This window comes from Quercus robur, chromosome 3 (assembly GCF_932294415.1).
Source record: "Quercus robur chromosome 3, dhQueRobu3.1, whole genome shotgun sequence".
NCBI classification, from domain to species: Eukaryota; Viridiplantae; Streptophyta; class Magnoliopsida; order Fagales; family Fagaceae; genus Quercus; species Quercus robur.
The window spans coordinates 27,761,929-27,834,017 of record NC_065536.1 but is presented as its reverse complement, the minus strand read 5'-3'; the positions used below and the strand labels follow the sequence as shown (position 1 = coordinate 27,834,017).

General features: G+C 35.6%; 5 protein-coding genes and 1 non-coding gene across 6 annotated transcripts; 2 read left to right on the top strand and 4 right to left on the bottom strand.

Moving 5' to 3' along the window:
• Positions 1-3,800: 3,800 nt before the first annotated feature.
• Positions 3,801-6,265, bottom strand: LOC126717680 (F-box protein SKIP28). Its single transcript, XM_050419518.1, has 2 exons — positions 5,655-6,265; positions 3,801-4,540 (listed from the first exon to the last, which is right to left on the bottom strand). Exons 1-2 carry the CDS (start codon positions 6,063-6,065, stop codon positions 3,941-3,943), a joined length of 1,011 nt encoding a protein of 336 aa, XP_050275475.1. The 5' UTR covers positions 6,066-6,265; the 3' UTR covers positions 3,801-3,940.
• A 672-nt stretch (positions 6,266-6,937) lies between these two features.
• Positions 6,938-12,181, bottom strand: LOC126717681 (dynein light chain 1, cytoplasmic). Its single transcript, XM_050419519.1, has 2 exons — positions 11,672-12,181; positions 6,938-7,305 (listed from the first exon to the last, which is right to left on the bottom strand). The coding sequence occupies exons 1-2, from the start codon at positions 11,903-11,905 to the stop codon at positions 7,147-7,149; spliced, it is 393 nt and encodes a 130-aa protein (XP_050275476.1). The 5' UTR covers positions 11,906-12,181; the 3' UTR covers positions 6,938-7,146.
• Positions 12,182-17,819: 5,638 nt separating this feature from the next.
• Positions 17,820-18,797, top strand: LOC126719474 (uncharacterized). The gene has a single exon (XM_050422021.1). It carries the CDS (start codon positions 17,820-17,822, stop codon positions 18,795-18,797), a length of 978 nt encoding a protein of 325 aa, XP_050277978.1.
• A 14,657-nt stretch (positions 18,798-33,454) lies between these two features.
• Positions 33,455-35,339, bottom strand: LOC126720074 (protein PLANT CADMIUM RESISTANCE 3-like). The gene is made up of 4 exons (XM_050422532.1): positions 35,037-35,339; positions 34,675-34,746; positions 34,371-34,583; positions 33,455-33,792 (listed from the first exon to the last, which is right to left on the bottom strand). The coding sequence occupies exons 1-4, from the start codon at positions 35,224-35,226 to the stop codon at positions 33,710-33,712; spliced, it is 558 nt and encodes a 185-aa protein (XP_050278489.1). The 5' UTR covers positions 35,227-35,339; the 3' UTR covers positions 33,455-33,709.
• A 20,916-nt stretch (positions 35,340-56,255) lies between these two features.
• LOC126720078 (small nucleolar RNA R71) lies at positions 56,256-56,362 on the bottom strand. Its single transcript, XR_007653244.1, has one exon. It is a non-coding gene; the product is annotated as a small nucleolar RNA R71 (small nucleolar RNA).
• Positions 56,363-60,809: 4,447 nt separating this feature from the next.
• On the top strand, positions 60,810-63,826 carry LOC126719473 (uncharacterized). Its single transcript, XM_050422020.1, has 4 exons — positions 60,810-61,903; positions 62,054-62,192; positions 62,355-62,603; positions 62,693-63,826. The coding sequence occupies exons 1-4, from the start codon at positions 60,810-60,812 to the stop codon at positions 63,824-63,826; spliced, it is 2,616 nt and encodes an 871-aa protein (XP_050277977.1).
• Positions 63,827-72,089: the final 8,263 nt, after the last annotated feature.

Below are 72,089 nucleotides of genomic sequence, written 5' to 3'. Positions count from 1 at the left end.
TGTTGTGAATGATGTTAGTTTGTGGAGAAAGTGCATGTAAAAGAATTTCAGAGTTTTGGGGCCATTGCAATGGAAAGGCAAGCGAGCCATTTGCTGAGGTTACATAGAGAGTCTAAGATTGCAAAAGTTTTGCAAGTATAGGTTATTGTAATATTATGTCTTCTATAGTGGATTTTCAATGTGTTTAAATCATCCACAATGATTTTTTCTTTGAACAAGTGCTTCAATGGTTTTCCACTTCCTTACCAAATTTGTGTGCCTTTACTGTTTGATTGTTATTGCTTTTAGATAGCTGCAGTTAAAATACTTATGTGCGCTACTTGTTTGGAATAAGTCAAAATTTGATCAATTGATATGCTTATTGGTTGTTTGGGGTCAAAATATGGTTTTTTCAATTGGTTACATGCCATTATGAAACATGTAGGGGACAAAATTAGAATTTTGAATCTTAATGAGCAATTTTATTAAGTGTAATGGTTATCACACACATTGTGTAAGTACACACAAGTTAAAATCAAGTTTTGAAAACATGATTTTAGTTATATCGGTAAATTCGTGTTTTGAAAACATGATTTCATAAGCTGTGTATACGATTGTATGTAATTAGTTGTATACAATAATAATTAACTTTTATTTAAAATCAAAGTTTTATTTTAATGATATAACATAAATAAAAATCATTCTATAATAAGACCCACCTTTACGTGAGCAAAAGGTTTAGTTCTAAATAATTTCACCAAATTATAGCCAATAAAACCAATAAATGGCCGTTATTATCCCAAATAATTGCGTAAACCAAGTCCTTTTTTTGCTTTTCTTTGATAATTTTCACGATCTTTGGCACGCCATTCTTGAAAATTCCGATCCTCGCAAAGTACTGCGATACACATGCACGGTCACACAAAGTACATGTTCTTTGTTGATATCAAAGGTCTGCGCAAGATTCATCACAATATTTGATGCACTCTTCTTTATCTGTAAACTTCTCCATATCAATATGTGAAGCCACAGCCATATTGTGAGGTGAAAGGGGAGGAACAGAGGGATAGAGAAGATCATTGGCTTTCATTGCAACACCTACAACTATAATAAACAATGTCACTGTTGCCAAAAGTCTCTTCATTTCAAAATTATCCATTCCTCTTGTGCAACTCTTAAAATTTTTTTGTTTTTTGATATTTGAAATTTGATACCATATATATATAACTTCTAAGACAAACGGTTTTATAATGCATGTGTTATATTGAGAAGTTTCAATATAATAATATTTTAGCTTGGAAATTGAAGTATTCTTACAAAAAAAAAAAAAAAAAATTATACAAAGAAAGATGATCCTAATGAAGAGTTGGTTAAGAATAAGGATTTTTGGGAACGTATCAGAGCTTCTGATTGTAAAATATTATGGTTTAAGTCATGTCTCTTGATTAGTGTTGTGGGGGTTTTTTCCCCGCACACTCGGCTCATTGTCCTCTTTGGGGAGCCAAGCCCGCAAGGATTTGTCCTCGTCCCCGAGTGTGGTCTTTGGGATTTTCACCTTCTTGAGGCTTGACACCCTTAGTCCCACATCGGTTAGAGAAGCGCCCCACGCATGCCTTATAAGCCCTTGGAGCAAGGCATGGTGTACCACCCATTATGTGTGTGTGTGCGCGCGCGCGTGCTCTTTTGAATTTAATTGAATTTAGACTCTTTGATTTTTACACCCAGTAATTTACTTACCACAAAAATTAAAAAAATTGGACTCCAATTGAAATCCAAATTAGAATCTAATTGGATTTGAACTTTTCGATTTTTACTCTTAATAATTCATTTGGCACAAAAATTAAAAATTAAATGGGACACATGGCTCACAATTGGACTTCAATTGAAATTAAATTTAGATTATAATTTGAGTTTCTCTTAGTTTTGACTTTTAATATATATATATATATATGTGTGTGTGTGTGTGTGTGTGGTGGGCAAAAACTTAGAAAGTTAACTTTTAACCTCACACAATTAATTTATAGATATGGGGTGTTAGTCAACCTTGGTTACCTCTGTTAGAATGAATTGATCTTGTGATAAGAGAATAAGTGTTTGGAATATACTTCAGACGAGGAAATTGAATAATACTAGTCTTGGATTGATTAAGCTATGTTCCTCAGGAATGGTCCGAGGTAGGTTTACACTTGTTCTTGGATTACAATGGTATTACTTTCTTTCTTTTCTCCTTAGATTTTTCATCCCCTTCTTAATCGGGATCTCTCTATCTTATATAGTCGTCCAAGTTGTATCTTGGCCTTCCACTTGAAGGGCTAGGGTTCATTTTCCTTGATACTTGTCTCATTAGGGTCTTACTATAAGGTTTCTCTATTAGACTGTGAGTTGTGATGACACTGTTCAAGAGTCATTCCTTCATTAATGTGACCAGCTAAATGAGTACAAAGCATTGAATGCAGAGGTGATGGATGCATTATCTACACTCTTCCTTTTCTAGCTTGATGACAAACTTTCCTTTTTTTCCTTGGTTCACGCCCGATGGTCTTTGTAGTTGGGCTTTAGCCCTTCCGAGGACGTGTCAGTATCCCCAGGGTCCTCGGGTATTCTAGTCTCCTTGGGCCTGTGGTTGAGTTGTCATATTTGTCCTGAGGATTCGTTGACATTACTTTCCGAGGTGTATTATTCTGGCATTTACCTCCTCTCATTCATCCCTGTCCTTGGCTTCTCATTCTCACACAATATATGTATATATATTATAGATATGTTAATTGTTGTGCCTTAACGCATTTCAAGGAGAACCAATTAGCTCTAGACTCAAGTGGCAATCCAATTGGGGGGAGACAACTTCCATTTCCAGATAGAATCTTCCGTCTCAAGGCTTTTCTTATTTATTTATTTATTTTATTTTTAAAGGAAAGTAAGATCTCATTCATGGGTCCTCTCTCCAATGAGTGTTTTCAAGGCGTTGTTGACGTGGACTTGGAACTTATGTCTCATGGTTGGCTATTGGAACAAACTCTAGATCGAAGAGATATCTACCTAGAGAAAAATTAAATATACATGGTTATTGTAACTTTGTATTTCATTATTTAATTTTTTTTTCTCTTAAGTCTTGCTCTCACCATATTCTATCTCTCTGAAGATAATATCATGTAATTAAAATAGAATGTAGAATAGATAATCTTATGTGAGTGTTTTTTAAAAGTGATTGTGTAAAATAAAAAAAGTAGAATCTTATGCTAAAATAGACAAAAAGGGGAGAGAGAAAAGACTAATGGAAGGCCTTGTGGTTGGAATTCGATCCGCACCTTCGCATCTACTCTCTCTTAGAGAATGAATAAGCTAACACCTGGTGTTGATGTGTGTACTACCGGGGCCTTAATGAGGCAATTGTTGTGGGTACAACACATTTGTTGAATCACTACTGTTCAAACCACTCAACTCTTGCCAAACATCATGTAAAATGATGGTGGTTCAAATTACACATGGTATTATATTTGTTATTGTTGCACCATAAAATAATTTTCTATTACATATATACATGCACACACGATTCCATTGTTGGATTAGATTCTTAATATATCCTACATGTTTGCAAAATATCAAGATTATCAAAAATCAATAACTATCTCATTTGATATATATATATATATATATATATATATTTGTAATCGTAAATTATATACAACAAGTTTATTGATAAAAAAGTAACATCTAATTGATACGAAATTTTGACATGCATGTTAAGAATATAGAAAACACGTAATCTATTGGTGAAAATTTTAAACTTTTAATCTAATAAGAAGTTAATAAGTGGAGTAACATTAAAGCAAGAGTTACGTGAGATGCATCTTCAATTCTCATTAAGATGTGCATATATACGAGTGATGAACTAATATGAGAAATAAGATTTGAGGTTGATTATGACATTCTAGAACTAGAGTGTGCATGTCAATATTCGACATTAGCAGTAGCAAGCACCCAACATCGCAACAAATTTCACATGACAAGCATCACAAACGAAACCATTAGAGCTGGAAAGCCTGTGTTGGTGATTGATGTGTAGCTTGCAATATGGCTGGTTACAGAAATTACATTTAGGAAGCTGCAACCAGCAGTTTGAGCACAAGTTGTCACCACACGCAGTGGCTTCCAGTTCTTCAGATTCTATGATGCATTCACCACACTCTTCACACCTCGGAATGCAAAGGTTGCATGCCTTGCAACTCTTTTTCTTGCAGGTCTCTCGTGGACAGTCATAAACCATACTTACATTGTTGCACTTTGAGCAGATATCCACGTCAATGCCGATCATAGGGTTACTTTCTTCATTTCTAAACTCTGGGGAATTCCTATGATGAAATAGGATAGGTTGCTGCCTTTGATGCTCCTGCTGAGGCAGTTTCATTTGGAAATACGAGCGAATTGTGTCGAGGTGATCTTTCTTTATGTTGTAGATGCCATGTATCCTTAGACTTTTTAAACTGTGATGATTTTCGGATAATGTCTTTACAGCTCTAATGACTCCCTCAGGGGTTAAGCCAGTGCATTCTGGTAGGAAGAGCTGAATCCATATGCCAAAAACAATAATGCAGTTAAAAACTGTCTGCTAATATACATTTGTTACATGACTGTCGTCAAAGAATGAGTAAGAAAACTAAATTGTTGCAAAACAACCATGATCTAAATGTTCTGTTCTGCCTGCCAAATCACACTAGTTAAAGGGTGTTTCGATATGGCATGTATTTTTCCCCCCATTTTTCTCTCTATTTATTTGGGAAATCTAATCTAAAGGCACTTTTCCCCCGAAAGCATTCATTGATGGGATGCATATTTTCAGTGAAAAATGCTAAAAGTAGCATCAATTTCATTATAAGATGGCAGAATGCTTATAAACTGACATAATAAATCAAACGATGTTATGGTTGAGAGCTTTTGCAATTCTGGTACATTTATCAATTAAAGTAATTTTGATCACAAAAAGTTTTTTTTTTTTTTTTTTGGGGGTAAAATCTTGATACAGTAAATCAAATGATGTTATAAGCAGAAATGTAGGAATCAAGTATAGCATAAACTAATTCATCTAAAAAAAAAAAATGCAGCATAAACTATGTGCACAGAGGGCTGTGTCCAAATAAATCCCCATTCCATTGATTTATGAATTGAATCTAGTTTATTGTTCGGAGCAATTGAACAAGGCTCTGTCCAGGCAGCTGTAGAGGCCAAAGCATAGCCTAAATGGCAAAAGCATATCACAGTGCCTTTTTATTCTTCCCTGTGGAAGTACTGTTTTTAATAAGTTGTGCTGGTGCAGGATCAGCTCACTTTTGTATCCAGATTGATAACTGAGTTGAACCGCACCATAAACATATACATAGCACATACATATATTATATTGCTCTACAACTCAATTTAGTACCCAAGTGAGCCAATCGTATCATGAAAGAGGAGACTAGAAAGACTTTTATGATAGAGGAAATCCCCAGTTGCCCACCACCAGGCAAATCTTATCCATTGCCATCTCTTAACAATCCAATTCAAATTATTCATGGCTATCAACTGTCCCAAATATGAACTACTTCATCCAATTAAAGCACCAAAACTAAAATTGAAACTGCAAAATTAATTGAAGATGGAACATAAAGAAACATCAGACATCAATTTTTTGGTTTTCATACCTTGTTGATATGGGCGTTCTTCCTTACGACTAGCTGAAGCCCATCATCTGTAATCTTCTCACAGTTTATCAGAACCAAAGTTTTCAGCCTACCACTCGCTTTTGAAGTGATCTTCATCAGAATCTCATCAGACAACCTTAAACTTAAAGGCCTTTCAACAATGATATTCAGCCATAGCAGTACATCATTGTGCACTGCATCTCTTAATGACATACAAACTTCACTCATGGCAAGAAGCTCAAACAAAGGAAGGTAAGCCAAAACAAGGAACAAAGACTCATGGGGTGGCCCTGGTTCTACTTCCTGTGTATACTCGTTTTGGGAACTTACACAGGATTTGGATGAAAGTAGAGTTTGTGAATTCTGCATGTTTTCATTTCTGTTGTCCTCCACAACATGTGAAATTTCCATGTCCGTGGGTTTGAGAATTGACAATAGAAATTCAAATAAGAATGATTTAAAGGAGTTATATAAGCTGCAGGAAGCAACAGAATCAGAATTGAAAGGAAGAAGGAAGGAACTTTTATTTTACTTGGCAGAGAGAGAAGGAGAGAGTTTGAGGTTGAAGGATAAGAAAGACTACAACAAACTTAGTAGTTAAGAGTTTCAAGACTAGGATGATATAAGCCACATGTGCAAGTTGTGACTTTTGAGTCGGTATGTAGAATTTTCAGACGGAGTCTTCTTTCCTAGCAAGCAAATGAATATTTGCTAAAGTTGAATTCAAGAACGAATTTACCATGGTGACAAACTAAATGTAACATGTAATCCAAATTTTGAAATATTAGCATGTAGTTAAGTATGATTAAGGGCATGTTAGATTCAAATCACATCTAGCATAACAAAGATATACTGCTCAGTAACTTTTTATTAGATTAATATTTTTCAAGTCTACTATTAAATTGCATCTTATCTCACTACCGAGTCTATGAATTCATGTATTAAGTATATTCTAAAAAAGTAACAACTAAATTTTTGAATAATATATAGATGGGATGCTTCTTAATCTTCAATTAATATCAAATATTTCACAAGCTTGACGGGTCTGAGGAGTATCTGACTATATAACACCGCATATTTGATGAAATGCTTGGCCAATAAAAAGATATTTGTTGGTGAGACATCGACCAAAAGTTGCACCAAATATAAGTTGAAATTAACACACACACACACGTAACCAATCACTAAGAGAGTTGTGTCCAAGCTTTATGGAAACGCAAATTAAATTACTCAATCTGAAAAGTGAGGCATAATGTTTTACAGAATGAAAGTATGTAGCAAAATTGACTATAACCTATAGGAATATTGTGCAGCTTATCATAAGAAACTAGCACCATTTATGCACTTAGTATAAGGAGAGTCACCAATATAGAACGAAAAAAATACAACACAGAATAGAAAATGTTTCTGTATATCGCAGTCTATAATTTTACATTCAAGTTGAGCGTGGAAATATTTAATTTCATAAAACACAGTGGATACAACTCAATTGTTAAGACTGTTCTAAAGGCTCAACAGCAGTCTTGAATAGAAGGATGTAAACCTTGTCAATTGAAAAATACAAGAAGCCCCCTATGGAGTGTGTGACATATGAGCCAAAGCTAGTTCCCACAATGCAGTGCCAAGCTGGCCCATATGATGAATCAAATTCCTGTCACGTAAAAAAACTTAATCAGAAGCTTTCTGCATAATAAAATTAAAAGAAGAAAAAAGGCAATATGAAGCCTTAACAGTAAATGGTCTTAGAACTTTTCTGGAAAAATAGGGAGAACTGGCAGCAATTTTCCAGTGGCCATAATGAATCCATGAAATTTCATATATTCACAAAAAGCACATTCAAGGAAGTGAATCAAAGTATTGGGTCTAGATTAGAGAACTCTCTCTCTCTCTCTCTCTATTCCTTCTTTTCAACACCACTCTGCCATAGAAGCTGCTGCATAGAGGTTTAAAATCAAATCTTGTTCCGCTCACATCACCAGAAATATCAATGTTTGGTTCTATGATCATATACCAATCATCATTATTATCTCCATGTATTCCATGATGATAGGTCAGACTCATAAAATTAATTTGATTGCAATCTAGCTTTCTCAATGTTTGGGCTAATATCAAGTGTTGTTTGCAATGCCCTTGTCATTCCAATGGCTTTATATAGCAAGGATTAAAACACAATTGAAGACCAGTTCCATATGCATATCAGACAGCCTATCTCTTTTAAATCAAGACATCAAATGCTCTTGCTTCTCCAATTAAGGTCATCTTGAAAAGCAGTACCATAAAAAAGAAAAGGAAGCTCAAACATCATCTATGAAACCCTTTTTTTTATTTATTTATTATTTTTATTTATTTATAAATACAGATCACCCTTCTACGAAAAAAAAAAATGTAAAATCATCAACCAATTAGCTTGATGGCAGATCACTTAAAATTACAATTTTTACGAATCAAAAAGTTATCATTTTTTTTTTTTTTTGATAAGGTGAATTACAAGGTTCTTATAATTGCTACTTGTACCATAAGTCTCAATTACCTACTAAGCTAGGATCCATGTTAAGGTTAGCTTGTTGTATATGTATTATATTATACTCTAATATCACCAAGCCTAATAATTTCAGCTATTTAATGTTCATGCACAGCAAGACAGATTATTAAAAAAAGGGGAAAAAAAAAGGTAAAAATTGTTAGTGTATTTCATACAGTTGATTGTTTTAGTAGATATCATTATATAAATGCAAAAGAAGTTTAAACCTAGAAACTATCAATTAGCTGAAATTGTGTTTCTCATTTCAAAACTGTTTTTGATTTCACAAACTCTAGATGATGCAACCTTTACCATTCATGAGCCAAGCACTAGTGATGCACTATGACAACCAACTGGTTGACTATACTTGAATTTTTGGCAATTTTGTGTCTCACCACACATCTTGTTTGAATTCAATCTTCACCTAAAAATAAAATTGACAAAAAAATGGCAATTTAACACTTGACAAGTAAATATAGAAAATGTAATGATGACTTTTACGATGAACGTGAGGAAAGAGGGGGAGAGAGAAAGGAACAGGAATGTGATTGTAGCAGAAAAACTTCAATAGAAAAAAATCTGACAAAGGGATTTGATAGCGTGAGGAAGAAAATGGTTGCATTCAATAACATATTTTCCCAACCAAAAAAAAGAAGAAGAAGAAGAAACATATATTGACAAGAAGAATGGAAAAGAAACCACAGAGAATAAGAAAACCAGAAGAAAAGAATTATATTGAAAGAATTGCTAGAGGCTATAATTTTTCATGAATCTCAATCTAGAGGCAGAATAATGGCAAGTCCAAGCCAACACAATCGTAAGTGGCAAATCTGTTGGAGGATGGACCTTTAATTCAAGGATTAACATTCTGCTACAATCAATATAGGAATAAAAAACAGTAGCTAAATATAACCAAGAAGACTAGTTTAAGGATAATGGAGGGTTTCAGGTCCAAAAATAAGAAAAGAAAAGAAAAGAAAACTGAGAACCAAAAAGGTGGTATGCAGGGGGCTGTGGAGAGTATCCATGAATAATACTGATAATGGCAGTTTTGATATTTTTGAAGATTTCTTATGAAAATTGATGGTTATGGTTTTATAGGATATGATTCTTAAGGGTTAATGGCGTAAAAATAATGTCTGGATGTGGCTGAAATTTGAAGAAGAAAAAAAAAAGATGAGAAAAATCTTGGAGTCTCACCATTAGAAGACAGAAAAACATACTGAAATGGTATAAATCAAAACATTACATATCCTTAAAATTAGGGCCAGCGGCCTAATGGCTGGATGACATTCTACCGCCTCTTTGGGGTTTGTTTCCACAGTTTTATCCCTCCATCTTACTATTTGCAAAAAGAGAAACACCTCTCTAGAATTAGAATTTTCTATCATGTAGGATCTATTCTTAATCTAGTAGTGAATATTTTTTTCTCAAATAAAAGAAGTAACCTTAGTCCCCTCATTTGTGAACCCAACCTTAGATCTCCTCCTCTTATTTGTGAATATCATGTTGGCTTCACAAATGATTAGGATTGCCTCTCACATCATGATCTAATTACAACTTTAGAAAATTTTACTAGCACAAGGCCTAACTACATGCCAGCATCACTGCGTCAGTAATCTTCTCTTTCAGCACTACGAACTAGAACCATGTATTGTAATGCTAAATTGATACCACTATATTAAGATACTCAAACCAAGCCTTGATGCTTCTTTTTCATATTTTTGCTTTGACTCTTATGCACTAAACCTTAGCTATGACTATCTTTATAAAAAGAAAGCACCTTTATAACTTCTCTTTTGCCATCTATGGCAGCACATCCCCTCTCTCTTGTTCCCTTCTTGACATGAACAAATTCGATTGCCTTTTTGACATAAACAAAACTATAATGTTGACCATCTTATACAGAATGTCTAAATTAGAAGCAAACAGAACATTTTGCCAGACAGTTCATTTTCGGGTAACCAATACAGCCTAATTAGTTACATATAAGAATTTTCTCAAAAAGAAAAAGAAAAAGAAAAAAGATTAGAATTTAAGAGGCTGGATCAAGCTTATGCTCTCAAACACGACCAACTTGGAACCAACCAGGTCAATAGCTAACTTAAAAACCATGTCATGATATCTGTATTTTCATGCATTTGTATTCTCCATCCAAAAACCATACAATATAGAACTAGACTCCAAGTAAGAAACCCAACTCAATATACACCCTCTTGATGAATTAGGATTAAATTCAGTTTAAGCCGACACAATGAACCTAAGGGACCACTTGTATTGTGGTTTACTCTGAATTTGAAATGTAGTCATCCAAATAAAGCATTTGATCTCAAACTAACAAATGAAGTTCATAACAAGAAAGGTTATAGTAGAAAACTGCATGTGTGCGTGAGTGTGTATGTGTTTTGTAGCTTAATCTGAAATAACCAAGCAATTGGATCGGTATACAAGTTGCTCAATTACTGCGCTTGTCTAAATTTAAATGGTGATACCAAATAAATTTATTCAAGACAAAATAAAAAAGCATTAGAGTGTGAGAGAATTCTTATATATTTTCAGCTTAATCCAACTAAACAGTTGGACCAAGTGTAAGTTACTTCACTTAATACATACAAATTACAGTAAATTAAAATTTGGAATCTCAGAGTGAAGATTGCAATTGAAAAAGCCACCAGCTCAATTTGACGGTACCAAACATTTGGAACACTTCAATTCTAGTGATTTCAAATAAAGGAAAAATCAATTAAGTTTATTCTCAATATAATGACCAGAAAAGAATTTAAAGAGAGTCAGAGAGAAGATTTTAAGCTCAAGCTAACACAACTGACCATTTGGACCATCACTACACAAAGTTATTTGAGATCCTCACTAAAAATATTTAAAATAACAATCCAGATAAACAGACTGACAAGATAAAGATCATCACCAGGAAAGACAGAAACAGAAACACTCTAAAGCTACTAAGCAATTACACCTTCACATAGATTCATTCAATCTGCCTAGTCCAAACAGGCAAAATATAAAAATAAAAAACAAATATAAATCCAGTAACCCTATTAGACCACATATAAACACCAGAAAAAACAGAACCAAAACGAATAAAAGAAAATACCCTTTTCAGCTCAAACCAAGACAAATAATTCATTGGACCACCTCTATACTATATCTATTCAATACCCTTTGCTCTAAAACGCACCAATTAACAATCAAAATTAAATTATCCTATAAGTACAAAACAAAAAGCAGAACCCAGAAAGAAAAAATAGAAAAAAGAAAAGGCAAACACATTCAGCTCGAGTCCAAGACTAGCAAAGACCAAGGAGGACCAAATGCACCACACTAAATTTGATTCACTACCCATTACTCCGATCACTCCAATAAACAAGTATCCAAACAAACCCAACTCAAAGATCTTAAAAAAAAAAGGGCAAAAAAAAAAAAAAAATAAAAGCAAAACCAAGAAGAATAAAAGAAAAAGAATAACCAAAATTTTGACCTTCTTAAGCGCGAGAGCAAGGCGTTTACTGTCGAGCTTGGAAGGCATGGAGTCGAGGTGGTCACGTGCGCAACGAAAGGCACGGTTTTGCAAAGCAAGTGGCATGTCAGAGGCTCTAACGCGAACGTTGAGATAGTCATGCTGATCTTCTTGCTCTATCGCTTTCTTCTTCTGTATCAAACTGCTGAGGAACTTGCTCCTCCTCTCCAACTCTTCCTCTGCTGATCCCTCCATTTCTTCTTTCTCTTTTCTAACTCACTCACTGCTTCTTCTTCTTCTTCACTCTCTCATCACTCCCACACTTAATCTCTCCCACTACTACTGTGTTTTAGTGTTCCATTTGTTTGAAAGAAAAGTAAATGCGCAGAGGAAAAAGAAAGAGTGAGACTGGAAAAGGAAAGGAAAGGAAAGGAAACAAAGGACTCGAACGTAATGTTTATATGTTTGTTGGGTTTTTTTTTTGCTCTTTATTCTTTATCTTTTTCTTTTGATGCGTTTGTTGGTGCCGTTGTTTTTGCTTATTTTGTTGCGTATGGAGTCATGGACGAGGTGGTTGGGGCTAAAGGCATAGAGACTAGGGAGGGCAGAGGGGACAAATTAGTGTTTACTTTGATTATTGGGAAACGGCCGACCAAGTCCCAGAGGAAGGTCCAAAAGCACTAATAATAAATATGGTAAAGTTTAAAGTAGTACTAGCGGAGCACCTTGCGTGGCTTTAACTGTTTAAAACAGTCTCATGTGTCCTTTCCTTTTAGGTTTTCACAGTCATTCTCTGTTGCAATAATCCTATTGCCATTTAACTGTCGTTCTCTTTTGCAATAGTTAACGACTGAGATCATGTAATGGACCTAATGGTTAATAAATTATTTTAAAATTTTTTTATACTACTTTTATAAAAAATAAAAAAAATTATCAAAATATTTAATTGCTTTATTTTTTTCTATAAAAACTATCTTAAATTAGTTCACTAAAAAATGCCGTTAAAGTATCAGTTAACTTTTTTCCATTATCTTATTATCACATACTTTCGTATACATTGTCAAAACTGTCATACATGATGGATTGTGAGTTGTTAAAAAAAAAAAAAAATTGGGTTCATGTGAAGTATTATATAATCAATTATAGTTTTTCAAGAAAAAAGTAAGTATAAAAATAGGAAAATGTTCAAAACTACTCATGTAATAAATAGTTATTGGTAAGTAAAAATGTAATATTAGTAATAGGCCTAGATGATAACCAGTAATAATTTACCACATCAATAATTTGTGAAAATGTTATTGTAGGGAAGATAGGCCCAGAAATATATATTGGGCCATTAGCCCTGTTCGAGGACAATGGAACGTTGATGTAGAAGTGTGGGCTAGTAAATAGTGGAAAGTGACTAGTCATAAGAGTTCAGGAAGGTGGTCCAAGGACAAATTCCTCCTCAGCTGTAACGGTGTAGAGGTCAGAAGGGTTGACATGCCATTAAGAGTAACGTTTCGGGCAATTCTACTGTTAAGAATAAGTATCAGGAAGTAACGAGACATGAGAAAGATAAGAAATATTTGAGGAAAGATTGCTACCACCGTATTAAATGCTTTGTAGTTATCTCTTTGGCCACATTAATGTAGAAATGATACCTGAACAGTGATTTTCAGTCTTACAGCTACTCCTAGAGACTTCAAGAAGGTGCTGATGGGATAAGGATCAAAGCCAGCAACTTGAGGTGGAGATGGAAGGAATGGGAGAGTATAAGAGAGAAAGAAGCTCTTGAATGAGAGGGATCAGAGAATTGAGAGAAAAACATTGTAGCAACAAGAATTGAACTTGTAATCAAATTCAAAAGAAATATATATTAGAACTAATTTCCTCGGACTGTGCTGAGGACAATTTTCTTTGGATAAAACCAATTTATCTTTGTTTTCTTGTCATTTAAATCCACTATAATTGTTATTCAACTCATTAAAGCCTACTTTTCTAAACCACTCTCTACAAATTCATTGTATTGGGCTCTTTGGGCTTAGATCCTACTATCTTTTGGGCTTAGAAGTGAAATTGAGCCCTTACCATTATAAAATAGTTTGTGTATGTAGCATTTATAGTACGTGTGGTACTAATATTATTTATTGTTCTATCTTCTTGTAAGTTGTAATTAAATGAGAGTATATCTTTGCTCCTTTCATTAGGTCAAGGAGCAATTTGATTGATATGTGAGTACTTCGCCTCATCATTCGTTGCATTTGTTTACAAATTCTGCCCCTTAAGCAATTCTAAAACGTCGGGCAACGTTGATACTTTTACAAATTGATATTTAAAGGTTTAAATTAACATTTTAAAAAACATTGAAGCTTAAATAAAATATTTTAAAAGTTTAAGATTTAAATAAAATATATCTAAAATTTAAGATCTGAAAAGTAATTTACTTTTTATTTTTAAGACAATAAAATGGTGAAATGAGATCCAGGTTCCATTTTTCCCCTCTTATATGCATTTTGTTTAAATTGGGCTGAATTAATGAATTTTTCTCAAATGTCTATTTAGTTTTTACCCTCCAATAGATAAAATGTACCCAAAAAAAATGTTATACGCTATATAATGAAAATTGGATCCTAAAAATTGTGGTTGCATAAAGTAAATACCCTATTTGATTGTCATGCAAACTATTTTTAATAATAGTTTTATAATAACAATTTTAATGTAAGTGTTGTGTTCTATTACATTGTTATATATGTTTTTGTTCAATCATCTTTTCTCATCTTTAATAAATAGTTTTGCATCTTATAATAACTACGTTTGTTTTTTTTTTTTTTTTTTTTTTTTTTTTCTCATTATTTGAGATAGAAATCCTACTCTAATATAATTTAATTATATATGTGTTTGAAATTCCCTCTTAGAAATTTGAATCTTGGTCTTTGCCCCCCAATCCTACAATAACTTGTACTTATAAAGTGACCATCATGTCAATGATGCGTGCTGGTTATAATTACTGCGTTGAATGTTGAATAAAAACCCTAACTTGATTATAACTCAAAATTATTTTATGAAGCATTGATTGGCTGCTACACGGTCCCCTTTGATTTCCATTATTCCCTATTTAATGGAAAGCTTAAATTAGAGATGGACAAATAACATAAATGGTGTGTTTGTGTGAAGTTTTTGTAGTATGTAGTTGAGAGAATACTGGTTATTCAACCTCTTACCTGATAGGATCCATGGGGTATTAATTTATAGGAGGGTAAAGGCCAGTGTTTGTAAAATGAATGATGGCTTCTTTGCCATCTCGTTTCCCCATGTCAGCTAAAATTACTGGTGTTATTCCTTAAAGAACCCTAAGTTGATTACTAACAATTCCCCCTATCTGAAGTTAGTTGAACTGACTAGGGAAAGGCTGAAATGCTCCTCCTGCCAAATTGCCAATGATCAGTCTTGTTAGAGATATATATTAGACATATTAGCCCAATGTAATAGGCTCAAATCTACTCCTACTTGTACTAGTAGTCTAGGGTTTAGTCGTCTATATATATACTCATGTTATGGCTCATTGTAACACAAGTTATTGTACTACACTCTTACACAATAAAGATGTAGCCCTTAAGGGATTCCTCTGTGGATGTAGGTCGACAAGGCTGAACCACGTAACCCTCTTGTTCTCGATGTTCCTATTCTATACTTCCCCTTCCGCATCCACTCTAGCATACATAACATGGTATAAGTTATAATACGTTGCTATTACTAATAATATATTCAACATGGTATCAGACCCAAACTTCGTTCTTGGCATCAAACAAAACATCTCTAGCAAGTAAAGAAGAATATCACATGCACACCACCATCAGAAGTCACAAATGCTTCTCTGCTGGATCTAGACTCCACGGCATCTTGTAGCCATCGTAGCTCAGAGCTGTGTCCAAGATCCACAAACTCAAGCAAAGCCGTGACTTAACTCTTCAAATCTGTGCAAATCCCTGCTTCACCTGATGAAACCAACACCACAGACGTGCTCCACGACCTCCCGTGGCAAAAACCCAGAAACTTGGCCCTCAACAGCAAGCTCACGTGCCAACATGCGCCACTAATAGCTCTGGAACGTCCCCACACGCCATCAAAAAAATCTCGAGACCCAATTAGATCAAAGCCACACGTGCTGCCATGTCGGCCTCATTGCTCGGCGATCTGCAAAACCCGAGAAGTCCAGCCGTATATCGAGTTCACACGCGCCAACACACGTTGCTTGCGTTTCAGGATCCTTCCTACGCACCGCTACGATTTCCTCATGTGTAGCTCATCCATTGGCCACATGTGCCGTCCTATCGGCCATGTCAAACACCGATTTGCCTACGGGAGAAATATGGCTTTCAACCGCTTTTGCACGCGCCTCCACGCGCCACCTGGGTTTCTAGCTTCTCCTTCATGTGCTAATGGAGCACCCACGCGCTGAAATCTATGATGTTGTCATCCATGACGTTAGCAAAGAGCCACGTCAACCCTAGACACGTCAGCTAGCCACGTTAGCAGTGTCGTCTCGTCAGCACCACGTCACCTAGCTAACCGTTGACCCGGATCGACCCGACACGGACCGCCCGGATCTGACTCGTGAGCACTGACCATTGACTTTGACAAGGATCTGTTGACTTTGACTTTTGCGTTGACCTTTGACCAAAAGTTAAATTTTCCGAAAGGGCCTATCTTGCTCAGTTTTTCGTGTAGATTCCAATTTTGGACTCCTTTTCTTCATTTGAAATTTCGAAATTGGTTAATTGGCACATTCTTCATTGTGGTTTCTTCAAGGAATCTCCAAGTGATCTTCTTATGCTTATCTAACCTCAAGCCTTCATCGAGCTTCCGTCTTAAGTTTGAGGGAGGGTGTTAGAGATATATATTAGACATATTAGCCCAATGTAATAGGCCCAAGCCCACTCCTACTTGTACTAGTAGTCTAGGGTTTAGTCGCCTATATACTCATGTTATGGCTCATTGTAACACAGATTATTGTACTACACTCTTACACAATAAAGATGTAGCCCTTAAGGGATTCTTTCGTGGATGTAGGCCGGCAAAGCTGAACCACATAACCCTCGTGTTCTCGATGTTTCTATTCTATACTCCCCCTTCCGCATCCACTCTATCATACACAACATGGTATAAGTTATAATACGTTGCTATTACTAATAATATATTCAACAAGTCTCCTCTTTATGTCAAATAATATTTAATTCATGCCTTTCTTGGTAGTTGGGAGCATTAAATGCTGATAGGTGCTCAACTAATCCAACAAGGTTTTTCAAAGAAGCATCTCGTGATCTTTTTTTTTTTGTTGGGGTGGGGGGGCGTGGATCTTCTTCCAATTTAAGGCTTTTTCGTTTTCCCCACGATTGATTGAACTATATTTCCAATTTCGATCCCACTCCACATGGCTTGGGTTAGTATCCTTGCTCTAAAGCCCGATTGTCACCATAGTTTGATTGACTAAGTTTGATCTCAGGTGCACGTGGTTGGAAGACCTGGACTAAAGGGGTATTGTCTCCTAATTCAGAGAGGGAGACAGTATCTCATGTGTCCGGCACATATGAAAGATTTTCTTTAGCAAGGTACCTTAGACAAGGGAATGAATGATGGCTTCTTTGCCATGGTTAGAGTAGTCTCCGCTTTATATATATATATATATATATATATATATATAAAGTCAAATGATGATTTGTATATTTTTTTTCATACTTTTTTTAATCATATATATCCAAATTAAGAAAATAAAAACATCTTTATCCACTTTCATTTTATTCCATCCTTTGTAGATTCACAATATTATCAATTTCCTTCTTTAATAACCTCTTAAACACATTATAGATTGGATGTTTTAGTTACAAATCTATCGGTTTTTAGAAACAATTTTGTTCAAATTTTCAATGACATTTTGTCACCCTAAGTTAAAAAGTCAGAAAGAAAAACCATTAAGCAAATATACATATACATGTGTGTGTTTATATACTCTAAATCTCTGATAGAGGCATTTAAAAATCCATGTCAACAATCCAGACTTTAGGAACCAGTGAATTGAAAATGAAAACGTAGACCCAAGAAAATAAAGAACCGGGGTGAATTTTCTGTAAAAAGTGCGTACCATGTTGCCCATGGCTTGATTGAAGCAAAGGATGATGTGGAATGCTCCATGGGGGACCCACTCAAGCCTCTTTGGAAGAACCTCTGGCGCCTCAATCTTCCTGCAAAGGTAAAAATCTTTGCTTGGAGGGCCTGTGTCAACGGGCTGCCAACAAAGGAAAAGGTTTGCACTCGAGGCATTACTACTAGCAATGAATGTCCAATATGTGGTAAGGAACTTGAAACCGTCCATCATGCTCTGCTCCATTGTGATTTTGTTAATCTGGTTTGGAATTTCTGGTCTGAGTTTCCGCAGATGATCCATAGGAACAAATGGACATTCCATGATTCGGCCTTATACATTTTAGCACACAAGCCTCCCACTGATTTGGAGATGTTCCTCACTGCTGCTTGGGCAATTTGGTTCAACAGAAACAAAGTTACACATGATGATAAATGCTCTTCTCCCTCTCAGACTTGGCAGATGGCCAAAAACTTAATTGAGGAGCTTAATGACGTGGTAAATATTGACTTATTCACTCCTAGACCTTCTCACCAAGCTGGCTGGTCTCCTCCTCCACCCGATGTCTTTAAAGTCAATGTTGATGGGTCTTCATCTGATCTTGAAGAGTCATCCAGCGTTGGAGTCATCATCAGGGACTGCAAAGGCCAAACCGTTGCTGCCTTCTGTAAGCCTCTTCAGTCCCATTACACGGCTGATCTGGTGGAGGTGTTTGCAATGGAGCAAGGTATCTTGCTTGCTCAAGAGTTACAACTCTCCAAGGTTTTGTTTGAAAGTGATGCTCGCTCAGTGATCAATGCCATCAATGAATCTGCCTTTGGAATCCCTCACAGACATATTATTCAGGACATTTCTCATGCTCATCAATCCTTTGTTTTCTGCTCCTTCAGGCACTTCAATCGGGCTTTTAATGGTGCTGCCCATAAGCTGGCCCAGTTTGCCCGTTGTAATAGGACTGTCCACTTGTGGAAAGGGGTTACCCCTTCTTTTCTAGATCCTATTGTACAAGCTGATATGCAGCATTAACATGCTTTGGCAGATTCTATTTGTATCCTCTTTTTATTTGCAATGCAATATTATTTTATCTTCAAAAAAAAAAAAAAAAAGAAAAAGAAAAAGAAAAGTGGAGGACTAATGATTTCACTTTTTGAAAGTTCATACTTTCCGTACCATTATATATATATATATAATTCAATCTTTCCTATTATTTTTCATATTTGACTTTTATTTATTGATATATGTTACTATGTATAGTAAATAAATATTTTATGTGGATTAACAATTTGTATATTTTTCTAGCCAAAAAAAAAAAAAAAAAACAATTTGTATATATATAATATAGATTGCGGCACACACTTACAATATGTTTAGAGTCATAATAAATTTTACATTTGTGACAAATTGTTAACGTAGCTCCTTGGAAGCATGGTGCGTTAGTAAGGGTTCGTTTGGATACAGCTGAAAGCTGAAAACTGAAAACTAAAAAACACTGTAGCAAAATAATTTTTACATGTGTGAATAGTATCGTGAGATCAATTTTTAATGAAAAAGTTGCTGAAAAGCGAGGTTTGTGGGTCCCGTGACTGAAAAGTTGCTAAAAAGTTGCTGAAAAAGTTACTGTATATACACTGTTCACACCCCAAAGTTAACAATCACGGCTTAAAAAAAAAGAAGTTGAAAACACAGACGTGAATGTTGGGAAGCGCGTATATGCACACTAAGAGTCCTGGATTGAGTCATACTTGTTGATTTAGGAGTTGCCTAATTTGAGTCATGAATTTCTCAAAAATGGGTCAATGATCACATGTGTAAGGCCTTGTTCTTTGTTCATAATAATAATAATAATGTAGTATCAGTGGTAGGTAAGATTAGAATCAAAACATGCCAACTCAATAATTCTAAAATTTCCTGTTAAAAATGTTATTCCTGTAGCATTAGGATGGGGAAAAAAAATAAAAAAAAGGAAAAACACTTCTGTCAAACCAAATCCAGTCTAGATTCTAGAATGTCTAGTTTCAACTTTCAACTGTCAAACTTTTGAAGCTATCTTTAATCTTTATTCTTTTGTATTCTTTAATATATTCCGCAACTCTATTTGTATATTACATTATCAAGAAACCTGATCGGAAGGTTAAAAACAAAGTTTGACTAGAATTAAACGAATGGATTTGGGCTATTATAAACCAATCCTATAATGTGGACCGGAGTTAGGAAAAGGCTTTAAAAGCAAAAGGTTTCGTAATGTAATTAGTGCCGATTCTCTCAATCTCAAGGTGGGCCTAAGGTTTCGAGACAAAACAAACGGCAATTGCGGGATAAAGCTGGTGTTGGTCCCCATAGAAACTCATTTTGAAAGTCGGTAGAGTCTTTGTCTTTTTGTCCCTCCTTTAGTCCATTCCCCTCGTGAGTTACATTGACCATTGATAGTCCAATGGCTCCCACCTATCGATTTCATTTCCTCTTCTTATGATATATGGGGTTTTGCTTTTATTTTTTTGGGTCTCAAAATGATAATAAAATGAACAACACTTGGCGTCCATCATGTCCCTTATAAGAGGCTCAATCCAAAAGAATCTTTGGTTTTTTAAGCAAAAGAATAAAAATATGAAATCGGCAACATAATTTACTTCTTTGAATGTAGGGGTAAGTTTAATGAAATAAGGTAGCGGATAAGTTTTATAAAGGAGAACTAAAACAAGGATTCCAACTGAACAATGTTGAAGATGTAATTGTAAAAAAGGCTGATTTTTTTTTTCTTCTTCAATAATGTCTTTTATTCATAAAAAAATAAAAATAAAGGAGAACCAAACCAAGGATTCCAACAAAACAGTGTTACAAGCGAGTGGAAATTAACCAGATTTGAACTTACAAAAATTGAACAACCTCTTCGAATAAATTGGTGGGGTTGATTGGAAGAGAGGCAATCTACAGGTTAAATGAGTGGAAAGAATTTTGGAGAAGAATTGTAGATTAATGAGGTGTAGAGAAAAGCATAACTTTATATTTAGTTAGGGCAAATTACAACTTACCCACATGTGGTTTGACCGAAATTTAAGTTGCATACCTGTGATTTGAAATTTGATACTTTACCCACCCAAGGTTAGTTCAGTTAGATTTCTTTAATCCATTTATGTTAAAAACATGGCTAAATATGTGATTTTGTTTCACTTTTATGTTTTTCTCCTCCAAAAACGCATAAACATAAAAATACAAGATCAAATAAGATAAAAAAGAATTCAATGGAACACTAGCATCATGAGATTTCAAACCACAGGTAGGCAACTTAAATTTCGGTCAAACCTCAGGGGGGTAAAATGTCAAATTTTAAACAACAAATAGGCAACTTAAATTTCAGCAAAACTACGAGTGGATAAGTTGTAATTTATCATTTTAGCTAACAATGGGTATTTATAGGTTTTTTTCTTAAGTAGGAGTTGGTGATTAGTTCCTTGTATATTTTTTTTAGGAGGGGGGGGGGGGGGGGGGGAACTTGACAACATACCATCCCCTCAAATTCGTGGAAGGATGGACTCCTAAGAGCAACTGCATCAGTTCGTGCAAATTTTCTATTTATTTTGCAAGAAAAAAACTTATTTTTTCTATTTTACACATTCACTTTTACAAAACATCCACATCAGTTTATCTATTTTACACATTTATTCAATAAAATATTCATTCTTTTTACATTTTTTATTATTTCCTTCCCTCTCCTTTCTAGAACCCTCTCACAGACCTAACACAAACCCAAAATCACCCACACCCAGCCACCGTCTTCTCCGTCAAGCTACAGACCCAACACAAACCCAAAATCATCCACACCCAGCCAGCCACCGTCTTCTCCGTCGAGCTACAAACCCAACACAAACCCAAAATCACCCACACCCAGCCACCAGCCACCATCAACGATCAAATAGAACAAACCCGTTGGAATCATCAACGTTCATTACTTTGTCGTTCATTATGGCATCATCGGCGTCAGAAGCTCATGCACAAATCCGTCGAAAGAGAGAGCCGTGAGCCTGAGAGAGTTGAGAGAAGAGAGAAACAAATACTAAAATAATAGATGGACAAGCTACAGTAACCATGTAAATATACACGGTTATTGTAGCTAATGTGTATATTTACACATTTTTACACCCACTAATGTGGGTGTTTTTTTGCTCAAAATGTGTAAAATGGGCACCTTTTTCTATTTTAGAAGATTATACACATGCTGATGTGGTTGCTTTAAGGTGCTTGCTTTATTGTTGTACAAAAATGGTCAATCTTGATACATTTAATGCAAAAAGGGTCCTAGTTGGTTTTTTTTTTTGAAAGAGTTTTAATCTATGGTGTCTGCTCTTGATGATAGCTCTTTCACAAAAATGGTTAGTCTTAATACATTTAATGCAAAAAAGGTGCCAATTGTTTTTTTTTTTGAGAGAGTTTTAACCTATGACGTCCGCTTCTAATGATAGCTCTTTTATCTTTAGACCAAGACATCAATCAGTTTTTGGTGTAAGCCGGGATTGAACCCTAGATTTTTTATACAACCATCAAAGACTTTACGAGTTGAGCTAACTGGAACCTACTACTATTAAATGCTGTCATGTAGGTCCAATGACTCTTTCAAGACTACTAAGACAATGGGAGCTCAACTATCGAAATTCGAGCATTACTAGTCGAAGTCAAGGAATGTTCCCTTATGGTCCGATTGGATTGAAGGGAGGGAGGAGTAAAGTAGAGTAGATTTGACTCAAAATTAGCTTATTTTTAGCCAACTCCACTCTCCCTCCTTTCCCCCTCAATCCAAATAGGCCCTTAAAGTTTTTCTATCAATCCCTTTTCTAAACATTCCTACTTAGGGTATGATTTGCGTTAAAAATACATTGCACAACATTAGATGTGGTTTGGGCCAAAACATTCTCTAGGGTAGCTGCTGGCCTAAAGGTTTGTTTACATTACCTATTTAAGCATCTCTATGTAGTCTTATATTTACAATAAACTTATAGACATGTGTTGGCTTATTATTTTGAGATATAAATTAGTTACAAAAACTAGTTCGCAAAAAAGTGCCATTCATCTTAAAATAAGAATAAAAAAATTTGACGCAAAAGATAATAATGAAAGAATTCAACTTTATTAAAAGAAAAAAAAAATTGCCTACATTAATTATTGATATGTCATGTCAAAATTTCATATCATGACCACCTAAGTTATGGATTTTAACTTAGTCAATACCCTTGTAGCTTAATTGGAGTTTTCTGATGATTCTAATTGAGATATTCAAAGTCAAATTCCCTCTCTCTAACTATAGAATTATCAGAAAAAAAGACAAATAAATTTTAACTTCATTATCTTGTGCTAGTAAAGTATGATATGAAAGATTGGATTGGTCTCATTTGTTTGTTTTTTTCAAGGTTCAAGTGAAATATATCAAAAAAGTTTCAAATCCAAATAATAAACTATTATTACTTATATAAAAAATATATTTTTTTTGTTCTAAAAAAATGTTGGCAACATGATTAACATCTGTTATCTTCTCATATATAATAAAACTGGTTGAGTTGAAAATGTAGAATTGATTTAGGTTTGATTTATGCTAAAAAGAAGAAAGAGTTAAAGAGATAAAAAATCTACTGATTGAATTGCAAAAATAACAAATAAGTTTGTTTAAGAGAAAGAAAAATTAGGCCGTGATTTAAAGGAGCGTTCCCTACCTAAGTAGATGTGCGCATGAATGCCTTTCAAAACTTGTTCTCCTACCTCCTCTTACCAGGGCAGGCTCAATCAATTTTGGGGTTTAACCGTTTAAGGGAAAACTTTAAGTGGGCCTTTTTATTTTATTTAAATATTAATTAAATAATATTTATTTAATTAAGACCATTTTCATTATTATCTTCTAAATCTTTTTAATGGATTTTTTGTTCATTTATTATTTTTCACCCAATTTTTTTGTTGTGTCTTGTTTAACGTTAATAATGAATTTATCTATAGATTCCTTTTGATATTCATTTTTTTTTTCTAGTTTTTTTTTTTGGGTTAAAATGAATTGACCCATTGCAATTAATTAATTAATTAATTACCAAAGTTAATTAATTAGATCAAATTTCATGCAATAGCGTGATAGAACAAATAAATCACCAATTATATTAAATGCAGCGAAAAATAAATTTGATATAGGCGATTTGTTTACGAATGGGGAAAACCACCGAAACAAAACCCTACTAGGTGATTTTAAGGTCACTACTCCCAAGAATCCACTATTATCAATCACAAGTAGTTACAAGTATAAGGAATCTTGCCAAACCTTTGGCTTATCCCAAAATACCAACCTATAGTTGAACCCTTATTCCAATACCCAATTGGATTTGTATTGTAGCGGCAATCTTTCTCTTAATGCACAAATCTCAGTACGTGACTAACCAATGTGTATAGATCCTAGTACTTGACTAACTCTAGCAACTTGAAGAGGCTGTTGGCTACAAAGTTCTTCAGTTCATCAAGGATGAAGATCAGGAAGCTTCTTGGTCATAAAACCTTTGGCGTAAAGACGCAGTAACTTCTTTAGAGAGAATAATGAACTAGGGCACTCAATCACATGCACGGCGGCCTTTTAAAATAAACCTTATATATGTCTAGAGTTGTGAAAAAAGAAACCTTATACAAATATTTCAGCTTGGGCCGAAAATCAAGGGGTGATTGACACACTCCTGTACTCTCACTCACGCCGTGTGGACTCCGTTGGTTTCTCTGGCATCTGGTTGCTTTGGAATGAAGGCCCATCTTCAGTGTTGAGATTATCACCTACAACGAACACAGTATTCACGCTCTTGTAAAGGTACCTTCTCCATCCCTTTCCTTTTTACTTACCACTGTGTACGCCCCTCCCCAATTTAATAAGTGCAAACCGTTTTGGGATTATTTACAAAATCTTGCAATGAATATCTCCCTTCTGTGGATCCTCCTAGGGGATTTTAATGATATGATTTCTGAGGAAGAAAAACTAGGAGGACTACCGGTTAATAGAACCTGCATTACGGCCTTTAGAAATTGCTTGGATAAATGTGGGCTTATAGACCTAGGTTTTCACGGCCCCCGTTTCACGTGGACCAACAAAAGCCCAGTTTGGCAGTCCACCATTAAGGAGCGGTTAGATAGAGGACTGGGCAATGCTGATTGGACTTTGCTCTTTCCTACCGCTGAAATTCACCATCTCCCTAGGGTCAAGTCTGACCACTGCCCTATTATGCTTAACACTAACCCATTGGAGCCAAAACCCCCCAAACCCTTTCGATTTAAGAAAATGTGACTGGCCGATCCCACTTCCCATCCCTCATGGAGGATAGTTAGCAAGCCTCGGAACTAATCCCTTTTGCTTCCTCCTCCTTATCGAGGTTCCCTCGGCGCCTGGATGCGTTGACGGAAAACATTCGCTCCCGGAATAAAACCCATTTTGGCAATGTATTCCATCGCAAAAACCGTCTGGTAGCCAGACTTAGAGGTATCCAAGTGGCCTTAGTTAGGAAACCCTTCGCCTATTTGTACTCGCTTGAGAGCCAGCTCACTCAGGAGTACAATATTGTACTCCATCAAGAATATTTATATTGGCGTCTCAAATCTCAAATCATGTGGTTAAATTATGAAGATGCCAATATTAAATATTTTCACCTCAAAACCATCCAATGACGCAGTCAGTCACGGGTGATTACTTTAAAAGATGGCACGGGATTATGGCTCATTGGAGAGCCACTAACCCATCACATTCACGTTGTGTTCAAAACATTGTTCCAGGCCTTATCTCCGTCTCGACGCATCACTCCTGGAAATGAGAGGCTCTGTTGTCCCAATAGTCCCTTCCTTACCCAAGCACAGGTTCTAACTAGGATTCCCCAACCTGATGAAATTCTTCAGACCCTTCAGGAACTCCCCCCCTTAAAGGCCCTTGGACCAGATGGCTATCATGCTCTCTTTTTCCAAACAAACTGGTTTAGTTTGGGCCCAAGCATCATTTAAGTTATTCAAGACATTTTTGAGCATCTCACTATCCCTCCTAACTGGGAGGTCACAAACTTGGTCCTTATTTCGAAAGTTGCCCACCCCGAATTGATCACTCAATTTCGTTCTAGCAGTATCTACAATACCCTCTACAAATTACTATCTCGTATTATTGAGCATCGACTCAAACCCTACATGGCAGAAGCCATCAATCCATGTCAAGCGGGATTTGTGTCGGGCCGTCGTACGAGCAATAATATAATCATCATTTAGGAGGTTATTCGGACTCTAATTTCTCGACGGGGTCAGACGAGGTACGTTGCACTTAAACTGGATCTCGAAAAAGCGTATGATCGTCTCGAGTGGTCCTTTATCCAGGAAACCCTTGAATTTTTTCAGGTGCCTCCTAACCTCATTGCCCTCATCATGAATATGATCTCCTCTACTCGATTCCATATTCTATGGAATGGATCCCCTCTCCCAGAAGTGGTGTCCAGTCGGGGCATCCGACAGGGTGACCCTCTCTCCCTGTACCTGTTTATCCTTTGCTTGGAGAGACTGTTCATGATAAACTTATCCACCCGATAAACTTCAGAACTGGGGTCCGCCTCTCGCACCTATTTTTTGCCGATGGCATTTTCTTGTTTACGAGAGCCATAGCTAGGGATTGTAAGAATCTTAGCAGACTTTTACTAGATTTCTATGAGTCGTCCGGCCAGCTCATGAGTGCCACCAAGTCGAAAACTTGGTTCTCTCCCCGCACCCCTAGGCGTATAAAAGAACAAGTGGCTGGAATCCTTGGCCTCCCCACCTCGGACCGCATGGGAACCTATCTTGGAATGCCCATTTTTACCACTCGTCGAATTGCTAGCTCCTATCAATATTTGGTGGATAATATCCATAAGCGAATAGAAGGATGGCAAGCCAAGTATCTTTCGATGGCTAGCCGGGCCACCCTCATCAAAGCTTCTGTCACCTCTGTCCCGATATACGCTATGCAAACCACGCTTCTCCCTCAAAAGATCTGCCACCACATAGATAAATTGAGCTGTCACCTCCTCTGGGGAGACATCGACCATCACAGGGGATGCCACACTGTTAACTGGGAGATAGTCACGCTTCCCAAAGAGGCTGGAGGGTTGGGCATATCCTCCACCCGGCATAGAAACCAGGCTATCCTCATGAACCAGGCCTGGTGCCTCTATTCCAATCCCACTTCGTTCTGGGCCTGGGTCCTTAAAGCTAAATATTTTCCACATGCTACCGTGTTTACTAGTCCCCGAACATCAAGAGGATCCCATATTTGGACTGCTCTCTCACTAGGGGCCAAGTTGCTTCTTGAAGGTATGCGGTGGGTTGTAGGAGACGGACAGACTATTCGAATTTGGAAAGACCATTGGCTTCCTAATGGCTCCCTACGTAGTTACATTAAGGGTCCACTCCTCCCCCAAGAGGAAGACCGCCGGGTCAACTCACTATGTTCAAATCAGGCTTGGTCTTTCGACTCACTTAACCTCCCTCTCTCCCCCCAGCTCCAAGACCTTCTTCTAGGTATTCCGGTGGCCCGCTTTGCTAGCCTTACTGACTCCTTTCTATGGCCCCACAATAAGGGCACGTGTTCTGTCAAATCCGCGTCAAAATTTCTTTTTCATCACCAGCAGACCCCTTGGAACAAATCCCTTTGGAACTGGATATGGGCTTCCCCTTGCCCCAAAAAGATCCAAATTTTCCTCTGGAAGGCTCTGCGCTACCAACTCCCCACCAAAACATACCTATCATTTGGACGTCCGTCTGTGGATTCCCGCTGCCCTAGATGCCAGTCACCAGAAACGACTATACACATTCTTCGTGACTGTCCTTGGGCGAAAGAGGTCTGGCACCGATCCCCAGGTATCCTGCCCTTGTCCTTCTTCCAACTGCCGCTACAAGACTGGCTGCGATATAATGCTACGGTGGTTAGGGCTTCCTTACCCCACCACCCCCCATGGCAAGTCTATTTCCCCTTCACCTATTGGAAGCTTTGGTTAGCACGAAATGAAAGAATATTCAAGAACCAATCCCGCTCCCAACATAGCCTTATCTACTCCTCGGTACAAGTGGCGACAGAATTTCATTTCCTCGCCGGTACCACCAAACGACCCTTGGTCCTGGTTCCTTAGCTTATTAGTTGGCAAGTGCCCCCCTGCCCCTTTATTAAACTTAACACCGATGGTAGTGCCCTAGATAACCCTGGTCTGGCTGGAGCAGGGGGAGTATTACGCGCCCACTAGGGCCGATGGATCTTAGGATTCTCAGCTCATGTGGGCCTCGCAACAAACAATATGGCTGCGTTGGCTGTGGTCAGACAGGGTCTGGCGATGGCGTGGAATACAGGCGTGAAGCTCCTTCAGCTGGAGCTAGATTCTAAAGTGGTCCTAACCTGGCTGACAAATAAAAATATAAACTATCCCATTAACATGCTGCCTTTGATTTGTGATTGCAGGAACCTCTTGGATCAGGAATGGGAAGTACACGTGTAACACGTGTACCGTGAGGCAAATGACTGTGCAGATGCTCTAGCAAAGCGGGGGACCCGCTAACGGAATCTGATGACTGTGTATAGCAAATGTCCCACTTTTGTTAATGTATCATATGTTAGGGACTTGATTGGCCTGGGGGAATCTCAGCTATATGCCCCCGGCATAGTTGTTGGTGTTGTATGAACGTAGTTTTCTTTAAATAAAACCTCCCGCTTTCCACCAAAAAAAAAAAAAAAAAATTTATAAATAAATGAAATGCAATTTATAATAGAAATTTATAATTTAACTAAAATGAAATTTAAAGTATAGACCAATAGATCTAATTTATCAAAAGTAAGATTACAACTTTACTAAATGATATGATTACTTTATACTCTAAACTTGCACAAATAAAACATTTATTTATCATATAACTGAATAAATTATAATTTTTAAAAGATAACTAATGAAAATATACTTAAACAATACAAATTAAATAAATTACTTGAAATATAAAAAAAAAAATCGGTACCAATGGAATTGGGAAAAATCAAACTAATTACAATATAAAAAAATTTACATAAAGTCACAAATGGGTTCACGTGATAATGGCTAGTGTCTAAACTCTTTTATCTATTGTTTTTTAATAAAAAGTACAGACTAGGTTTTTGTATTTTGAATTACAGTGAGTGCCTTTTTAATATATAATGTCTATTAGCTAATAATATGAGCCTTAATTTTTTTTTTTTTTTTTTTTTAAATCTAGGTTAAAGGTGAAACAAGTCTTAATTAAAATATAATATATATAAGAGGAGGTTTTCTTTTAGTTGGAGATCTTAAGTGACTATCTTAGATGTCTATATGTCCCGTACTTATATATGTTTTGTTAGTTTTGGCTAAAAATAGAAGAATTCTTGTTAAGAGGTGCTCTTTAAACAATTGTTAGTAAATTATTTTAAGAAAATTTCAACACAATTTTATTAGTAATTAAGAAATATTAAAAGTAATAAAAAAATATTGTTGTTTTATTTTTTTCCATAATTGTTTTTTTAAAATTTACTAAATCAACTTTTAGTACATCATTATCATTAACTTCAAAAAAAGAGGTGATTATTGCATGAGCTGTTGGAAGCAACTAATGCTTCGACAGGATAGAAGGTATGCGTTCATCATTTGATATGATTGATGAGCATTTTTTGAGAATCTACCAATCTTCAGGAAGATTTTCTGTGAGTGCGCGTTTGGAGAGGCTTGAAACTTTAAAATGACATATTTTACTGTTTAGTTTATTTTTATTATTTTTTATGAGTTTTATTGTATTTTTTAATACTATTTATAAGATTCATTATATTATTTTAACTAATTTTTACTTTTATTTATAGTATTTTTAGTAATAAATTTTCAATTTTAATAAAATAAGTAGTATCTATATGGATTTTAAATTTTTAATCCTTTACTCCAGCAGCTTAACGAAGAAGATAATGCTGATTAGTGTGTGATCTGAATCATTTATGACTATGACTCTATGAGTAGGCAAACACTTTGTGGGAGTAAATTGTGTGCTTCTAAAGGCACTCCCTTGTGATGAGCTCACTTGCAAATGTGGGCCTTGTGGTAAAGTAAATTAGGCTAGAGGCCAACAACTTAGAGGGAACAATGTGATTTTTGGACCCAATATTTCTTGAGTATAAATTGCTCATTAATTTCTAATCCTATATAAAAAGTTGTTGTATGACCAAAGACCCAATAAATAAAAGAGTTACATCAACAACTAGGAGGTGGTAAGAAATTTTTGCTTGGGAGGGTCAAGGTAAAACTATTATACTGATTTGCAATTTAATGCAAAACTCAAAGTACAGTATAGCTATAACATAAGATTATTGTTAGAATTTTTTTGTCAGCGTAATTCTAATTAGCACTCAAAAATCAAAATACTAACAAGCTAGTCAACCAATTGAGCATCTTAAGTTTTTTTTTTTTTTTTTTTCTTGAGTTTCTCCTATTCTTTTGAAAAACTAACATTCATAGAAATCAAATATAAGTATACAAACAAAACTGTAGAAGAAGAAGAAGAAGAAGAAGTTGGTATCTCTCAATATTTGCTTAGCTTTAAATAAGAAAACTCATTGTTAAGGACGAGGGAGAAACTAATGAAAATGTGATTATGTGAGAGCATCTTATGGAAGAATTAGTGAAGAGAAATTGAAGAGAGAGCACCAGGTGATGAGGAGAGTCTTTTTAGTGGTTGTAAAATGGAAGGGGATATTGTAATAGTTTTGAGAAAGTAAAATTTAAGCACAATAACCTAAGTGTAATACATTAAGTTCTTCAATTTGATTCAAAAACACGTTTAGCATGACCAATAAAATACAAACAATGTTATTATTTTTAAAGATAATTAAATTCATTACATATGAATTTAATCAGACAATCTAATGTATTACACCTCAGTTTTATCATTTCAAAAAAATTGAATAACTAAAAACTAAAAAGATATAAATGTGCCTTTCATGCTTTAGAAAAGAATGGAAAAGACAAAAGGAGTTAATTTTTATGACTGCACAGTTGGGATTTGGGGTGGGTAGAATTTTATGAGAGACATATTGAAGAGGGGGGCAATCTTTTAATCTTGTGGGGGACCAGCTAAATCAAAATGATTGTGGCCTAGTTTTTCTTATAATTAGAGAGACTTTAAAATATTTTGGAGGGGCCCTGACCCCCCAATGCATAAGGTCCCCTGTGACAACAACCATTTAGAACTATCCAGAAGGAATTTAAAAAAATGTTGGTTCAATTAAGAATAAGTCATTTGAATGGATGCCTGTTCCAACAAAATATATATAAAGAAAATGAAAGAGAAGTGGATGTAATGCCAAATCTGGCCAACTAACCGAAGGTTCCAGGTCCGTTTAAAAATTAAAAAAAAATAAAAAATTCAAAGAACTTGAAAATTCGTACTTTTGATGGAAGATGAAAAGAAAACTATGGGTATTTTGGTGGAAACTGAAAACATTTCAGTTGATTTCAAGATATACTGCTTACCCAGCCATGCAAAACTTCTCGTAATTAAGCCACCTGGGATCATTTTTTTTTTTAATTTTTTATTTTGGAGAAAGAAGCAAGTTGGGACTTAAAATGTTGTTGAAATTAGAAGTTTGAATGGACGCCAAACCCAAGACCAGTTGACAAATCAAGGTTTCGGCTACTTGCTTGAAACATTGTAATAGAATTTTGACTAGAGTAGTATTATATTTCTTGAAATTTTTGTAATAAATTTTTACTTGAAATAAATTATGTTAATTATTCTAAGACAACACGAGCAAAATATCTTGTATGATATGAACATTTACGCTGACCTACATGTCATTCACGTGACATGTAGGACAAAATTTTATTTTTTATTATATAACTAGTAGGCAGTAGCTCATCTACGCAGTATTGCACAAAAAAAAAAAAAAAAAATTGACAACAAATATTTATATTTAATAAAAATTTAATTAATAATTATTAACATAATATACAAAAATTCAAATTAAAGAATTTTTAAAAAAACAACGTTTTTATTTTATTAAATATTTGCTTAGGGAATATAAAATCTAAATTAATTCATAATTTGTTTAATGTTGTGTTGCTTTATCCAAAAAGATGATGAATCCTGACTAACTCTTAAAACAAAATTAAAAAATATTATTAAAATGATGATATGAAAAAAATGCGAACTTTAAAAAATAATGTAAAAAATAAGAAGTTAAAAAAGCCAAATGCTTGTATTAATTGATTTCATTATATAGGAGCATATCACATACAATTTGCTAATTTGCAATCCCAATTATATGACATACTTGGCCTAACTAGAATCAACCATATTAAAAGTTCAAGTCACATCCACATTAGCAAAATTAACAGAATTATCTCGTATATGTTGGTTTGAGATCTTCACCACCATGAAGTAATGGAGAGAGAGAATGACAAGTTTTAGTCCATTTGATATCAATTTATTTGACATTTTATAGAAAGCTGGCTGAAGTATAGTTGTATTTAGGAAATTTTTTTTAAAAAAAAAAAATTATACATAAAATGATATTTTGTATAAAAAAAAAAGGAAAAGAAAAGAAAGAAGTAACACCTCAATTTTTCCATGTATTACTGATAGTGGAACTGCTAAATATGGCTTATTGGACACTTTTAACTATCAGATTAGGCCCCATATAATCTGTCAGTAAAGCATAAATGTCCATATTGAAAAATAAAGTGCTCAAGAGCAAGAAAATGCCCGTGTTTAAATATGCCATATAAGACGCCTTTACTATATTAGAATATAATGTGCTTCCTTCTGTAAGTCAAGTTTTGAACTTCTTGCCCTACGAAGGTGTGATCTGAGCGAGTTAGAATTCAAAGTTGACGACACCCATTGTTCTGAAAAGACTCGAAGAGCCACTCTTGCAATTTGAAGCGACAAACCTCAAACAAAAAAGCCAATTAATGCCAAACAGGCAAAAAGAAATAGAGGAAGTAAAGAGATAATGAATTTGGTTCAGGAGAGAGAAGAAGAATGTTTTTATATGTAGGAGTTAAGTTCAAATAAATTTTTTTGGATTAATTTAAAAAAAAAAACTATATATATATATTTTAAAGACTATTTTTAATGTGAAAAAATTGGCCAAAGGTGCAATTGCCACGTTTTGATTTTTTAACTCTTAATGGCCAGCGTACTTGATGAAAGTGGACGGAAAGACCAGTACTGGAAATAGATGTAAAATGAAGTGTCCGTTTGACCAATATTATTTTTGTCAATTTATTTTACTATTCAGTTTATTTTTACTATTATTTATTAGTCTCACTATATTTTTTTTTGTATTATTCATGGGTCTCACTGTACTGTTTTAGCTAATTTTTATCTTTATCTATAGTACTTTCAGCAAAAAGTTTTCAGTTTTAGCAAAATAAATGTTCGTTTGGCAAAAATTATTTTTGCTAACTTATTTTACTATTCAGCTTATTTTTTCTACTATTCATGGATCTCACTGCACTTTTTAGTATTATTTATAGGTCTCACTATATTATTTCAGCTAACTTTTACCTTTATTTATAGTACATTCAATAAAAAGTTTTCAGTTTCAGCAAAATAAACGGATTTTAAACGGACCCTTGAGTGGATCCCATACGTACCAAAGAAATGAAATGAAAAACTTGAAGTATGCGAACAAACACAAAATGAAGCACACCTTCATCTATCTTTTATTACATATGAAGCAAACACCTTCATCTATCTTTATTACACATGGTGGCACGTGCCACAAAACAAATGGCCAATACTAGCGAACGAAAAAATGGAGCTCTTAACAGATACAGCAGTAGTCTTATTATTGCAATCATTACCCGAGGACACAAATCTTATGAATCTTCTTAATTATTAATAGGCCAATCAACAATAAGATCATAGATCGATGTTTGATCAATATTCTAGCGATTCATGCTTCCTTGGAACACTGGAGCTGTTGTAGCCATCACTCCACCAGTTCGTTGCTCCACATTTCCTTTCCAGCCTAAACAATTTCCCAAAAAAAAAAAAAAAAATCAAAACTCACCCTCAATAGTAACCCTAGAAGATATATTATACAACCAGTTATTATTATTATTTTTTTGGACTTTATTTCATTTTATATTATTCATAGGTATATATTTTTTGATCTTATTATTTATAGGTATATATCCACACTTATTTTTATTACAAAACCAGTCTAAGTGTGTGAGTGTTTTTTTTTTTAAATATTAATAATGTGGTAAATTAATTCACTCATCCTCAATAGGAATAAAACCATTTTCAATTTACTTGCAATACGACCTTTGTATTTTTATGCATGACTATATATGTCATTTGGGTCAATAATCAATATAAAAGAGTGTGAAACTTATTTAGAAACTACGTTTTGAAAATATAATTAAACCTTATAACATATTGTAATTTTTCTTCTTTGATGTTATATATTTCTACCTACAACTTATCATAGGTCCAAGATTTGAAAGGAATTTTTTTTTTCAATTACTTGTAAACAAAAAAGAAAAGAGAAGAGAAAAGAGAAGAGAAAAGAGAAGAGGAGAAGAGAAGTGTGTTTTTTTCAACCTATGGTCATGTCGAATCCGCGGGCTTCAAGCTCACGATACTCTTGGCATAAGGCACATGGCTCGCAGCAGAAATGAACCAAGCAATCCCCACAAGGCCTCTCCTCTAACATGTACTGCTGCCTGATTTTTGTGCGATAGGGGTACGAGTACAAGCATCCACAACCAATCAAATTGGCAATTAGTGCGTAAACTACTTCACTAAATCCAGTAGCTGCAACACAAATCACCATGCCACACTCTTAAAAATCAACACCACCAAAAACCATCACCGTCCAATTGATATATATTCACTGTATACTTACATTTTGATCCTTTATCAACAATATCTGCAATTCGACCAAAGGTAATGCATGGGCACCAGCATGTCAGGCAACCTGTGAAAAATACCGAGCAACACTGTAGCATTTAAGTTTTGTAAAAGCATAGGAATAATGAGAGCGTCTCTTATATAGTAATATTTTTCAGAACTTTTGTTCTTACAATTATTGATATGAGTTGTTATGTTGGGACTAATATTACTTTCATCTAGATTTATCGTTGACATAATTTTTATTACATAACAACTGTGTCATGTTATGGAAAAAAAATTGTAAAAAGTGTTAGTGTTCGGTGTTTCACTGATGCCTTATAGGGTGTCACGCCAAAGTGTTAAGCTATATCTTACAATTTGAGACGTCATGGCAGCAGTCATAGAGGCCAGAGGACCAAGGGACTGGAGCTTGAAATGAAGCTTGCTGGGAATTCTCGTGGTATTGGCTTGTCGAGTTCATTGGAACACCAGTCACGGTGGCCTGAGCAAATGGTGGTGGCGCATGGGAGTACTGCTCTGTTGAACTTGGGTTTGATGAATACATGATGAGTTAGTAAATGGGACTGCGTATTGATTTGAACAAAGAGGGTTTAAAGGCTGAAAGAATTATGAGGAGGCGATACTTAGATAGGGGTATATATATATGTATATATATAATGGTGGTTAGTGGTGGAGGAAATGCTGGGATTCGTTTTTTCCGTATGAGTAAGGATTAAGAAATGGTGACTACAGAATGTTCATGTTTTACAAGTCAAGCGCAGCCATGGTTGAAACTCTGCTTTTTTTACTTTTGAATCACGAAGAAAAGTTCAGTAAACCATATTATATTGTACACAGGGACAGGACAGTTGAGGATTAATTATTGTGAGAATTATCGTAGAGCTAGGGACTATGTCCACCCTTGTATGAGATCTCCACAGTAAACTGCTTTATTTTTGAGGGGGATAAAATTTAAAGTAGACGGATCCATTCAATTGAAGCCAATCATAAGAGACAGTACTAAGGAAAGGGATGGTCTAGCGTACTAACAAACGACTAGTAGAACAGATTGTATCCTGGACGGAGGGGTAGGAAGACGGACGGACCCTCCATAATGGACGGATTCCAACTAAATGGATGCAAGGGAGACGGGTAATGAAGCAATATGGCATCTACGTAGCCTAAGTGGTCTCCAAGAAACCTCATATGAAAATGCCTTGTGTCTCATGATTAACCCTAACTCAACAAAGTCTCTACATGGAAAGGATCCCATAAAATACGTGTATTAATGAGAATCTTCCCCACAAGGAAATGCCTTTGCCTCCAAGAAACAAAGGTCGGTTCTACACTACTATAAAAACTCAAAGCCCTCAGAAGTTAAGGTACGCATAATTCTCTCAGCTTTGGTGCTCTAGAGTTGTAGAAATTCTCTCTAACTTAACCCTCAGAGGGTATTTGACTGGTACTACACCGGTACTCTTTGCAAGGTCTTCTTTGTCTTTGTTTCGTAGGTTCTATCTAGAGCATGTGAGGATTATGCAGCTCACTAACGATTTTTGGCATCATTAGTTGGCATCGTCTGTGGGAAAGAAAACAATAGTAGCCATATTACCACTTCTCAGACAAAGAGTTGTATGGTACTCACTCGCTCAATGGCAACCAACAATAATAATGGAGATGAACCACACACAATTTCCCTTGAAAGACAGGTACAGACCCTAGCCATGGCTGTGGAATGCCTTACTAAGCAAAACCATGACCTGGAGGAAGAGCTGTGCCAAAGGGATGTTGGGCCCAACAGTCACGGAGAAGAGCAAGAGGGCACCAGCATTGAAAGGACGGACTGAGAAGGACCAAAAGGCAGCAATGCCTTGAGCAGACAAGAGTGACAAGTTATCAATCATCCATTCGTCGCAGATATGGCACCACCACATATGGTCGCAGAGATGCAGATGATGAAGGAAAGGATGGAATTCATGATGAATGCCCTCAAGGTGCAGGTGTCAAACTACCTTGACGAGCTGGTCTGCCAGATGGACTCGCCATTTACAACACCCATCACTTTATGCCCCCTTCCTGCAAAGTTTCGTATGCCGTAGATAGAAGCCTATGACGGGTTAAAGGATCTCTTGGACCACTTAGAGTCTTTCAAAACCTTCATGCACTTATAAGGTGTTTCAGACGAGATTATATGCCGATCCTTCCCAACTACATTGAAAGGTCCCGTTAGGATATGGTTTAGCAGATTGACATCTAACTTCATCGGTACCTTCAAAGAGCTAAGTGCATAGTTTGCGTCGCACTTCATAAAGGGGCACAAGTACAAGAAATCCACTGCATGCCTGATGAGCATCAAACAGCGAGAAGACAAGACGCTGAGGTCCTACATAACATGTTTCAATAAGGAAGCTCTTTCGATAGAAGAAGTTAATGACAAGATACTTGTTGCTGCATTCACCAACGGTTTGCGAAAGGGGAAGTTTTTGTTCTCCTTATATAAGAATGACCTAAAGACCATGTCAGATGTGCTTTATCGAGCTACTAAGTACATGAATGCAGAGGATGCGTTGCTGGCTTGAGAGGAGAAACCCAAGAAGAGGGAAAAGCAAGAAGATGCACGACAGGACCGAAGACAAAAAATGATTAGAACCGGAGACCAACGGGAGGATAAGTGCTCTAAACCCCCTACTAGAAGGTTCACCAACTTTATCTCACTGACTGCCCCGATTGATCATGTATTGATGCAGATCAAGGATGATACGACCTTGACATAGCCTGGCAAATTGAAGGGAGATCCTAACAAGAGGTCCAGAGACAAGTATTGCCGTTTTCATTGAGATCATGGTCACTACACGTCTAAATGCAATGACTTGACAGATTGAAGCTCTAATCAGACAAGAAAAACTACAACGATTCGTCAGCAAGGAAAGGGTTGACCCACCATAGGAGCATGTCGCAAGAAGAGATAATGAGTGCCATAGGCCATTCTTAGGAGACATAAGGATGATTGTAGGAGGCACCATAGCTTTCGGTTCGTCTAGAAAGACACGTAAAACTTACCTAAGGATGGTTCAGAGTGTCCAACTGATAGGCTTCATTCCAAAGATGGCATTGATCGACAACCCTATAATTGGGTTTTCATAGGAAGACGCTCGACGTCTCCACCACCCACACGATGATGCAATCATTGTTAGCATATGGGTAGGGGATTACAACACTCACCGGGTCCTAGTTGATAATGGAAGCTCGACTAATATCCTCTATTACCCGACATTCCAGCAGATGAGGATCGAGAGAGAGCGACTCGTACTGACCAATGCACTGCTCGTCGAGTTTGGAGGAACGAAAGTATACCCCCTTGGTGTGGGCACATTGCCCGTAACGGTTGTCGATTGCCCTTAATAGATTACTAAGGATGTTACATTCTTTGTCATCGATTGTTTGTCTACTTACAATGCCATACTAGGTCGTCCTACCCTTAATTCATGGAAGGTCGTAACTTCGACCTATCATCTGATGATCAAGTTCCCTACTGAGCAATAACTGGTGTCTTGCTGTTGAGTCTTCCAAGATGTCAACCCACGGGAGGGGGTAGCTATCTTTAGAGCACGCCTTTTTTAATTCCGTGAAGTCTACGCACATCTTCCATTTTTCGTTGGCTTTCTTGACCATCATTACATTGGCTAGCCAATCGAGGTAGTACACTTCCTTGATGAATTTTGCATCTTGCAATTTGCGGACTTCTTCCGTTATAGTCTTGTCTTGCTCCTAAGCGAACACTCGCTTTTTCTGACGTAGAGGGGGAAAGGAGGGCGATACATTCAACCTGTGCACCATGACTGACGAGTTGATCCCGGGTATGTCTTCATGGCTTTAGGCAAAGATATCCTGGTTTTCTCTTAGGAATGTTGTGAGCGCTTGACGAACTAGCGGATTGGCGATGGTGCTAATCCTGGTCGTTCAATCAGGCCTGAAGTCATCGAAGAGTACCTCTTCCAACCCTTTAACAGGTTTTGCAACCATTCGTTATTTTTCTATGGTCATGGTCTGGAAGTGGTTGTCCATCTCCAGCATCGCTATGTAGCACTCGCATGCTGCTACTTGGTCTCTATGTACCTCTCCTACACTTGGAGGAGGACGGGGTGCTTTTCAGTGACGAGAACCTAACCTGTCATCACACCTTTTTCCTTCCTAGGACGGGGTGGAGGAGGTAGCTTGTTTGAATCAGTGGTCGCCTCAACGGTTGACCCCGTCACCACCTTGGGCTTTTTAGGAGGACGGTCAATCTTATTTGACAGTTTCCTCTTAGTGAATGGGTTAACCGGACTTGTCCCCTTCAGGGGCATGCCTTTCTACTTTTGCTTCTTCACCTGTACAATAGCTTGCTGATGGATGTAGGCCCTCCTCTTACCATCTTCCATTTCTGCATCAAGAGGGACGGAAAGAGGAAGTTAGATAAAATACTATAAATTGAAGGAAAAAGTGTGAGTGACGGACTTATGTTTGTGTGCTTGTTCGTCGTAGCGACAGGCGGTAGCAGTAGGCTTAGGACCTTCACAGTACCAATGAATGGTGTCCAAAGTAATAAGCTTTTGCCATGTCCTCTCCACCAACTTGATCCTAAGATCTTCTCCAAAAAACTCCATTGCTCAAGAGTAACCTCTGAACAGTCCTGAGCTGCAATAAGAGACGATTAGGCCAACGCATGAAACTAGAAATAGAAAACAGAGTTTAAACCAGACGGACACCTACCAGACAAGGGCATTATACCCCCAAGTTTTATCAATGGGCATGTTCTCCTGATCATCAGGGTGACACATCCAGTTGTCCCCCTAAATGAATAAGTACCGGCTCTTCCAGTTCTGTTGGAATTAGGAGTCTCGCACACTAGCCTAAGTGACGGCTTCCTCGGTAGGAAGCTGTACATCCCCCTAGACTAGAAGATTTCAGAAGGACGGCAGCAGTGGAAGAACTCCTCCACCATCAACTTACGTTCCCCGTTGCTCAAGACCCCATACAACACTTACGCTCCATGGAAGACTCTCCAGGCGTTTGGAGAGATCTGGGTGACGGCTAGCCCCAAGTATTGAAGTAAATGGCGGTGAAGAGCATTTAAAGGGAGCCTAAGTCCCACCTTAAACATCTGCTTGTACACTTCGACGTCTTCGACATCCTAGTAGTAACATTTTTCAAATTTTAAGGGTAGATGGATGGGGATGTTGGTGGGAATCTGATACCTCTTTTGAAGGGTCTCAAAGTATGGTCTTTTGATGATGGAGTTAAAGTCATTGACCGTCCGCATGAGGGGAAGGAGAAATTGCCTAAGACCGTCAGGACTTGTGACGAATCTAATAGGGGATTCAACATTTCCTATGTTTTCTTTGTTGTTTGAATCCCTACCTGAACCACTCTCTGATTCGTCCACATTCGAGTCCTCATCCTCTTCTGCGGAAGGTGAGTTGGTAGACAAAACCATTTCATCATAAGAGGTGCCGGAGTCATCTTGACCAGACGGATACACCTCATCGTAGCCCGCTCCTTTGCGGATACACGATTGCTCACTCGACGCTTCACTAGACATCTATCACCTACACGTGATGGATAAACTCCTAAGACTTTACAGGTCTGCATATGCGATGGGCATACAATATTTAAAGTAAATGACAAAAGAGAAATCTTAGTATAAGACGAAGGATACTTACAGTTGAACGATGCAAAGAGGCGACGGAAGTGGCGTAACAGACAGTCACGCTAAATTGATGGATGATAGTTTCTGGCAGGAGGCAGTAGTGCTCTGACACTAGAAATTTGTTGCGGAAAGTAAAAATGAAAGGGAGAAGTAACCTATATATAGAGGAAACGGTGCGGAAGACGAAAAGACGCTTCGGTCCTAGTGATCAACCACTAAAATTGTGCCACGTGCCCCCTGCATTAATGATCCTAAGCTAGCCTGCCAATCAAGATGCAACTCCCTAGAATTAAGTTAGACCGTCACTTTATGGGTTCGTCTATGTAACCAGGTGATAGAGCTATAGAGTGAAGGGGCAGCTGAAGGGGATAAAATTTAAAGTAGATGGATCCGTTCAACTGAAGCCAATCATAAGAGACGGTACTAAGGAAAGGGATGGTCTAGCGTACTAACAAACAACCGGTAGAATAAATCGTATCCCGGATGGAGGGTAGGAAGACAGACGAACCCTCCATATTGGACGGATTCTAACTAAACAGATGCAAGGGAGACAGGTAATGTAGCCATGTAGCATCTATGTGGCCTAAGTGGTCTCCAAGAAACCTCATATGAAAATGTCTTGTGCCTCACGATTAACCCTAAATCAACGAAGTCTCTACATGGAAAGAATCCCACAAAATACGTGTATTAATGAGGATCTTCCCCACAAGGAAACACCCTTGCCTCCAAGAAACAAAGGTCAGTTCTACACTACTATAAAAACCCAAAGCCCTCAAAAGTCAAGGTATGTGTAATTCTCCCAGTTCTGGCACTCTAGAGTTGTAAAAATTCTCTATAACTTAACTTTTGGAGGGTATTTGGCTGGTATTACACCGGTACTCTCTATAAGGTCTTCTTTGTCTTTGTTTCACAAGTTTTATCTAGAGCATGTGAGGACCCAAAGCCCTCAGAAGTCAAAGTATGTGTAATACTCCCAGCTCTGGCACTCTAGAGTTGTAGAAATTCTCTATAACTTAACTTTCAGAGGGTATTTAGCTAGTACCACACCGGTACTCTCTGTAAGGTCTTCTTTGTCTTTGTTTCACAAGTTTTGTCTAGAGCATGTGAGGATTGTGTAGCTCACTGACGATTTTTGGCATCATCAATTTTTATTTTTGTGCACGCGAATCTGAAAAGGGTTTGATAACCAATGTATCTGGGCCAATTCTATTTCTAGGACTAGAAGCCTCGTTCGTATAATAATACAAAGGAGAGTAGGATTCACTTGATCAGACCAAGACCATCTCCTAAACTAAGAAATGTGCAAGGGAGTCAAGACTTTGGTTTGGCATCTTTTGCGAGAGTGAGTTAGGCCTGAGAGAAGCCATGATTTGATCCGAACACAAGAGAGTTAGGGTACAAACTTGGGTCTTGTATCCTGTGCTTGATCGGTTTGGAGGGTTAGCCAATATCAGGATCTCATTATTCTATGGTAAATGATGTGGTCCATCTTTTGATGAGGTTTGAACTAGTCGATCACATAAAGGGAGACATCTTGTGATCTCGCTTGCTAATGAGGTTTTTGATAAGGAAAACCTTAAAACTAGGGTATATGTTTGCAAAATATTGGTTTTTGAAATGTGGAAAGTCGAGCAGGAATTTTGCAAAAGTTAAGGGGCTGTTTGGATGGCCTGTTTCCGTAACTCAATTCTCAGTTTTCATAACTCATAACTCAAAAATGGTGGGACCCATAGCAAAAAGGTTGTTTGGGAAGTCCATAACTCTGTTTCCATTACTCAATTCTCTGATTTTTGAGTTATGAGTTATGGAAACTGAAAACACATTTGGCTGTTTTTAGTTTCCATAACTCATAACTCAATGACAATATTGTAATTAAACATACATAGGGGACCCACAAACAGTACTCAGCCGCACCTTTTGACTTTTTTTTTTTTTTTCACTAGGTTCGATGAGTTTGGGTACTGAAGGAAAAAAAAAGAAAAAGAAAAAGTTGCACCAGGTGACAGGTATGGGGCCCACAAATAGTGTGAAAAATATTGAGTGATGGGAAGTGAGTAATGGTGCCAAACAAACATGGTATTTTAGAGTGATGAGTGACAAAAATTGAGAAACCAAAAAAAAGCATCCAAACACGGGCTTAGTTTTTGAAATTTATTATTTTTTACTAAAAAAAATCAGGAAATCAAAATTTTGGATAGAATTTTTGCATTTGGAAATTTTGAAAAAATTATGATTTTGTGGAAAATCAAGAAACTAGGATCAAAGCAGAATTTTGGATAAAGTTAATATGTTTTGAAAATGATGATTTTAATGAAAAACCAAGAAACAAGGATCAAAGTAAAATTTCAGACAAAATTTCTACACTTAAAAATATAAAATGAAGAATTTGTTTTTTTGGGTGAAAAATTAGAAAACCAGAATTTTGATATAATTTTTGCATTGGTTTATATGATTATGAAGGATGTATGCATGTATACATAGCTATGTTATATGAGAGGGGTTTAAGAACAATGTATTGTTTAAGTAGACAACGTCTACTCGGCTAATTGATCATAAACAACAACATGGTGGATGTGTATCAGTCAGCATGCCAACAACATTTTGGCAGTATTTCGGTAGAGTTCAATCCCATTTGCTCAAAGCTCTAGTGAGTAATATCTTTATGAAGTTCTTAGTCGTGAGACTCTTTAAGCAGTAATTCGTTGATGCTAATCAATTAGACATGCTAGTGCTACTATCCTGGAAGAACTCCTAGAGAACCACCACCTAGCTACTTTGGTGGTTTGATAGTAACCCCCACAGAGTTCTTAGTAGAAAGACGTTTGACAATAGCAATCTGTTGATGTCAATCAATCATATATCCTACAACCCTGGATGAACTCTATGAGACTCCCAAACTTCTAAAGACTACTCAAAAGAAGGAAAGCTGAAGCTAGGAAGCTCCTTTTAAGCATGGAAAGGCTTCCTTCGATGCTTGATGCCCAAATAGAGGGGTAGGAGGGCCTATTTATACATGCTTTCCTATATTTGCCCCTAACTTCTGAGGGCATTAAAATAGAGAAAATACGTTACCATTGGAAATTTAATAAAATCATCTTTCCAATGACACCAAGTTTGAGTTATTAGAGGTTGGTGTGAAAAGTTATGACTTCGAGAAGTTGGTGCGTCATAAATTTTTTTGATTATTGTAGTGAAAGTGCATGCATTTGCATGGAGGCCTTACTGAACTTGGAATTGAGCATGCCATACGCCATTGGAAAGCCTGTTACACATATTGTTTTTTATTTATTTTTTAATTTTTTTATGTACTTTGGTTGGAGCGTTTTGTATGATTTTCAGAATTTAAGCCTCCTAAAGTATTTTCGAGGGGTTTCACTGTAAGTGATTTTTGTGAGTTTTCTGATAAATTGGTTGTTTGGGGTTGAAGTTGAATATGATAAATTTTATTGTGTAAGCTTTCCAAAGATATGTGATTTTGCACAATTTGGAGATCATTTGGTCAGGTTTTGATTAAACCCTAAATTCAGTTGGGATTAGAGCATTCACATCCTAAAATTCTATTCCATCCTATTTTACCATCTCGAAAAGTTACTTTATCAATTATACCATACCATTTTACAATACATCAAACATCGCAAAACTCTATTTTTTTTCCCATTTTATTTAAATATTCTATTTTATTCCTTTTTTTACTATTTCTCTTTTTCTCTTCCTTTTCCTCTCTTTCTCCCTCAACCTCTAGCAAGGCCACAACAGATAAAACCAAAACAGTTCAACACACAGTCACCCCCATAGCCACCATGCCACCACCATGACACCACCAACACACAGTTACCCCCACATATCCCAGCACCACCCACTGGACCATCAAACCAAAACCAAAACCAAAACCACATTAAAAGAAAAAAAAAACCCATAAAGCATTAGTTCAAACCAAGCCAAAACCCCACCATTGAAGCCACCATCATACCAAACAAAAAAAAAAAAAAAAAATCACCATCGGAGCTACCAACGAAGCCACACACACAACATTGATCCACACCCAAAAACCCACCAATCTCCATCGAGAAACCCACCAATCTCCATGATCCAAACCCATGCCACCACTTGACCCATGATACACCGATCCACCTATCCAAACTTACCACTGGAACCACGACCCATCGGAGCAAACAACACGCATCACAATTGGAGCAAACCACACCCACATCGAAGCAAAACATCGAACCCATCAGAGCAAACAGCACACATCACGATTGGAGCAAACCACACCCACATCAGAGCAAACCCATCAGAGCAAAATATCGAAGCCACATCAGGACAAAATATCTAGACGTGGCCTGGGCTTGGTGTTGCTGGACGATGGTGGCCAACGGTGACCTGAGGGAGAGCAAAGGGTGAGCGAGAAATCACTGAGAGAAAGCAAAGGGATAGGGAGAAATCTGAAAGAGAGAGAGAGAGACGTGGAGGACAGAGTTGAGAGAGTGGGAGAGTCAAGAGACAAATGAGAGAGAAAAGGAATAAAATAATATTTTTGTTTTTACAATTGAGCTACAGTACGATTCTACATTTAGAATTGCACTATAGCACAATTGCAAATTTTTTTGCATTAGTCTACATTTACAATTCCGGATATAGTGGGGTTTTTGGGCTTTTATACTAAATTAAATCAACATATGGCATATGGCATTTCCAATATGAATGCTCTTAGGATTTCGGTTCTAGAAGCTTTTCTCATTTTTGTGACATTTTGTTCCTATTACATTCGATTTTGGCAATCCATTTATCAATTTAAAGGATTTGGATTAACCACACATTAGGAGTAGAATCGAATGATCGAATAGTTGGTCAAACTACATATTTTGCTTTGGAATTCCCATATTAGACCAAATTTAGCAAAGTGGAGGTGTTTGAGTGGGTTTTGCGGCCATATTTTGCATCTTGGGTGGAATTAAGGTTGTTTTCAATTTTTAGATTTTTCTTAGTTTTTGTGAACAACTGATAATTGGCTTCTAGAAGGGAAAAATGGGGTAGATGCCCATTCTTGCTTTAATGTGCTTGACTACAAGAAAGCGCAGTCAACAAATTCTATTGACATAAAGTGCCCATAAATCACCTCAACCGACCTTGGGATGTGGGTTGTAAGTAATCACCATGCTTCATGGGTAGATGCACTAGTCATTGGTCATTTCAATCGACCTCAAACAACAAAAAAGACCAAGAAACCATCATCGTTAAGTGTGGAAAGAGTTCTGAGCCCTATATATAAAAATGCCCTAAATTCCTTCTGTTAATAGCATTAGTATCTGGTTTGCTAAAGGTTAATTTTTAGGGCCAGTTTGGTAATATTGTTTTAATAATTATGTTTGTATTTTTTGAAAATACGTGTGGATGAAAAAATGTGTAAAAATATGTGTAATGTTGTTTAAAAATTGAAAATTGTTGCTCAAAATCACATATTCTATTCAATATGTGCAACAACCATATTCTATTCATAAGTCATACATTTAACATAATTGAGTTACATTATTCTTTTGACTCCAAATTAAATGTTTTGTCATAATTTTCAAAAACCCGTTTTATTTTTGTTGAGTTTTCTTCTTGAAAAATATAAGGACCGTAAAAAATTATACAACTTTTACCACAACTCACTACGTGGCAAGTTGTGAGTGTTTAAAAAAAAGGTGGGTCTACACTTTCACCACTCACAACTTACAATGTGGTGAATTATGCCAAAAATTATGTAAGTTTTTTTTTGTTCCTAGCATTATCACTTATACAGTGCATAATAACTCTTTTATTAGCTTGAAACCCTAACAAATGGGCATTAATTTGAAAGGACAACACTTAATTTATAATAAATATTTCTCTATTAAAATTCACTATTTTAAATAAGTTTCTAACTAATATGTTTAGGGAAATGTCATACCATTTAGCCCTATTCTTTACTTTATTGTCGAATTAATACATATATTTTATTCATAACATTTAACATAATTAAGTTACTTTATTCTTTTGGCTCAAAATTAAATGTCTTGTCATAATTTTTAAGAATCCATATTATTTTTGTTGAGTTTTCTTCTTCGAAAATGCTAAGACCATAAAAACTTCACAACTTTTGTCATAAACTCGCCATTTGACGAGTTATAAGTAGTGGAGAAAAAATTGTAAGTAGTGGAGAAAAAATTGTAAGTTCACAAAAACTTACACAACTTTTACCACAACGTAACTCTCCACATACCAGGTTTTGAGTGTTGGAGAAAATGTGGTAGATCCATGTGGTTTCACACCTCCACCACTTACAACTCACCATATGGGGAATTGTGGTAAAAGATGTGCAAATTTTTGTAGTCCTAACATTGTTTTTTCTTCTTTTTAAATGAAATTTTATGAGTAGTAACTTCCATACTAACTTTGATCATATATGAAGTCTTTTCATAAATAACTTGCAGAATGATTTGAAGTCCATATGCTCTAATATGATTATTTTTTTACTCTATTTATACCTATATCGTTTTTAAAAACATTTAAAATAGGTACTTTGATATGATAGAGTATTATTTTGGATCCTTGTCTCATGTTCATTTTTAATCTATTGTTGTGCTAGTAGTATACTTGACTTTTGTGACAAATTGCATGTTGACATAGAAATTGTTACAAAACCTTTTGGACCTAGCCAAAAGCCCTAACATAAAATATTTTAAATAACACTTATTTAAAGAAAAATATTTTAAAAATAAGTTATTTTATCGATTAAATTATCCATATTTTAAAGCTGCGAAATCAATTAACTGTATATAAGATGTAAAGGTTTACACTTGAATGAGTGAAAATAAATGGCTACAAATTTTATAAGAAAACTTATGTTGGCAATGATGGAGTTGGTTTTCATTTTCTTTATTGAAGTGCATGCCAATCATTTTGAAGAGAAACCTTTCAAACTTATCATATATTTTTATATTGAGTGTGAAATTTGAAAATCTAACCATTGGATTGCATGTTCTTATTATATCCTTCATGCTTACAAAATTTCAAGAAGATTAAAGATCAATTGCTATGTCATCAAACAAATGTTGAAATTTCAAGTTTTTTTAATCTAAAATTATGTATAAAAAATAAGTTCATTGATCAAATAGTAAATAAAATCCGATTTGAACGAAATTTGATATATATATTAAGAAAATAAGGAATATGAAATTTAACGGTTAGATTTTCAAAATTCACACCTGAAAAAGAGATATAGGATAAATTTGAAGAATTTCTCTCCAAACTAGTTTAGTGAGAAACTTTGTTTAATTCAAAAACCATATCAAGGTTGCCTCCTAAAAAAAATAATTTAAATGCTGTGAACAAAAAGTTGAAAAAATAGAGCGTGCAATATGTATTTGTTGGGCTTTCACAACCGGCACACCTGTGACCCTTTAGTTAAAAGATCCATCAGCTGTGGACATGATAGCGTGTGCACGCTCTTGAGATAAAAATTTTTCTGATGACTTTGAATATTCAGATTGTGTGTATAAATGTTACACAAGATGTTATTTACACAAAGAATGCAAGGGCTACTTCAAACTTTGATTTGGTAAGTACTTTCTCTCTCTCTCTCTCCAAAGCATAAGAATGTAGTTATATATATATATATATATATATATATATATATATTCGTGAGTAATCAAGGTGTCATACATAACCGTTTGGCTAGAATACATAATTTCTAAAACCAAATATGTGCATTTATTTCAAAAGATTTGAAATTTATACTTCCAATTCTCACAACATTTGAAATTTGAAAAGTTTTGAATTCAAACTTGTTTTAAACCCTTGAAAATCTATTTACTGGATTTTTTTTTTTTTTTTTTGAAGAGGATAACATCCTCAAAATTCATTCAACAGAGATAGAATCAAAGTACAAAGCCGCCACCACTGGGGAGGGGGGGGGTGAATCTTCAATCCATACAATATCCTCCACTATGTCCTTGGCATATCTAGCTAATACATGGGCAACATTATTTGCACTTCTCTTAACAAAAGCAACCTGCACCCAACTAAGCCTATCAAGCATACACAACACATCCTGGAGAATATGTCCCAGCCAAGATGACAGCCCCTTCCCCGTGCTCAATGCATCCATGAGAGCTTGGTTATCACCTTTAAGAACCAACTCTAAAAAACCACACTCCACTGCAATTTTCACCCCGGAATTTTCACCTTCGGATAATGGCTCCAACCCCGGAATTTTCACCATCCTGGAAGATTGACGCGTCAAAGTTCAACTTGAAGCGTTCCACAGGTGGTGGTCTCCATCTCGATGGACACGGTATATGAGGTGAGGCAGATAGCTGGACGTTGGCTTGCCGAAACTCCACCAGAAAATCTTGTGCACGCTTGATTAACAACTCAGGTGGCTGTATCTGCTTCCCATGTATTATACCATTTCTTTGGTTCCAAATGATCCACGCTTGGACCAGGAAAAGGTCAAGTTCGTCAGTAGACAAGCAAGCAATCAGTAACTCCATAAGCTGAAGTATATCACCTTGTTCTCCAGTGCATTTTTGCAGATGAACCGAACACCCTGCTTACACATCCCGCGCTACACCACAGTTCCAGAGAGCATGTATACCCATTTCTGCTTCCAATTTGCACATCTCACACTTGTTATCCTGTATTATCTTTTTGTGCACCAAATTTACCTGGGTGGGCAGTATATTGCGACAAGCGTGCCAGCCAAACACTTTAATTTTGTTTGGCACTTTCAGCTTCCACAGATCCTTCCATACAGCACCTCCCACCGCTCCGTTGGAACACTCTGCCCAATTCGCTTCCTTCTACAACTGTCGAGCTACTTGATACCCAGACCTCATAGTGTAATCCCCTGACTTGGTGAAGGTCCAAAACAAAGAATCATGAATAACTCTTCTGCTTAGCGGCACACGCAATATAGCTTCCCCATCTTCATGGTTGAAATGTTGCATGACAAACTCTTGTCCCACCACCTAGTATCCGGGTCTATGAGGTCGGCAACCATACAATCTTCTTCAACATTATGGGCTGGATGTAACACTTTATTGGTAGGGTAGTTGGGAATCAATGCATCCCTTAGAACTCGGACTGAAGTTCCATTACTCACCCTCCAACAAGACCCCTTCTGAATCAATGGCTTGGCTACTAAAATGCTCTTCCAAGTGAATGAACAATTGGGAAAATCAGTGGCCTCCAAAAAACTGCTTCTAGGGAAATATCGTGCTTTAAAACAATGGCTAAGTAAAGACTCTTGATCTTGTACTAATCTCCACCCTTGTTTGGCAAGCATGGCCAGGTTGAATTGCCGTAAATCCTTGAATCCCATTCCCCCATCCACCTTTGGTCTAGTTAATTTTTCCCAACTCAACCAATGGATCTTCCTCTCATTTCCAACTTGCCCCCACCAAAACCGAGCACAAAGGGCTTGAAGTTCTTCACACAATCTGACTGGCAATTGAAACACACTCATCGTATAAGTTGGGATTGATTGAGCCACAGCTTTAATAAGTATCTCCTTACCTGCTCTTGAAAGCATTTTCCTTTTCCACCCTTGAAGCTTTTTCCACACTCTATCTTTAATAAACAAAAAAGTATGGTATTTCTTCCGGCCCACTAGAGTAGGGAGACCAAGATATGATTCAAATCTGTCCACTTCACTCACCCCCAATAAAGCTTTGATTACATCTCTCTGTTGAAGTGAGGTATTACCGCTGAAATAGACTGACAATTTATCCATGTTTATGCATTGGCCCAACGCATTTGCATACAATTTCAAAATCTCCATAATTGCCTTTGTCTCCTTATCTTTGGCTTGGCAGAATAGTAAGGAATCATCTGCAAACAACAGGTGAGAAATACTAGGGGCTCGCCTACAAATAGAAACACCATGAATAATCCGATCTAATTTCGTCTTTTGCAAAAGAGATGTAAATCCTTCTGCACATAAAAGAAACAGGTAAGGTGATAGAGGGTCACCCTGCCAGATTCCTCTAGATGAATGAATCAAGCCATATGGCTTTCCATTAATCAAGACTAAAAATGAAGGAGATGAGACACAACTTATAACCCTATCCACCCAAACTTCTGGAAATCCCATCTTGATCATTATCCTTTAAAAAAAAATCCCATTCTACCCTGTCATAGGCTTTATTGACATCCAGCTTCAAGGCAAGTGCTCCAGTTTTGCCTTTCTTTCTTCCCTGCATTGTATGTAGGACTTCATAGGCAACCAACACATTATTTGTAATTAGTCTTCCTGGCATGAATGCACTCTGGGTTGGGGATATAATTTGGGGCAGAATTTGCTTCAACCTATTAGCTATCACCTTTGCAATAATTTTATAAATGACATTACAGAGGCGAATAGGCCTGAAGTCAGAGACCTTAACAGGATTTTTAATTTTTGGAATGAGCACAATAAAAGTATGATTAAAGGCAGGAGGCATATAACCAGAATTAAGAAAATTCAAGAATAGCAGAGACAACATTATCACCAACAATATGCCAAAACTTTTGATAAAAAAGGGCATTCATACCATCTGGTCCAGGAGCCATTGTAGATCCCATTTAGAACAAAGCAGCTTTAATTTCATTTGCAGTATATTCACTGGACAGTGTTTGTTGCATTTCAGTGGACACCTTCTGTTGTACTGCTTCTAGACACTCCTCAATCCAGGAACATGAACCTGTGGAAAACATTTTATTAAAATAGTCCACAGCTACTCCTGCCACTTCTTCTATATCCTCACGCCAACTACCCTGTGGGTCCAAGATCCCTTTAATATAATTTCTCTGCCTTCTCTGAGATGATTTTGAGTGAAAAAAGCTTGTATTTTTATCCCCATGTTTAATCCAATTTACACGAGACCGTTGAGCCCAGTATACTTCCTGCTTTCTCAGCCATTCATCCAGCTCCTTGCTTGCTTGGATAAATTCACTTCTGTGCTGTGTAGTGGGAGGAGCACAAGTTAGCCATTCTATTTGCTTTTGTAAAGCCTTTATCTCATTTGTGCCTGGATGGGTTTTAGCAGCACCCCAAGCCTTCAACTCTGAACTACACCCATTTATCTTTAATTTGACTGTCTCCAATGCCGACTCACCAACCCCACTGTTTTCCCAAGCCTCTTAGACTACCTTGGTGCAGTCATCCCACAACAGCCATGCTTCTTCAAATTTGAAACCATGTTCTCTCCTTGCATGTCTTCTCAGAGCTGCATGGTTCTGGAGTATCAATGGGAGATGATCCGACATATGCGAAATGATGTGTGTAACAGTAGTTTCAGGGAACTTCAACTTCCAAGCTTCATTAGCTACAGCCCTGTCCAGCCGTTTCTTAGTATTTGCCGCCCCAGGTCTCCTATTATTCCAAGTATAAGGGTAGCCAATGAATCCTAGATCAGCAAGATGACACCGCTCCAAAGCTTCTCGGAACGCATCAAGTTGTCTAGAAGAAACTGGTCGGCTACTTAACTTCCCCGTCGAATACAACATCTCATTAAAATCTCCAATTCACATCCAACCACCATCAACGAATGAAGAAATATGAGAAAGAAGGATCCAAGACTTAAAGTGGTCTTTTGTTTCTGGCCATCCATAGAATCCGGTAAGCAACCAACGAAAACCATCACTTTTGGTCACCCAAGCAGAGATTTGGTTATTCGAAAATTTAAACACATCCAACCTTATGTCTTCCTTCCATAGCATAGCAAGTCCACCACCCAATCCCGGTTTTTTAATAGTAAACTTATTCTTGTACGGTAACTCACTGGACCATTGTTTTATTCCTTCGATATCGAGCCGAGTTTCCATGAGGAAACATATTTCAGGAGCTTGATCCTTCACTATTTTGTGAAGACTACGAACTGTCCAAGGGTTCCCAAGCCCTTGGCAGTTCCAACTCAGAAGTTTCATTGCTCCTGGCAAGGGTGGTCATCCACCCTCGCCGATGTGTTGTTTGCTTTGCCATCTTCCTTGTCTCCCTTAGGACGTTTATAATACATAGGTTCTGCCTCACTGTTACAATCTGCATTCATAACATCTTCCAGCCCTCTTTTACCCATTGTGGACTTCAGTTTATTATTAGAAGACACTAATGGCCCAATGTCCATTCTATTCAGCCTTGTCCACGTTGTTTTTGGCTTATTGGGCTTTGCCTCCGCATAGCCCAAACTAGAATTATTAATATTGGACGTACCGTTAGCCTCATCATTTAAGATTTGGTGCACAGCTTCATTCAACGGAAATAACGGCAAAATATCAGCCACATTAGAATTTATATCAGCATTAACTGCCAAGATTTTTTTTCGGAATTTTTGCAACGCTCCCTCCAACCACGCAGTATCCATTCTGAGATTCATGGCCTGCCCTGTACTCCGAAACCCTAGCCACCGCCATCATCACTTCCGTCTCCTCTTCATTCTCCGATGCCGGTGTATCAGTGCTACCCACCGATTCAGACCTCATCGGATTCTCTTTGCCTCGCCGTGGCGGAGATTTGTTTCTTCCACTATTTGCTTTTAGCCACTCACCATATTGGTGTTCAACATTGCCAGTCTCCTTAGATGCTGCAAAATGCGCTGGGCAATGTCGAAGATCGTGACCAAGGATCCCACAGTAATGGCAAAACATAGGCAACCTTTCTTACTTATATGTAACCCAGTGACGTTTGCCATCCGATCCCAATAGAAAGCCACCTCTCCGAACTGGTTTGGAGATAGGAAGGGCTACCTTTACTCTCAAGAAAAGCTTCTGGTCATCTGTGCGCCGTAGATGCTCCACATCTTCAACCGACCCCATTTTATTTCCCACCTCTGCTGCCACCTTTGGGGACATCATATCAAACGACACCCCCTAGATTTGGACCCACAGTGAAGCATGCTCCAAGGCTACATTGTTAGTGCTCATACCCGCCCTCCGTCGAGTAAGCATTAGAAGCTAATTATCGAAAGTCCATGGGCCACCCCCCAAGATCCGATTTAGTTCATACTTCGACTAGAACTTAAACTAAAAAAGATTACTGCCCACCTCAGAGATCTGCAAACCTTTCTCTAGCCCCCACGCTCGTCGGAGCGTGTTCTTTGCTGCCTTCCTGTTATAAGGTTTGCAAGTTAAGAACTTTCCTATCAAACTCAAAACACAACCCTCAAGCTCATCCAATCGTCCCTCTTCGAAGACCTGAATATCTTCTTCCTCTTCAGTCGTTAACTTAAGACTGGTCATTGGGTCAACAACATCCTCATCCATTGTTCAACTACTATCACTTAAGCGTTTAGAGCAAAATGAGAAAGGGAGAGCCCTTGGACATACCAAGGGAGGCAAGGCTCGTTGTCACGAGAGAGAGAGAGAGCTCCTATCCAAGGAGAGTTTAAAGGAAATCGTTTAAATATTGATTATTCAAAACATTATTTTACATGAATTGTATTGAATCATTATAATGATGTACCCAAGACCCATAATATTGTAGTTAATTAATTAATTTATTTTTTGTTGTTGTTGCTGTTAGGACTGATTTTTTTTTTTTTTTTTTTGGTTGTAAAAACGTGATGTCTACACAATATTGGCACATAATAATGTTTTTTTAATCAATTTTCTTATTTATTTCAAAACAAGACCTTTTTTTTTCCTATTATTTATTTTTTAATTTCTATGCTAGTTGTACGTAAGCAATAGAAGGTTAAATATGAATGATTCTTTGTAATACATCCCAACTTGATGAACGTCATTTTTTTTTTATGTTATGAATTTGTATGCGAGGTAAAAGTTAATCTTCATTGACCTTTTATAATTTATTAATTTTTTTTTATAGGTAAGATAGTATTTCACACTTATGGTATCTGCTTCATGATGATTGTTCGTTATCATCAAGTTAAGACACTGATTGGTGATAATAGCTTAATTTTGCATATTTATATTATTATTAGAAATCATTATTATACTTATTTTGATTTAATTCATGCATTTTATGGTTGGTTTTGGAATAATGCTAAATAATTAATTTTGTACTTAATTGAATTTTAATGTGTGAATTTGTTTTTTGTAGGATAATGAAATTAAATAAGAAAGCTAACGGATTTTACTTTTACAAGGGTCATGATGAAGTCAAAGAAGGCCAACCCAATTAAATTCGAGTCCAATTGGAACAAAGAATTAAAGGAAATTTCCACCAAATCCAAGTCCAATTCGGATTAGGATTCTAGCTTGCACACCAGTTAGTATTTGGAGCATATCTTTAGGCTCAGATGTCCAATCGAGATGATTTAAGTTGGGCTGGAAAGTTATCTTAAAGGCTACAACTTTTTAGTTTACCAAAAATCCGAATTATGAATTTAAATGGGCTGCAACGTCGGTTAAGTGAAGCCTAAAAACTTGGAATTTTTTCCAAACGGGAATTCAACTTGTAATAGGATTCCTCAACCTATTTAAAGGCTTTTTAAGGCAAAATTTAGAGGAGAGCTGCTGTAGAACATAATTTAGGTTTTCTTAACGTTTCTTTATAGTTTCTAGAGTTTTATTTGTGTTATGACTTGTTAGAAGTCTTGCTAAGGTAAGGGGTGAAACCCAACCGTTTATTGGTATGTTTTTAACATTTATTTTTTGGTTTTGTTGCTTATGTTATTATGTTTTTGATTGATTTACTCATCTAGAAAAGTGTTTAGTTCTGTGTAATTCTTCGATATATCGTAGACTTCAGGCACGTTAAATGCTTAGTATTCCTTGCGAACTAATTCACTAATTTTGTTTTGCCTAAAATCAATCAATTTCATGAAACTACTTTAGACAATTAATTCTTGAATTTTTATTGTTAAATCATCCGACTAAGATCATCCTTTGTATGAATTTTAGTTGAGTTATAAAATAAATATTGTTAAGATTACCAATAGATGTGTTGTGTGTGGATCTCTAAACCTTAGCGCCTTAATATATTGTTATTTTCTCTCAATTTAAATTAATTTTACTAAACCATCAAAAATCTCTTCAATTAAACTTTATTATTTTAGTTTTATTTTCTTGTGGTTTGCTAATCAATTCCCTTTTCCTAATGGATTCGACCTTGGATTTACCGAGTTATTACTTCACGACAATCCTACACTTGGAAGCATTATTTAAGTCACAGCAAGTTTTTGGCACCGTCACCGGGGATTAGGCAATTAGAGAAGCGTTCCACTTCGTTTGGAGAGGTTTTCGGCATTAAATTTCTTCACCTATTTGGTAATATCTCTCCAACTCTTTTCTTCTTAAGTAGTTTAGTTTTCCTTTAGAGTTTTTTCCTTTTATTTTTACTTCTTTTTATTGTTAAAGGTATTTGTTTTGTTTTTTTTTTTTTTTCTTTTTCTTTCTTGCTTTACTATTGTATGCGTGTTTGGTGTTGTGATAGTGATAATCGCTTGGTTAAAATTGAGTCTAATAATTTGTTTGGCAATTTATCTGATTCTTTCACACATTCTCACACACTTGATATCATGGCGAACTTAGAGAGTAATCTTGGTGATGTGAATAGTTTAAATAATGAAAACTTCCATGCTTACCAACCCATTAGAACTTTCAGGGATTAGTTGCAACCTACTAGGAGTAGTACACCATCATGCATAATTTATCCAACTAATGCAAATAATTTTAATTTTAAGCCTGGTATGATTTCATTACTTCCTAAATTTCATAGCTTAGATTCTAAAAATCCTTACCTACACTTTAAGGAATTTGAGGAGGAATGTTTTACCTTCCATGACCAATCATGTAATGAAAAGACCATTAGGTTGAAGTTGGTCCCTTTTTCTCTTAAAGACAAGGCAAAAACTTGGCTTAATTCTTTGAGACCTAGGTCAATTGGTACTTGGCAAGAGATGCAAACTGAGTTTTTAAAGAAATTTTTTCCAATTCATAGGACTATTGCACTTAAAAGATAAATAATGAATTTTTCACAGAAAGATAATGAGACATTTCATTAATGTTGGGAAAGATTTAAGGATTTGCTTAATGCTTGTCCACACCATGGCTATGAAACTTGGTGTATAATTAGTTTTTTCTATGAAAGTTTAACTCCAAAGATGTGCCAATTTGTAGAGATGATGTACAATGGAGAGCTTTTGAATAAAGATCCTGATGAAGCTTTTGATTATTTTGACTTCTTAGCTGAGAATGCATAATCTTGGGATACCACTGATACCTCAGATAGGTCTAGAGCATCCACCAACCCCTTTGGGGGTGGTAAGTACCAACTTCGGGAAGATGATGACCTTAGTGCTAGGGTGGCTAGTATAACTAGGAAGCTTGAAGCCATGGAATTAAGGAGTCAATACTATGCATAAATTTGATGAGGTTTGTAGAATTTGTGAGACCATGGAACACCCTACCAATGAATGTCCTACAATTCCAGCTTTTAAAGAGGTGTTGCATGATCAAGCAAATGCTATGAACATGGTGAAAAAATCATACTCTTCCCCCTATTTAGAGACATACAATTTAGGATGGAGGAATCACCCGAATTTTAGTTGGAGAAATGATAATGTGGTTGCACCTCCTACACATTGTTCTTTAAATTTTGTTCCCTATAATCCCCCTCCAAAGATGAGTCTTGAGGATACTCTGCAACAATTCATGTAGACTCAATCCACCATTAATAATCAGAACACACAAGCCATAAATGACATTAGGAGCACTCTCACTAAATTGACCACATCCATGAGCACAATAGAAAAGGGTAAGTTTCCATCTCAACCACAAGCAAACCCCCAAGGTCAATTTTGTGTTGATGATTGTAGTTCCTTTGAAAAATAAAGTGAGTCAAGCTAAATTTGTAACTACTCTTTGTAGTGGAAAAATCATTGAAAAAGATATTCCTAAAAGCAATACACATGATGAATCTTCCAAAATAAAGAGTAGTGATGAGGTCCTTGAGCCTAAATCTAATGAAATTTAAAGCTGTCCTATCCCTACTCTTTTTCCCCAAAGGTTGATTTCCCCTTAAAAAGTGAATTAAAATTTTGAAATTCTTGAAGTGCTTAAGCTTGTTAAAGTGAACATTCCTCTTTTGGATGCCATAAAGCAAATTCCATCATATGCTAACTTTTTGAAAGATTTGTGTATTGTTAAGCGTAAGCTTAATGTAAATAAGAAGGCATTTTTGACTGAACAAGTTAGTGCAATCATTTGAAACAATAGACTTCCAAAGTTTAAAGATCCAGGTTGTCCCACTATTTCATGTGTGATTGGTAATTAAACAATAGAGAAAACTTTGCTTGATCTTGGAGCAAGTGTGAATCTTTTGCCATATTTAGTGTATGAACAATTAGGTCTAGGAGAGTTAAAACCTACTTTCATGATTTTACAACTTGCCGATCGATCTGTGATTGTTCCAAAGGGTGTTGTTGATGATGTTTTGGTTCAAGTGGACAAATTTTATTTTCCTTTTGACTTTATTATTTTGGACATGCATCCTGTTTCTAATGCTAATTCTCAAATATCTGTGATTTTAGGACGCCCATTTCTTGCAACTTCCAATGCATTGATAAATTGTAGAAGTGGAGTTTTAAAATTATCTTTTAGGAAGATGGCCCTTGAGTTTAATATTTTTAATACTTGTAAGCAACCTAGGGTTGAAGAGGATGTGCATGAAGTTGACTATTGGTTTTTAGTTTATAATGAAATTGAACCATATATTTCTTATCTAACTATAAAATATTTTATCAATTGAGTTAACTGAATGGAATTGATTTATTAATTATTTTGTTAGTAACTTCAAAACCTAAAGAGATGCAATTTATTTTGTTACTTACAATAAAAATCAATTGTTTTTTTCCTCTTTAGTTTTTTCGTGAATGTACCTATGAAAGGATTTTTTTTTTCCTCACAACTATGGAACAACAAAGTTGGTATTCAAAAATTTGTAATTTACCTTATGTTATATTAGTCTATTTTAATTTTGTTAGCGGTTTTAATTTGGTCATGTGTCATTAAAAGTTTTAGATATCACACGGTCTATGAAGTTGCATCCTTAGTACTACTTGACATGGCTTTAATGAGAGGTTAAAATGACAATATATGTGACTTCGAAGTTCCAACCCTTCATTTTTTTCAGGCCATGTGTCAATAACCCTCAATCACAGTAGACTACTTGTTGTGTGCATTGTCATCTATCTCAACGATGCGATAGATGATCTTACTCTTTCTAGAGTTAATATATTTGAGCTCAGTATTCCATATTGTGTGTCATGTAAACCTAGACAGAACATGTTTTAGTCCATACATCTATTCTACTCATATTCTCTCTAATTTTTTCTAATATAATATTTATGTCCGAATTCTTTTTCTTAGATCTTTTCTTCTTTAAATTTTGTAAGGGGGAGAAGAAATGTTTACTGAATATGGATGATGTGTATTCAATTTTTGTTTGTTTTTTTAAATCATATATTTGACATGTGCGAATTTAATATATATGGTAAAATAAAAATACTAATGACATGTGCGAATCTAACACACACACATATTTTTTCGTGGGTTCTAGTTAGCTCAACTGGTAAAGTCTCTTATAGTTGTATAAGAGTTCTGGGGTTCAATCATTGTCTACACCAAAAATTGATTGGTGTTTTGATATGATGATAAAGAGCTATCATCAAGAGTGGACATTATAGGTTGAAACTCTCTCAAAAAAATAAAAAAAACATATACTTTTTTTTTTTTTTTTGTATGAGCTTGTGAATTAAGTAGGTATCATAATTCAAGAATTTTTTCAAAATATCATTGATTTTGATTTTTATGAGAAAATTATTTGTTATTGTAAGGATTTAAGAATCATAGTTTGTATTGACAAACATGTGATCAAAACATGTCTTGTTATACTTCTTAGAGTCTATAATTTTGTCAAGATAGGTGCTCAGTGTCTTGCAAATTAGTGTGCAAGTCAAGCAATTTTGATTCATTACGATTCATTCTTGACCAATTGAATACTTTCAGAATCAATCAATCGAATCGAAATCTCGACTGATTGAGTTGCGCTTTCACTGAACTGCAATTTCAGCTCATTAGTCTATCAAGTATTTAGGGTTCAATTCTACTTGACCTAGTCTATAAGTAAACCCTAATACATGTCCAAGAAGAATTTTGGAGATGCACTTATACAGATTTAAAGGTTCTGTATCTTGTACTCTCAAAAGCCTTTACCAGTGATCTTACGTCATCAATTTAGTATTGGTGAGTTGTAGTTGCTACTATTCAGTCATCAAGTATTGGATCTAAAACGTTCAAGGGTGATCTTTAAGTCATGCACTAGAGGTTCATGTTGTATGTAGTTGGTTGCTATCAAGGACTTCTGTGGATCTCGAAACTCAATTTAGTAATTGTAGTTAAGTTTACGAAGAATGGGATTATACAGTTTGAAAATTTTCATTTGTTAGTGAATTTGGTTCCTTGGGATTGTTAGGTTTAATCCTTCTAAGTTTTTTACGGTAGGATAGTTGGTTCCATTAGTTTTAATTCTTGGGTCAATATATCATTTCTTATTTACTTTTCTACTGTCCAATTGATATATTAGTGATTATTTTCTTTTTAAACCAAGGCCTTGCTTAATTAATTTAATAAACAACTTGGCTGTAAAATTGACCAACAACCACTTTGATAGGTGTCTAAACTCAACAGTTATTTTCATTAATTAAATAAAATTAAATAAATTATGTATATGCATATATATTTAATTTGAGTTGGGAAAAAACTTTAATTAATTCATCTTTTGAAGGAAAATGAGTTTTGCTTGGTTGAAGATTTGAACTTTACTAGATTGAAGTTATGGGACATTGATCTCATTTTGAATATTTTTGATATTCTGTAAACAAATATATTTGTATGGGATTTTTGGATTATTTTCACGAAAGTTCGTGTAGTTTTGAAGAAAAATTCATTTAATAATTATGACAAAATTGTGAACATTTTTTGTTGTAAATAATTAAGATCGGCAAGCCGCTTAATGATTTTATCTGAAGGGTTTGTATGCTATGCATAATGGAAATAATTCCTTGATTGTAATTATGGTGGATAGAAATCATATTTTATAGTGTTACTACTTGTGAGGTTGATAAATAGTTGGAAAATGATGTACGAGTCCTAAAATGTGACAGTGGTAAGGAACTTAAAGAAAACTATCTTGAATACATTGCCTCTCCTCAAATAATTCGGACCATTGCCCTCTATGGATCATCCCTGATGGGCTTGAAGTACCACAAGTCACAAAACCATTCAGATTCGAAGAAATGTGGCTAGTTGATCGGGGTTGTACAGAAGTTGTGGAAGCTGTTTGGGCATCCCCAGAAGTGACCGAACCTGCTGTCAAAGTGATTAAAAAAATAAAAAAATGTGGAAAGGAATTACATGCATGGAACCGAACCCATTTTGGGAATGTGAGAAGTGAACTAAAGAAGAAAAGAAAGCAGCTAGTTGAAGCCGAAAAGGAAGCCATGAGGACAGGTTTAAATTTGAAGATTCGGGAACTCAAAAAGGAGATATGTGATCTAGAAGATAAGGAGAACAGAATGTGGTTCCAAAGATCAAAAGTTTTATGGGCAGCAAATGGAGATAAAAACTCTAAATTCTTTCATTGTCGAGCCACTCAAAGGATGAGGAAAAATTCAATCTTAAATATTAGGAATGAGGATGGAGGTTGGAGTTCTGATAGTGAGGCCGTAGCAGAGACCTTAACAGCCTATTTTCAAGCTCTATTCACCTTAGCAAATCTGCCTCTTTGTGAAGCTGCCACTGATTCTATCAATAGGGTGATAACAGATGAAATGAATGATCAACTCTCCTTGGAGTTCCAGAATTGGGAAGTTCAGCAAGCCATAAAGCAAATGGCACCTTTTAAAGCACAAGGACCAGACAGTATGCCCCCATTATTTTATCAACACTATTGGGATCTAATTGGTGAGGATGTTTCACAATCCGTCCTTACTTTTTTGAATTCAGCTTCTTTACCTGAACATCTTAACCATACATTCATTACTCTCATTCCAAAGAAAAAAAATCTGGAGCATGCTTCTGAATTCAGGCCTATTAGTTTATGTAATGTATTGTATAAGATTTTTTCAAAAGTCTTAGCAAATAGGCTTAAAAGAATATTACCAAAAATTATCACTGAACATCAAAGTGCTTTCACTAAAAGCCGTCTCATATTTGATAATATTTTGGTAGCTTTTGAGTCTTTACACAGTATGCAGAAACACAATGGGAAGGAAGGATTCATGGCAATCAAGCTTGACATGAGCAAAGCCTATGATAGGGTGGAGTGGCCTTATCTTGAAGCTGTAATGAGAAAAATGGGGTTCAACAACAAATGGATCAAACTTCTCATGCTTTGTGTCACCACAATCTCCTATTCCATTCTTGTCAATGGAGAACCAAAAGGCTTAATCCATCCGTCCAGAGGCATCAGACAGGGTGATCCTATCTCTCCATTCTTGTTCCTATTGTGCACAGAAGGATTGCATGGCCTAATCAGCAAAGCAGCATCCCAAGGTGATATTAGGGGTTATTCATTATGTAGAAATAGCCCTCGGTTGACTCACCTATTGTTTACAGACGATAGCCTATTGTTTTGCAGGTCAACAAACCAAGAATGTCAATGGATTTTAGACATCCTTGATACCTATGAAAAATGCTCGGGTCAAAAAATAAATAAAAGTAAAACTACCATCTTTTTTAGCAGATCAACTTCTGAAGATATAAGGGAGCACATTAAGCTTGCTTTGGGGGTTCCAGAAATAAAGCAATACGAGAAATACCTTGGTCTTCCATCTCTAGTTGGAAGAAACAAGAAAGCCAGCTTCAATTACATTAAAGAAAGGGTATGGAGAAAAATCCAAGGGTGGAAAGAGAAGCTCTTGTCAGCAGGAAGAGAAGTCCTAATCAAATCAGTAGTTCAAGTTATTCCTACATACACGATGAGTTGCTTTAAGCTTCCTTTGGGTCTATGCTCAAAAATTGAAAGTTTCATTAGGAAATTCTAGTGGGGACAAAAAGGAGATAGAAGGAAGATCCATTGGGTGAAATGGGGTACTTTATGCTTTCCAAAATCTGATGGTGGTATGGGTTTCAAGGACTTAGCCCTTTTTAATGATGCACTTCTTGCCAAGCAAGCTTGGAGACTCTTGCACCATAAGAATTCCCTCTTCTACCGAGTGTTCAAGTCCAAATGCTTCGGGATTGTTCAATTATGGAAGCTACTGATTCAGCCTCAGCCTCATATGCCTGGCATAGTATACTAAAGGGTCGAGATGTCCTGTTAAAGGGAGCAAAATGGAGAGTGGGCTGTGGAAAATCCATTAGTGTGTGGCTGGATGCTTAGCTGCCACCCCTTGATCATCCACGAATCCTATCACCGCAGGTTAAAGGATTTGAAGATTTGAAGGTTTTTGATCTCATAGACCCAGAATTCAAGAGCTGGGATGAAAATCTGTTACATGGTCTATTTATTCCCGAGGAGGTGAGTTTGATAAAGAGCATCCCATTATGCATCACCTCAGTTGAAGATAAACTTGTGTGGCCCTTCACTGCTTCGGGTGAGTACACAGTAAAGTTTGGGTACAACTTCCTAGCAAAGTTGAACTTGAATACTCAGGCTTCAGGACAATTGGTGCAAGACAATGGAATTTGGAAGCTGGTTTGGGGTCTTCGGATCCCAAATAAAGTAAAGAATTTCATTTGGAGATCATGTAGGGACACTATCCCCGTGAAGAATAACCTGAAGAAGAGACAGATCCTCCAAGATGATAGTTGCGATCATTATCATCAGGTGTCTAAAATGGTTCTCCATGCAATATGGGAATGCCCGACCCTTACACCGATCTGGGATTCCATTCAGGAACTCTCTTTTCGCAAGAACCGTTCATTTCGGGACACACAGGAGCTGTTACTCTTTGCCAACGAAGAGGAAAAATTCCTGGAAATGATGGTGGTAACAATGTGGACTATCTGGTCTTGTAGAAACCAGATTAGAGTGCAGCAGAACGTTTACCCCATAGACCAGGTCGTTCCAAATGCTCGGCAAGTCCCCTCTGTTTTCCATCGTGCAAATAGAGTCCAACAAGTTCCAACCACGGTATCTAGCACAAATCGGGTTACCTGGATCCCACCACCAGCAAACTCACTCAAGATCAACTTTGATGGGGCACTTTTCAGAGATATTAATAAAGTCGGTTTGGGTGTTGTTATCCGTAATGACCATGGACAGGTACTTGCATCCTTATCGGAACAGATCCAGTTGCCTTTTTCCTCCGACCTGGTTGAAGCAATGGCAGCAGCACGGGCCATCTCATTTGCTCATGAACTCAGTCTCTCCAATTACATATTGGAAGGTGACTCTGAAGTGGTGATAAAAGCTCTCAAAAGTAATGATGACTCCCTATCTTCTTTTGGCCACATTCTTGCTTCGGCCAAAACCTTAACAGACGTCAATTGTATTACTTTTTCCCATACTTGAAGAATTGGCAATGCTGTTACTCATAACCTAGCAAAACATGCAAGACATGTCATAGGTTTTAAGGTGTGGATGGAGGATGTTCCTCCACATCTCCTTTTTGTATTGTTCGCTGACTATGGCTGATTTCAATGATATTCACAATCTTCTTTCTCAAAAAAAAGAAAAAAGAAAAAAAGAAGCATAGTTTTATTGTAATATCAATATTATCAATTTAGAATACTCAACTGTGGCAATTAGTGGTGCCACAAACACAATAAAATTTTGTATTTTTTGTTTTCCCTTTATGTATTAACACCATTTTTATGTAATTGACCATCTTCTCTATACCACATTTTGACATTCTTCTTTATCCACTTATCCACTATATTTTGTGTCCTATGCTTTCAGATTCAATTGGAGGAAATTCAGGAATGTGCTAATTGAGAATTTTCAAGTGCCTCTTAGTGTCAAGGATATTGTGATGCATGATTTTATATCACCATGTATTTGAGTTTTAAAATTCTGTTGAATGGCATATTATGGACCAAAACTAATGTCATATGGATGTTGAGTTTTATAATAGATTATATAAATTTGTCTCTTGTCTTGTCTAAGTATCTTATAATTTTTTTTTTAGATAACAAAGTATCTTATAAATTTGATGGGTTGTGATGTTAGATACTACAGTATATAGTAAGTTATCATTCTTATATTTTAAACAATTAGTGTATTGCTGAATATAATACTATGTCTAATAGTTTTTTTTTTTTTTTTCCTTTTCTTTTAGATTTCTAATTTGCTATTGTTTTTTTTGTTAACTATGGGTTTAGATTTACTTACCTAGTAGGAAATCAAATACCCACACCTTGGCACTACGGGTGTTCATCAGTCGGGCGATATTGATATTTGGGGTTTTTCTCACTGAACCGTCGGGGTCAATAATCCCTTAACTGGTACTGATTAGCCTTGTTGGGGTTGGTTTTTTGATCTACAGCGGGGTTCTTTTTTTGGCAACGGCTAGGGGTGGTTCATCGGAGAGAGAGAAGATCAAAATCTCAGATTAGATCTAAAATTCCATAATCAAAATCCTAAACTGTGCCACACATCTTCAAACCTAAACTACACATTAAATCCAAAACCACTTAGATAAACACATTACAACCAAGGCAGCGATGCTTGTGCTCATCGGAAGTGTGATTGGAGTTAGTGGAGCTTCGAGTCAAAAAGTGTTGGGATTGGTTGGGTACTTGAGTAGTGGGGACTGGGTAGTGAGGAAGTTGGCATCATAGAGATTGGCACTTGATGAGGTCTGGGATCTCAAGAGTAGATCTACTATCAATTATATAGTGTGTCTGAGGAGTGCAAGAGAGAGAGAGAAACTTGTGTGCGTGAATTACATTTAGTGTAACTTTTAAGCAATATTACACTAAAACTACCAAATATTTTTTAATTGGGTGTGAATTTCAATAAATTCATCGTTAGATTACATAATATTCTTATATTCTCTATGCTTACAAATTTTTAAGATGATCAAAGATCAATAGCCATGTCATTATTCAATTATTTAAATTCAAGTTCTTGTAGTTTAAAATAATGCATAAAAGATAAGTTTATGGATTGAATGATAAATAACATCTGATTGACCTGATAATTAACATGTATGTTACAAACATATAGAACATGTAATTTATCGGTGAGATATTCAAAATATGAATTCAATAATAAGTTATTGAGTGATATAATATTACTTAGAGTTACACTAGGTGTAACTTGAACCTCTCTCTCTCTCTCTCTCTCTCTCTCTCTCTCTCTATATATATATATATATATATTCTAGAGTTACTTAGAGTTAACCAGATGCCAATCTCTCACGTTGCAAGAGAGAGCACGTGTTGATTAAAAATTGGTAAAAACTATAAATAGCCATAACAAACCTTACGATTTTATCTACACTTAAATTATAGGTATACACCAATATATCCATTACATACTTACTTCATGTGGAAAAAAGTATTTTGTATTAAATGATACCACATCACATGTATCAAAACCCAATAAACAAGAGATGTGTGAAAAAATAACTACCCATTAACACATGTCTTTCATTTTTAGTGAGGTAGTTATTGTTTGCAAACATGTCTCTTTTATATATATATATATATATATATATATATACATATACGCACACTATAAAACCGAAGGGTTGCACTTTTTATTGACCTCATAATATGTTGATGTAAAAGCTTTGCAACACTCACAAATTTCCACATCATTATTAATAAAGCAAATTAATTGTATCTCACTACAAACACGAAACCACTACAGACAATTAATTTATCCCACCAACACCACACCAACACAGTGCAAATATTAATAAATACACCACCGGATAACTCCAAAAACAGGGCAAAACTTAATAAAAATTTACTAATTGAAAAATTAACATAAATTTTAAAAACTAAGAACTATCTACTATGACTATAGCTCATCACTGACTCCCTTCCATCTCTCTCACCGCTATTAATGCTAACAACTATGTCGTTGATGATCAGCTACAACACTGCTCGGGCTCAACATCTTTGGAGACAACGTTGGCTTCATTTTAAAAATGGGTCACTCACCTGAGAAATAATAAGAAAAATTTTAGACGTTTGCAAACCAAATATTTTTTACAAACACCTAGAACACGTATTTAACCATAAAAGCAACGGACACAACTCACCACATTCCCCAAATTATGAAATGCAGAAACATAAAAGAAAAAAAAATGAAGAACAATCAAACGTGAAGAAGAAAAAGAATAGGAGGAAGAGAGAGCACCACTTAAAATAATTAGGGAATGCCTTTATCATCTATAATATACAATATCAACTAATTAGTCTATAATTTCAAATCGATAACCACAAAAACAAAAAAAGAGATAAAAATATTACCATTTCCATACTTTGAAAAAGAATTCGCACCAAAGTGAAACAATTAGAGAAAATATTTAAAAAAAAAAAGAACCAGTACCGCAAAATTAAAAGCAGATAGATATTAAAGAGACTGAAAAAAAAAAAAAAAAAAAAAAAAAAAAAAAAAAAAAAAAAAAAAAAAAAGGTTGTTCGGTGGGAGGATATTACCAATTACCAAAGTCAAGTAGATGAGTGTATTCAGAATGCCTCTAGATGTAGACTCTAGAGTGGCAATAGAAAAGAAGAATGGCCAAGATTTGCTTTCTCTCCCCACTGGCCAAATCTCTTTTTGTCAGCCTCTTCTTCTCTCCATCTAAAAACAAAATATATATAGATACTGGATAAAAAAAAGATGAGAAGAAAGTGCATTTGTTTATATAAAAAATGGAGAAAGTGTGAATTGCAAAGAAACTGAAAAGGAACTGATGAAAAATGTATTTTACAATGAATTTGGTTTACAATTAGTTGTAAAAGGGAAAAAAAAAATTTGAGTTTAGTAATTGTATAAGTGGAAAACATGGTTGGCAAATTAAAAGCAATTTTTTAGGAGTGAAACATGGTAAATCTAATCGGTTTTATGTCGTTTTGATCATAGTGAACTCAATTTTATTTTAGAATGAAATTCATGTTCATTGGATGGTTCAAACAACATTTTTACTCTTGTATTCTTCAATTGCAAAACAAGGTGTCTATACAAGCGAAACCCCTCACGGAATGGTACAAAGGTAATTTGGGAAATTTTTATTGGGTAGGGTTATTATATATAAATAATGTTGTAAACTTGTTTTCTTAGGTAATGGATTATTAGCAACTCTCTCTCTCATGGATGTAGGCAAACTATTGAACCACATAAATTCTCTAAGTTGATTTCTCACTTCTCTTTTCTTTTATCTTTACATTAAAAAGTTATTTCACCAGAAGGAATACGACCCAACAGATGAAAGAAAATTGATTAATAAGATAAACCTTAATGGTGTTCAGTTCTATTATGTCAAACTTTGCCTTTTTTTGGACAGTTTTTTTTTTTTTTTTTTTGAGAAGATTCCGGATGGTTCTTTGTATGTATTGGATTGCAATTTGCAAATACGAATAGTGATAGTGATAAGACAAGGAATCCTTAGAAATACTAGCAAATAGGATTAAGTATAATAAGTAAAAGCTAGATGAATATAATAACTAATTGGAAGACTTTTTAGTGGAAAAGTAAATAAGATAAATCTCCATTCACTTCATAGAATATTCCAAAAAACCCACAGTTATTACGTTTATGTACTATTAGTTATAATTCTCACATTAAAAATGACTACTGTAATCATACTAACAATTCAGAACAAGCAATCATTGTAATTCTTCAATAGCATAAGAAAAAAGAAAGAGACCTTGCAATATCAAGTGCGAATCTCACGGCTGTTATTGGCTTTAAAGCCCCTTTTTTCTTCAAGAATGCTCGAAGATCTCCCTGCACCAATTGTGGCAAAATAAATATACGAAAGAATTTCATATGATGATTTTAACTTTTATAACCACCAATCAGTTATATATTTACACACAAACATATTACAAGCATATCTTTAAAAACAAACAAAAAATTCAAGGACTAAAGGAAAGCAAGATTACAAAGGCACACTGCCATAGTGTAGCATAACACATTGCGTACAATTTAATTTCCACAATGATAATAACAAAAAAAGAGGATATACGCTATAGTAAATGCCATCCAGGACAGAACAAAATCAAATTTTGTAGTGCTGACCAAAATAAATTGACTAAACCTAGGATAGAAAATTAAGTAGTTCACTAATTTTAGCCAATGCAGGCTTCATTTAGGACCATGCACTTTAAATAAAGGGATGATAAGTAACAACAGCTATAGATGGTGAGAAAGCAACTCTGATCAGACTGAGCACCAATTTATTTCCATAAAGGCGGAGCCTCTACCTTGATACCGACCAACAAAATGGTTATGCACCAAAACCTCCTCACCAGTGATTACATTTTAAGCTTTCCATAATGCCCTCATACACAGTAAATATTTAATAATAGCTTCTGCAGTCAACAAACAGACCAAGCCCCTTGATATATCCTAGGAAGCACAAACACTTCATTTAGGGTGTTGTACCAATGTCGTACCATACCGGTTTCATACCGGCTATTTCATGTTATAATTTTTCAGAAATTTCTCATGTCACTGTTTCATATCTGCACCCATACCCGTGTCTGTGTCCGTGCTTCCTAAGATATATCACCATAAATAAGGCTCTTTCACAATGCCTTAAAATACACTATGCCCAATCTAAGAAATTCTCTCCATGTTTTAGATCACTGCTTCTAACCTTCTATAACCACTTTCCATGCAACACCCCATTCAAAGACTATAGTGGACAATTTTTTAGGAGACATGACATAAGACATAAGATTCATTCCTCTTGCTCCTCTCTGTTTTTCTTCCATGCATTGATAGTTGGGGGTGGGTGGATTTGAATCCTAAATATCTCCATTAGAAACACCAAGAGTGCCAATAAGAATGATATATTGAAAGAAGGTCCTGGAAATTCTATTTCTTAGCAGCCCTCTTATTCAACATTTCTTATATAGGAAATGTGATTACAATAGGAAAATGAATATTCTTGATTAGGACAGCTCACCACCTAAAAACTTCCTGACCTGTTCTAGAAGAGTACTACTACCCATCTACATTCTCTTCTCTTTTTCTTCATATTAAAGATATTTACTGTCAAAGGCTTCAACAAATTTTCAGGTTCTATCTTTTGCAAGTTCCTCTTTGTTTTCTTTTCTTTTGTTTATGATTGACTTTCTTTAAGTTCTACTTTTTTTTTTCTTATATGTATCACGTTAACTCTTTTTTTTTCCCCTTCTTCTTTATTTTAAAATGTAATTTTGAAATAAATAGTTCCTTCATATACTCCATCATTGTACTTCTTAATGAATTGTCATTTCATGTTGTAGGTATTGTGATCCAAAGATAGGGCTGTCTTATGCTACAAAAGAAGTATTCAAAATCATTCTCCAACAGTTAAACAGTATGGCTTCCTTTACCTCTTTTAATAGTCTTTGTTTACATATTTAAAATTATAACCATGATCACCTCATGAATAAATAGTAGTTTTTTTTTTTTTCATTTGTGTAACTTTTTTGTATATCATTTACTACACCTTTTATATCAATCTAAATTATCAATTTTATATACACCTGTTTGGATTCCACATTTTTTATGCATAAGATACTCTCATCATACCCACTTACAAGTTTTCAACTACCGAGGATAGATATGCAAATTAAAACTCCTACACTTTAAAACCACAAACTCATGTACGTTTTACAGTTTCTATCTCACTTTCTCTCTCTCATTCTTCTTCAAATTAAAAACATTTAGTTTAGCTCTACATTCTCTTCTCTTTTTCTTCAAATTAAAGATATTTACTGTCAGAGGCTTCAACAAATTTTCAGGTTCTATCTTTTGCAAGTTCCTTTTTGTTTTCTTTTCTTTTGTTTATGATTGACTTTCTTTAAGTTCTACTTTTTTTTTTCTTATATGTATCACGTTAACTCTTTTTTTTTTTCCCCTTCTTCTTTATTTTAAAATGTAATTTTGAAATAAATGGTTCCTTCATATACTCCATCATTGTACTTCTTAATGAATTGTCATTTCATGTTGTAGGTATTGTGATCCAAAGATAGGGCTGTCTTATGCTACAAAATAAGTATTCAAAATCATTCTCCAACAGTTAAACAGTATGGCTTCCTTTACCTCTTTTAATAGTCTTTGTTTACATATTTAAAATTATAACCATGATCACCTCATGAATAAATAGTAGTTTTTTTTTTTTCATTTGTGTAACTTTTTTGTATATCATTTACTACACCTTTTATATCAATCTAAATTATCAATTTTATATACACCTTTTTTTTTTTTTGATAAGTAGATACATCTTTAACTCCCATTAAAATGTTGCCTACAAAATAGGATCACTCTCCTAATAGTTTTCAAATTACTTTATCCATTTAAAAAAATTAAAATTAAAATTAAAACAAACACACTTTTTTAGTAAAAAAAAAAAAAAAAAACCCACATCTTCCGTTACAAACTATTTGATCTTAAATTTTTAGTTCCAACTCTCCAATATATCTTACGTTTCAAAAAAATATATATAACTGAAGGTAATTGTAAAAGTTGGATTGCTACACCTATTAAAACCACGTTTGTTCTCAAAAAAAAAAAAAAAAAAAAAAAAAAAAAAAAAAAAAAGCCCACGTTCTCACATCCACCACAATATTATCCTTCTCCTTTAGTTTCTTTTTCCGTCATCCACCCAATCATCTTCCACCATCTTTCACTCTCACTTTGTTAAGTCTTCACAGTTTTTTCAAATCCTATTCATAAATTGATACATGTTTTGATGTCAAAATGGTAGGCCTCTGAATCTGAAATGGGCAAAGGCTCTCAGGGCCAGCTTGATGTATTTTCCCATTTTTCATATCTTTATTTTTTTATTCCATAATTTTTTTATCCACATAATTTATGACTATTATTTTTTTATCTACACAATGCAAGGCTACAACCACTAAACGTTTCCCAAATAACTGCAAATTTTCGAAATTCAAATTTCCAGTAAAATCTCACCATGTTCTCTATCACAATCTCTTTTATCCTTATATGCTATCACTACCAACATTTTCGGATAACTACTATTTTATTCAAATGTTTGCTTTATTCTATTTCTTTTTTTTTTTTTTTTTTTGGAGAAGAATTTTCTATTTCTATTTGAATTCAAAAATTTCAAACACAAACTCTAACAAACTTAAGCTATTATCTTTAACAACATATACATTCAAACGTTGGTTTGTTAATTAAAGTTTTTTTTTTTTAAATACTTGGTTTAACCCTAATTCTTTTATCTCTCTCAGGTTCACGTACGCACAAACTTTTTGGATTGCATTGAAGAGTCATTGGAATGGAATATTAGATAAGTTCGGGTGAGAGACTTTACAAGAATTATTATATGTATTAAACTTCACATAAAGTGGTTGTTATCTAAGAAACTGTTGTAAAAAAATTTCTTTTGTAATAGAAACTATATTTCTTTTGTATACAATTAACGTGTATCTCTTGTCATAAAATTTTCAAATTAAGCTTTTATTTACTTATGTTATGGACGTGTAGTAAATGACTAAATTTTAGGATTAAAAATACTACATTTTACGAATAGACAAAAAATGATAATTGTCATACATAAAATTTGAAAAAAAAAAAAAAAACCCACATCAACAACACCAAGAACGTGAGAGACTTTACAAGAACTAGCCTTTGA

Bases quoted from the DNA above. Each gene is read 5' to 3' on its own strand.
- LOC126720074 (XM_050422532.1), bottom strand. From the start codon at position 35,226: ATGTATTCATCAAACCCAAGTTCAACAGAGCAGTACTCCCATGCGCCA. The intron at 34,747-35,036 runs GTAAGATATAGC...TATTTTTCACAG, and splicing joins CTGCCATGACGTCTCAAATT to GTTGCCTGACATGCTGGTGC. The intron at 34,584-34,674 runs GTAAGTATACAG...TTTGTGTTGCAG, and splicing joins TGTTGATAAAGGATCAAAAT to CTACTGGATTTAGTGAAGTA.
- LOC126717681 (XM_050419519.1), bottom strand. From the start codon at position 11,905: ATGGAGGGATCAGCAGAGGAAGAGTTGGAGAGGAGGAGCAAGTTCCTC. The intron at 7,306-11,671 runs GTCAAAATTTTG...TTTACGTGACAG, and splicing joins TTGCTCTCGCGCTTAAGAAG to GAATTTGATTCATCATATGG.
- LOC126717680 (XM_050419518.1), bottom strand. From the start codon at position 6,065: ATGGAAATTTCACATGTTGTGGAGGACAACAGAAATGAAAACATGCAG. The intron at 4,541-5,654 runs GTATGAAAACCA...ATATGGATTCAG, and splicing joins AGAACGCCCATATCAACAAG to CTCTTCCTACCAGAATGCAC.
- LOC126719473 (XM_050422020.1), top strand. From the start codon at position 60,810: ATGAGGACAGGTTTAAATTTGAAGATTCGGGAACTCAAAAAGGAGATA. The intron at 61,904-62,053 runs GTTGACTCACCT...CTTTTTTAGCAG, and splicing joins TTATGTAGAAATAGCCCTCG to ATCAACTTCTGAAGATATAA. The intron at 62,604-62,692 runs GTATACTAAAGG...CTGGATGCTTAG, and splicing joins AGCCTCATATGCCTGGCATA to CTGCCACCCCTTGATCATCC.
- LOC126719474 (XM_050422021.1), top strand. From the start codon at position 17,820: ATGGGGGACCCACTCAAGCCTCTTTGGAAGAACCTCTGGCGCCTCAAT.